The sequence below is a fragment of the Armigeres subalbatus genome, chromosome 2 (genome assembly GCF_024139115.2).
Source record: "Armigeres subalbatus isolate Guangzhou_Male chromosome 2, GZ_Asu_2, whole genome shotgun sequence".
NCBI classification, from domain to species: domain Eukaryota; kingdom Metazoa; phylum Arthropoda; class Insecta; order Diptera; family Culicidae; genus Armigeres; species Armigeres subalbatus.
Genome location: NC_085140.1, coordinates 255,033,873 through 255,105,961, shown reverse-complemented (window position 1 = coordinate 255,105,961; position 72,089 = coordinate 255,033,873). Strand labels below are relative to the sequence as shown.

Sequence of the window (72,089 nt, the reverse complement as noted above, 5' to 3'; positions counted from 1 at the left end):
GGACCAAGGCATTAGAAGAGAGGGTAACTCAAGTAACCTTCTGTTGCATCGGTGGGTTTAGTGGGTTCAGCGTTCGGTCAACCCCACTCCCTGAGTAATAATTGCAGGTGTCTGTTTGCAGATTTGCCTTCATCTCTCTGTAACAAAACATTGGACACGTTTGGGTTTCTGGTTTAAATTCTGAAATATGTTCTTTTGAGTTTTGGAATAAAATATTGTAAATATAGAAAGCGAAATGCGTGAGTTACAGTAATCTTCTTTTTCTTCTTCAATGGCTCTACATTCCAACTAGAACTCGGCCGGCTTTTCAACTTAACGGTATCATTCTAATAGCTTCAATTGTAATTCTCAACGGCATTCAAGATAAAAAAAAAATCGCCGGACAATTAAGCATCTTGTATTCGGTCCTTATAGCTAGACCAATATTTGAAAAGGGCGTAACAGCCTGATACTTTGTCCACATATATAGCTGTATATGTGGACGAGCAATCATAAGGAATAAATTTTGGCTGTTACGCCCTTTTCAAATGTTGGTCTAGAGAACCTAATGTTCGGTCAATTATTTACATTTGCAATAAAGTATTGCCGTATTGTAAACAATGAGTCTTGTTAGAATTCTGTGGAAAATCGCTGAAAATTCCAGCATAATAATATTCAACATTTGTTCACTATTGATTTTAAAATTAGTAGAAGCTAATATCTTTCCATTTAAAAGATGTTACTGGTAGTTTATAATTACAAAGTGCTTTATGTAGACTATAATGAGAGTATCAAACGTTCCATCTGGAGTTAATTAAGTAATCTGTTATGTTAATAAAATAGAAGAAGATGTTGTATTTGCCTCGACTTACAAAAACTTCTTCCAATAGTTATGTGTGCAAAAATCTGACAAATATGACATTCTTAATCATATTAAAAATAAAAATCGATCGATTTTTTTAACGTCCTCCTTTTTGCCTTTCTCGTATACAAAGTATACGTAAAGGCTATATGCTCGCTCCAAAAACGAACTTTTTATAGGAGACCCGTAGACCCATAGTGTTAAATACCGATCGACTCAGCTCGACGAATTGGAGTGATGTCTGTGTGTGTATGTGTGTGTATGTGTGTGTGTATGTGTGTGTGTGTATGTGTGTGTGTGTATGTGTGTGTATGTGTGTGTGTATGTGTGTGTGTGCGCAAAAAGTCTAGCTCATTTTTCAGGCACTCATCCTTAACCGATTTGCTCGCAACAAGTTGCATTCGACACAGAATCCTGTTCCATTGTTTCCTATTGAAAATTGACCCGATCGGACTATGGGCTAAGAAGTTATGGCCAAAATACTTTTTTTCATATTAAAGCACGTTAACAAGTCTAGCTCATTTTTTAGGCACTTATTCTTAACCGATTTGCTCGCAACAAGTTGCATTCGACACAGAATCCTGTCCCATTGTTTCCTATTGAAAATTGACTTAATCGGACTATGGGCTAAGAAGTTATGGCCAAAATACTTTTTTTCATATTAAAGCACGTTAAAAAGTCTAGCTCATTTTTTAGGCCCTTATTCTTAACCGATTTGCTCGCAACAAGTTGCATTCGACACAGAATCCTGTCCCATTGTTTCCTATTGAAAATTGACCCGATCGGATTATGGGCTAAGAAGTTATGGCCAAAATACTTTTTTTCATATTAAAGCACGTTAAAAAGTCTAGCTCATTTTTTAGGCACTTATCCTTAACCGATTTGCTCGCAACAAGTTGCATTCGACACAGAATCCTGTCCCATTGTTTCCTATTGAAAATTGACCCGATCGGACTATGGGCTAAGAAGTTATGGACAAAAATACTTTTTGCCTTTCTCGTATACAAAGTATACGTAAAGGCTATATGTTCGCTCCAAAAACGAACTTTTTATAGGAGACCCGGAGACCCATAGTGTTAAATACCGATCGACTCAGCTCGACGAATTGGAGTGATGTCTGTGTGTGTGTATGTGTGTGTGTATGTGTGTGTGTATGTGTGTGTGTATGTGTGTGTGTGTGCGCAAAAAGTCTAGCTCATTTTTCAGGCACTCATCCTTAACCGATTTGCTCGCAACAAGTTGCATTCGACACAGAATCCTGTTCCATTGTTTCCTATTGAAAATTGACCCGATCGGACTATGGGCTAAGAAGTTATGGCCAAAATACTTTTTTTCATATTAAAGCACGTTAACAAGTCTAGCTCATTTTTTAGGCACTTATTCTAAACCGATTTGCTCGCAACAAGTTGCATTCGACACAGAATCCTGTCCCATTGTTTCCTATTGAAAATTGACCCAATCGGACTATGGGCTAAGAAGTTATGGCCAAAATACTTTTTTTCATATTAAAGCTCGTTAAAAAGTCTAGCTCATTTTTTAGGCACTTATCCTTAACCGATTTGCTCGCAACAAGTTGCATTCGACGCAGAGTCCTGTCCCATTATTTGTTGAAAATTGACCCGATCAGACTATGGGCTTAGAAGTTATGACCAAAATTCTTTTTGCCTTTCTCGTATACAAAGTATACTTAAAGGCTATATGTTCGCTCCAAAAACGAACTTTTTATAGGACCCCCGTAGACCAATAGTGTTATATACCGATCGACTCAGCTCGACGAATTGAAGTGATGTCTGTGTGTGTATGTGTGTGCGCAAAATAATCTCTCTCACTCACTGACTGACACTCACTTATCCTTAACCTCTATCTAAATCTTGTCCCATTGTTTCGTATCAAAAACCGGCCCAATCGGACTATGGGCTTCGGAGTTATGGCCAGTTTTTACAAAAAAAAATATTACTCTCTTTTTAGGCACTTCAAGACAAAATTTTCAAAACGACTTATCTGCTTTTGTAAACAGAGATTCAAACGTCGATTGCACGAATCTCATAGCACTTCGACACAAACCAACGCCATCATCAGGTAGCCGAGACCTTCACCTGCCTATTGGTAGTGTTTGTTTGCGTGGGAGTGTTATCAGATTCGTCGAATCGACGTTGGAATCTTTGTTTACAAAAGCAGATAAGTCGTTTTGAAAATTTTGTCTTGACTTACTCTCGGCCGATTTGCTCGCAACATTCGACGCAGAATCATGTCCCATTGTTTCCTATTAAAAATTGGCCGGATCGGACTATTGGCTCAGAAGTTAAGGTCAAAATACTTTTTTTCATACCAAAAGTGCGAAGAAATTACTCCCTCGCAAGAAACGAGAAAGGCACTATCACCGCTAGGTGGATTAATCTGGGTTTTTAACCATATGTCCTCCTTTTTCGCTCAATTCGGCTGAATTGTCCTCTTTTGGAAAAATTTGATATGGTCACCCCAAGTAGGCTGCAATGAAGGAAAAATTTTCAAAATTGGTTTCAAAAACTTTGGTTTCGGATGATGGAAATAATTTATGTTTGATTTATCTAATAATGGCGACCACAAGTGCTGTCAAGACGATCATTTCTGTAGATAAACTAATGTGGATCTTTTTCAATGGAGAGTCCAGGTTTTAGATTCATTCATTTATTTAGTTTACATTTATACAGATAACATTAAATCAACAATTTGACGCCACAATACACGGTTCGAGGCCGCATCTCTCCATCCTCGAATATGCCCCACGCTCGCCAAGTCGTTTTGCACCTGGTCTGCCCATCTCGCTCGCTGCGCTCCACGCCGTCTCGTACCTGCCGGATCGGAAGCGAACATCATCTTTGCAGGGTTGTTGTCCGGCATTCTTGCAACATGTCCTGCCCATCGTAGATGGGGCATATAACCCCTTCCTTCCACTCCTGCGGTAGCTGTTCAGTTTCCCTGATTCTGACTATCAATTTGTGCAGGTAAGTGACCAGCTTTTCCGGGCCCATCTTGATGAGCTCAGCTCCGATACCATCCTTACCAGCTGCTTTATTGGTCTTTAGCTGTTGGATGGCATCCTTAGCTTCCCTCAAGGTGGGGGCTGGTTGGCTTCCATCGTCCGCTGAACTGGCGTAGTCATCTTCTCCGCTGCCTTGAATTCCTCGTAGTGCTGCTTCGTCAAGATGCTCCCATCCTTATCTCGGCACATTTCGGCTCGTGACCGGAAGCCTTTGCGGGATGCGTTAAGCTTCTGATAAAACTTGCGCGTTTCTTGAGAACGGCACAGCTGTTCCATCTCCTCGCACTCCGCTTCTCCCAGGCGGCGTTTCTTCTCCTGAAAAAGGCGAGTCTGCTGTCTCCGCTTCCGTCTATAATGTTCCACGTTCTGCCGGGTACCTTGCTGCAGCGCGACCGCCCGCGCTGCGTCCTTCTCCTCCAGTATCTGTCTGCACTCTTCGTCGAACCAATCGTTCCATCGACTTCGTCCCTTATACCCGACGTTATTCTCCGCTGTGTCGTTAATGGCTGCTTTGACTGTATTCCAGCAGTCCTCAAGAGGGGCCCCATCAAGCTCACCCTCTTAATAGTGGAATACCCTCGGTTCTATGTTTACACAGCTGGGTAAAAAACATTTCAAAGTTTAACAAAGTTTCACCCATATTGCACGACACGGGAAAAAAACTTTTTTTTTCTACACAGATTTTTGGAAGAATTTTGAACTGATTTTTTTTTTACACGGAAAGCCTAACGATGTATAATGTGTATACTATTGAATAGAATAGAGTTTTCTATTGTTTGACGATTTTAAAGCTCACCCCTCATGAAAATACTTTAAATTTCCAGATACACGTTCCTATACTCATAGATAAACTATATAAATTGTAGATCGCTTTTTTATTATTATTTTTTTTTATTTATTTGTTGGGAGCAGGGTAAAGCCCGCTTGAGTTGAACAGTTAGAAATTCATTAACTCTCACTCAAGCGGGCGCAAAACCTCCTCATCTTTTCTATGCATCAACAGATTACAATAGCCAAATGATACAATTCAGCTTAAAACTACATCCAACAATAAACTTAAATCTAGGCCTAGCTACTACTGATTGTCGTTTAGAAGGTGAAAAAAGTTCGTACGGAGAGTGTTACGAGATAAATGGAAATCGAATCCAATGGAGCAGTTATTGAATATACGGCACATGCTAGTAAATGGCTCGTTGTGACCATAATTAGTTCGTGAAAAAAAAGGAGAGAACGAGAGCGAAGATTCCTATGGCTAACATTGATGTTTAGCATGGAAAGCAGTGTGGGACAGTCGATTCTCGATTGCAAGAGGTCTGCAATGAATATCGCACGTATTGCACGTATGAATATCGTATTGCGACGGACTGTTAAGAGCTCTAAATCTATAAGCTTGCAACGGTCTTCATAGCTGGGTAAATTTGAAGGATCTCTCCATGGAAGGCGGCGTAAAGCGAAGCGTATAAATTTGCGTTGAACGGATTCTATTCTAGCAATATTGTTCTGGTAATATGGAGCCCACACTGCGGGACAATATTCTAAAATCGATCTGACTAAAGAACAATAGAGTGCTTTGAGGCAGTAGACATCATCGAAATGCTTTGCAATTCGGAATATAAAGCCAAGGGTGCGAGAGGCTTTAGAAGTTACGTACGCAATATGCTCTCTAAACGTTAGCTTCGAATCTAACATCACCCCGAGGTCTCTGACAGAAGATTTTCGCCGGAGACTAGTGGAACCGATTTTGTAGTCGTAGCTAATCACAGAACGTTTGCGGGAGATGTAATTCAAAAGAACATTTGTCAGCATTGAGTACCATCTAATTTAAATCACACCAATTTGAAAACAAATTCAGTTGTGATTGTAGGAACGACGCATCATCGAGATTTTTTATAATCCAGTACAGCTTGAAATCATCGGCAAATGAGAGCTTGAAATACTTGAGCAACAAATTGATGTCGTTTAAATAAATGATAAAAACAAGTGGGCCAAGATGGCTACCTTGGGGCACTCCTGAAGTCATCGGAAAATAGGATGAAATGCAATCTCCAATTTTGATTGCCATTTCTCGATTGCTCAGATATGACTGAATCCAGTTCAGGAGAGGCCCGGAGAATCCGAGACGCTCGAATTTAGCTACGGCGATTTTATGATTGATTATATCAAAGGCTGCTGTAAAGTCCGTATAAATCGAATCAACCTGTTGTCCGTTCTAAAAAGCCTTAGTGATGGTTGACGAATAAACAAGTAGGTTGGTAGTTGTTGATCGTTTGGGGATGAAGCCATGTTGATCCTCTGATATATAACCCAGACAGTTGTGAGATAAAAAATTGTGGACCAGTTTTTTCAAACAGCTTTGAGATTGCACATAGAGCAGCTGTTTCTAAAACAAATCCAATTCATTTCATTTCTTGCGTTTTAATTCGCCATAATAATCATTAGGCGATAACAATACTTCCACCACAGACAAACAGACATAACACTCGTAAAATTTTCATCGTTCACTGATTTACTGGTCAATTCAAATAATCATTAGTTGGCCAATCGATCACTCGTGGCGCGCGCATCGTTTTTGCTCGAGTTTGACGCTTGCTCACTACCGCTACCGATGTCGTTAGTGTTTGAACGACGATGAATTTGATGAGTGAATGATCAATGTGTTATGTCTGTTTGTCTGTGCTTCCACCTTACCAACAAGCATGTGTTTACTTTGCTCGATAGGTAGACGGTTTGACAGCTCTATAGGTAGATTTGACTTCACTCTTTGCGCAACTCTATACACGGAAGAAATAAACTACCCAATAGTGAGTTTAATTTACTCAACCTCGAACATCCGTACGGGAAGCCAAAATTGAGTAAGTAGGGTCGAAGAAGTTTGCCTTCACTCCCATGTTAAAAAAAGTACCCAACGGAAAATTTATTTACCCAAATGTAAGTTTAATTCACTCAATTTCGACCTCAGGTAATAAAACTCAAAATTGGCTTCCCGTATTGAACTGGCGACGTTGGATTGTTTGGCTCTTTTGTTTTTGACAACAAAAGAAAGAGTGGATGAAAGAGAAGAGAAAAAATAACTCAAAAGTAAGTTTAAAAATACTCAATTTTGGGTACTTTTTTTCATCCGCGTATATAATAAACTCTGGTTTAATGTAGCCTCACACCTCCACGAAGATTTGAGAATACACATTTTATGTTTTAAAATTACCCACCTTGAATAGATATATTGGGCTGTCAAAAAGGTGGATGATTTCAAATTCATGAAAATGTGCTAAAATCACCCACCTTCGAAAATGTTTTATATGGTCACGAATGTGGGTCATTTCTACTCTATTTTGGCTGAAAATAAATTTAACAATTTTGACAAAAGCCAAAGGTTGTCGTGGCATAGCAAATGTAATTTTTCAAAAAAAAAAGTTTATTATTACTATAGTCTTTATTTCAGAGGCTTTCAGCCTTAGGCTGGCTCACCTCTTAACAAAAAAAAGTACGTATGTAAAATACTTATAATTGTGTGTATATATTATCAATAGCCTATAGGTAAGCCATTTTCTAAATATATTTTTTTCTATTTCTATATAAGATTTTTTTCTTTTTTCGCAGATCTGAGGGATGATTATTCGTCACGGAGGAAAAGAAGAAGCGTATTGACATATCCTGTTCAAGCCCTGTTGCCCCGCGAACAGCATATGGTCCCTCCCGAATGTGTACAGATTGTCGTTCTCCGCCGCCGAAAGGATTTGAAGTTTTCCCCCTCCAAGGAACAAATCAATTCAACGTGAATAAAAACATATCAGAAACACTATGGTAAAGATGAGAAAGCCATATCGTTCCATTATGTATTTTATTATTCAGTTGAATTGTTTTATTTAAATTTTTAGCAATTAAATAAACAACAATTGTTTAGCATATCGTGTGATTTTTAGTTTCACATAATAGGGTAAAGTGCCCAATAGTGGACCCCAACCAATAGTGAACCCTCCAGCTATTTTTGCATTATTACAGCACAATGTAAATATTTTGCTATGAAATTCCATCGGGAGAACCTACTTTACAGTCAAATGATTTGATTACATGCATTGGAAATGCTATGGAAAGCAAAATTGGATGATTTTTTACAATTCTTTTGAAAATAAACACGAAAGTGTCCATTATAGGAATATTTTGGGGGGTCCATAATAGGGAAGAAGAACGTCCCGAAACGAAACATGAAAATCAAATGAAGTGTCGACTATAGGGAAGCAATTTCCTATTATGGACCCCCAGGAGGTCTACTATAGGGCGAATTCAAAGGGCGAAAGGTCTACTATAGGGCGAAAAGTCAGACTTTAAAATGTTAATTTCGACGAATAACGTCGTGTATTTGAGTGTTTTATGTACATATCGTGAAGAGGAGATGCAGAACTTGTTATTGGATATCAAGCAGAATTGATGTGTTGAAAATTTCTACTCCGTATGACAGGAAGAGCTAAATACCGCTACTAGGGGGTCCACTATTGGGCATTTTACCCTATATTGAATTATCTCTTTTCACAATATTATTTTTTATATAGATGGGTATTTTTCACCCATCTGGTGAGAATCTTGCTTTGAGAAGGTGTGTGAAAAATGCACATCCATTTTGACGTACAAGTACAAGGTTCGTACTCACTTATGGACGAAGACTTTTCTTGAAGGTAAGTGAAAAATCACCCATTTCTGAGTTATCCCATTTCTTCGTATCAAGAAAATTTTCCGCCGGATTGTGGTCTTCGTGGCGGGATTTTGATTTTCCGTGGCCAAATCCCGAAAGGATCGCATATGTAAAAATACATGGGGAAAAATTCCGCGGATTTAATTTCCGAGGTGTGATGCTATCTAGCAGCGCATTTAATAGCGACCAGTGAAGTGTCAAGTTATGATGCTGCGCGCCCGGAATTTTGCTCTATCAGACTCAATAAAATATTTCTCTGAATATTATTTCATTACATAATAGACGTTGAAAGGTGCTTATTGTTATTCCTTGTATGGTTGAAATAGGTTGAAATCGGAAATTTGTTTTCAATGAAATTAAAATATCCACACTGCTAACTATATAATTCGAGTGCTCAATCGCGGGTTCCGGTTTGGTGGCGGCCCGACAATATTAAACGGTACAATCAAATAAAAAACATAACGAATAGTCCTTCTTTGAAAACATCGCAAAAACATTGAGCTGTCGCCTTGACAGCTCTCGCCAGGCCACAGTTGATCAGAAGCTACCTGCCGAGCTGACAGGTGCCGTCAACGGCTTTCAGTACTGCGTTGTTTTCGGCTTTATGGAAAATTTTTATTGCGGCGTGTTGAATCTTGATAAGAAGTTTGCGAATATATTTCAAAGTGAATTTAAATGTCTCAATAAATAAAACGCGATTCGTTCGGAGGTGATTTTGATTGTGCTGTGGAATAAACGAATAATCATGATGATGGAAAACCTGGATCACGTCTATTGCAACACGGCATCCGCCGATGTTGGCAGCAAAGATTCGTCGGAACAGATGAGTCTGTTCAAGGAGGTTAAACAATTGCAATCAATTTTGTTGCTCCATCTAGATCTGATACAGGAGCAAAGTGATCAAATCCTGGCCAAGGATAAAATGATTATCAAATTAAAAGATGAGAATGAAATGCTCAAGCATCAGCTGGAACTAGTCAACAAACGGCTTCAGCAAATGAAACATCAGAAAGAGCAACGCGAAATAGGCATTCCAATTAGAAATGTTACTGTTGACAAAGTGTACGAATACAACAACCGCGTAATTTCAAGTGTCGTACCGGAGCCGGCTCCACGAGAACAATTATCAGATGCAACCAATGCTGTCAAAATAATTAAAAAGGAGGTAATTTCCAACGACTACGACAGTTTCGATGTGATTTGTCAAGATTTCAGCGGCGAGCTGGAATCCGACATCAAAATTGAAAATAACGAGATTGAAGAGGAAATTTTTCTCAACTACTCCAAGTCTGACGACGAATCTGTTCCTTCAAATGAGCCACCGATAGTTGAAACAATCCCCCCGGTGGAATCAAGACCCAACAGTTGCAGCACACCAATCAGTTATGGCGTCATCTCCTCGCAACCACTGAAAAATATTAAATCAGAAAACAAGGGCCAATCTGTCAAAAGCAGCGACAGCGAAGACATAGTCAACAATCTGCAGCAATCAGAAGAGGATCCGGCATCCAAAACAGAGGTTATTGTTATCAATGATGATCCGATTAAAAGTAGTTTGTACAATCCGGTTTGTTCATCGGGCAATTCTTCGGATGGTAGTTCGGTAAGGAAATCGTGCAAATTTATGATGACATCGAAACCATACATCACATGTAATTGGAAAGATGAAGCAATAACTAATGATCTGGACCGGCTACTCGAGAATGAGGCTGCTGAGCTGGAAGTTCCATGTTGGACAGTGATTGAAGATAATTACGAGTGTTTGTCAAGTCCCAGTGAATTAACGTCGGAAAACATTAGTGAAGAAGTTTATTTAAAGCGCCATGCAAAGTTTGAAATTGATGAGCGGCGTCGCAAAAAGTGGGACGTTCAAAGAATTCGCGAGCAAAAGAATATCGAGCGCCTCAAGAAACGACACCTAAAGGCCGACTCGGATTGTGAACAGAAGAACATTGGATCGTTCTTCCCGTCAGTCGAGTCCATCAAATACGTACAAATTACCGAAGACATACCAGTGCAAGCATTTGGAGAGTTGATTCCGATCCTACCTACCAGTAGTTTCAGCCTGCCCTGGATGGCAGCGCATATTGACACGACGAGTATTAACAACGTTACGCCATCGGAACTGGGCCCGGGGCCGCTATTCAGTGCGGCGACTGGCATTCCAACGACAACAACCTCCGGCGCATCATGCTCCTCATCGCAGGAGCAGAAAACAAAATTCATGCATCGCCTAGGACCCAACCTAAACATTCAGAAACAGCGGTTTACGAAACGCATCAAGAAAGAAAACTAAACAAAATATCAACTCGACTGACGCGGCTGGTGATGTGCTTTAACGGGAATCTACTGGAAGTGATTTTAGGAGTCTGTTTGTCAAAAGTGAATCCAATAAGAATCGAAAACAAATCCAATAGGGTTAGGGAAGCTTGTGTAAAAATGCAAAATATAAATATGTATCGTTCCAAAATGTGTCGTATTAAGTGTTTTCAATCCGAAATTGGGCCCAATTGTCAGCCTCCGGTGTTCCAGAGTCAAACTGCATGTGAACTTGTAATGGGCCACCCACAAAGTAGGTCACGCCTATAGGGAGAGAGGGGAGTACAGAGCAGCGTGACGACCCATACAAAAAATCGCCCTTCTTTCATGACGTATGTACTTTATGGATCTTCCATAATTAATACTATGTTAAGATCAGCGATGCCAGATTTGTAAACATTTGAGTCTCTGTGAAGATATTTTATTTTATGAAGACATTTTAAAACGTTTTGAAATATTTCTCGCGCTTAGGATCATAAGGGTGTAACTGCGTTGATCGATTTGACTCCATCGATATTATTATGCATCTCGAGATAAAATAGAATACTGCAGCTTCCTATACTGGTTGCTTCTCAGGTAATCGCAACCGTCACACAACAGCAACAAAGATGGTTGTAACACAGACAAACAGACATAACACATTGAACATTTACTCATCAAATTCATGGCCGTTTCAACACTAACGACATCTGTTGATTTCAGCTAGTTGGGCAAATCACGAACCAGATGGCGGTAGTGAGCAAACGTCAAACTACACACTTAGAATATTTTACAGTATACGGTAATTTTTTACCGAACTTTCAACAGCTGAACGTACGGTAATTAGTTCGGTAATTGAAAAAATAATTACAGATCGTTCGGTAATTTCATCTTGTGATGATCTGTCAAAAAGTACCGTATAGTTCGGTAATTTGAATATCAAAATTACCGAACGTTTCGTTACTTTTTTAATGTTTTCAATGAGAAACAGAAATTTGTTTTGTATTTCTTTCATTAATTTTCAAATGCACATGCTGTGTTGTAATGTATTTTTTTTATTAATGCACACCAACTCTGTCAGCAGTCTACACTTTGGACAACTGAGATTTACTCCGAGAGGAATAACACAATTTGAAAAATCCCGAAAAGGCAGCACATCCGGCTCGATAAGAAGTTGTTCCATTCCCCTGGATTCAGCCAAATATTTGCTTAGGATAAGTTTAGTACACTAAAATGTTATACGAGCATTGATACGAGCATATTTTCCGCTTGCGAAAAGTTTTGAAGAAGTTTTCAACAGGTCGCGTGTGCACTTTCATAGCATAAAACCACAAGAAGAAGCTGAAAATAGTTTGAGTAACGATGGAATATTAAATGGCTATAATTTGAATGCAGATTTACAATACCTGTTTATACTGGACGCTGGTAATCCATAGATAATTCCGATTTAATATTGTTAACTTTTCTTTAAACAAAGACAAACAACACCAAACACATTCTGGTTCCGAAGTACCGAACAGCAAAATCTGTTTTAAGTGTGTAGAGTAAATCATATGCGAGCGCCACGAGTGATCGATTGGCCAGCTAATGATTATTTGAATTGACCAGTAAATCAGTGGACGATGGAAATTTGACGAGTGTTATGTGTTATGAAGCAAAGCGCGAGAATGAAGAATCTATAGATTCTGAAATAAATCTATCATGAATTTCCAAAAGAAATGTCTAATAAGTTCGATGTGTTGCTTAACACGTAAGCATTATGTGAAATCCTATAAGTAGTACGTAGTAAAGTATTCATATTCATAAGTGCAAACATGAATAACAATGCCAACAATTCATATTGAATGTATGTGCTCGTTACATGTTTGATGTATATGCTGTGCACATAACTCCGACCGATCGGCTTCGTTGTCATGTATACTCAGAAATAAAGTTAAACTTTTTTAGATTAAAACTTAAACTTTTTGTCATAAACGATGGTTTCACAAATCTAGTATATAGAAGTATACTATTGATGTTGTTAATTAAACCTATCTCAGCATATCTTGATGATATATTTTTATTGATTAATCGAACAACCATTTTTCAAGTCAACAACTTTATCACCACATTTTCGCAGTCCTTCGTAAAATTTGCTGTCGATTTTGGGCTGCCTTATTTCCTTTACTCTACTAAGCTAAGCAAAAGTTTCAGCGCTAGAATAAAGTTAGAAAGTTAACGATGCTCCGAGATCGAATTTGTTGAATTTGTAAGAACAAGTGAACAAAATTCCGATCCCGCTCGTTGTGATTCTGGCAGTTTCGATCGAGAAACGACAGCTATCATCTTAACATCTGCTCAGCAGGACCTAGCACACATATCCTCGCTACATCGTAATTCTGGATATTTATAGCTAAATGATGAACTCAAGAACTATTAAGTTGAAAGAAAAGGTTGTAATGGCAGCTAAAAAGGCTCCAGCCTCTTCAAATCAAGTAGATGTTATTAAACATTCAAACGGTAGATGTTATTAAACATTCAAAGATGTACGTTGTGATACATGAACCAGGAACTATATAAATTATTGAATCGCTCCTTATTTTAGGACCCTAATCTTTGAAAAATTGAGCTACAAGAAGCCTGAATATTATGTCTATCAACCAAGTGAAACTTTTGCAGTCTGTCACACACATCCCGCTAAGCCAACCGCCAAGTACCAGTACCGTCTACGATGGTGGCCATCCCATGTGATTTGTAATGCGACAATTCCTGATCCTGATCAAAGAAGGCTTCTTTCCCGAAGATACATCCAGGCTTTAATATGGAGAAAATTATTCCTACGGATGGCAACGCTTAGAGCCTGAACAAAATTTTGGTTATCGATAGAAAGGCAGATTGTATATTCGACATCAATAACTACAGCAGTACATTTATATAATTGTTATTCTCTTAGAAATTAAAATGTTTTTTTTTTTTTTCTGTTTCCGTCATTATTTGTTTCTGATCATCAATCATCAAGAATTATAAACACTGAAGCAGAATACTGCTACGACCAATTCAAACCGGGAGCTAAAATAAACTATTCATTATAAAGCCACACTATGCTAAAGCCAAATAAATCAAAGTTATACTAAGCGGGTATAGTTGCCACTTAATCGAAAATGGGGTCAACCAGGCGAGTATCGGTTTAGCGTAACATTAATTCTATATAGTTTTTATTTTTTTCAGAGTGCGGTGCTAGCCAGAGATGCCAGATTTGAAGACATGTCTTCAATTTGAAGACATTTGAATCTCTGGGAAGACATTTATTTCGTGAAGACATTTTGAAGACTTTTCAAAATATTTGAAGACTTTTCAAAATATTTGAAGACTTATCTACTTATTTGAAGATACTTGAAGACAATCAATAAGCCAGCGAGAGAAAATATAATTTTATTTCTTAGTTATAAATTCTGCGACTTCTATATATGGTCGGGGTTCAGCCAAATCACACCCAGCGCCAATGAAATATTTCCTATTTTTTGCCAAGGTTTTCATGTTATAGATTCACTTGGTCAAAAATCGCATCGGACATCGTTCAACGCCATAGCTGAGGATCCCTTACAACAAATGTACGCATGACTTTACATGAAATACTTTCCGTTTGTCTTTTGCGAACAAAATATCACAAGTTATTCAAAAAGCCGCTTGGTGCGGTTTACATATGGAAATTATGAAATTAGAAATTATGCAAAACAAAAAATACAAAAGTTATAATAGTCTTTGTCTGGGGCTTAGAATCTCAAACATAAAAATACATTCACACTAGCTGGCTGATAAATGCAACGCATATTAGACTTCATACGTATTTACGCACTTAACTTGGAGTTAAGCGCTGGTTAAAAAAATCCCGATGGCGTGTATGTAAAACGGTATTTCGATCATTACATTGGAACGCAATTGCCGTTTTATTTTACGGCAAAAATATATTGAACTCTTCTATGACTTGATTGAATCTATTTAATCGTTGAGCTAGAACCTGATCTTTTTCTAAATTCCTTACGAATTCATTTTTTTCGGTATGTCCATGTAACTTTCATCTAAATATTCGACGGGAAACTCTTTGAATTTTCTGTGAATTTTTAAAAGAATTTCCGATGAAAATTATGAGGAATTTCTTGTCTATATTCAAGAGAATTGAAATTGTAAATTCAGTACAAAATTTATATTTAATAATTTCCGTAAAAAAAAAACATAAAGAAAATCCTCCAAAATTTAAACGGAAAATTTATCTTGATTTCCACAATTCCCACAATTAACCCCTTTAAATTTCCACAAGAAAATTGTCTCAATTAATTTTCATTAAAAATTCTTACGAATGTCAATAAGCAATTGAAATTATGCTGGTGTTAAATGGGTATTTCTCATAATTTTCAAGGTAAATTTCAGAGGAAACTTGTTACACACTTTTGTTAAATTTTTCCTTGAATTCCTTTGATTATTCTTCTAGAAATATTTTTGGACATTCTTCCAGTATTTACTCTGCGAATTCCTATATGAATTTATTAAAAAAATCGTCCTGGTATTCTTTCTGCAATCCCTCCAGGAAATTATCCGGAAGTTTCAGGGATTTTTCCGAAAAATCCTCCAGGACTTCATTTGGAAGAAGTTCCAGAAGTTTCTCCAGAACTCCTTCAGTAGCTCCTCACGAATTCCTCCAGTAGTTCTTCCAGAAGTTTTCTCGGGATTGCAGCGGAATATCTACAAGGGATCCCTCCGGAAGTTCTTCCTCTGGAGGATCTTTTAAGAAAGTTGCCGAATGACTCTCCAAGAATGCCTCCGGAAGTATACTATGAAATTCATCTGGTATTTCCTCCAGGATTGCTTTCGGAAATTTCTGCAGCAATACATCAGGAAGCTCCTCCAAGAATTTCTCCCGAACCCAACTAACATTTAACGTCAATGTAAATGTTATTTCAACTCGTCTATACGGCTTCAAGCTGAATATTTGTGCTATACATATGATCAAATCTGGCGAATTTATTCAGCTGTTTTTGACGTGCCTGCACAACTACTTTACAGCATGTTACACAATTTATTCTCAATCTTTACTAAACCATTTAGTAATATAATTCGCTTCAATGGTGCTTACTCAGATTTTTTTAAATCTGTTAAATAAGTTTTATACAGCAACTGCATTCAATTTGATTGAATATTATTTGAGAGGAGAGTAAATTTCGGAGTAAATTTCGGAGTTTATTTAATGTTTTTTTTTTGTGAAAACTCAAATATAAATTTTGTTGCTACCTGAAATTGCTGAAATTGTGTTTTAGGCAACATTTTCTCGACCTGTATAGATGCTACTCTGCTGCTAATCGTTTAACAGTAGCCGTCAACAGAAATATCGCTTCTAAATGTCTTGCTTTCTTACACTATCTGCTAGCATTAATGACAGCGCTTTGTCAGTTGCTATAAGAGCAGGTGAATACCTTTGTAGCTGCATTACAGAAATCAGTAGCTCATTCACAGCTCCAGCAACAAAAATCAAAGAAGCAGTATAAGGTTTACTTAAACGTTGTGTAATCTTCAAAGATACAGAAGTTGCCTAAAAGCTTTATTAGTTCATTTATAGCGCCATTACGCAACAGCGAAAACGTTTTCATTGTGAATGCAACTCACCGTGATATGGGAAGTTGCTAACAAGCAACTCAGTTACATACATGAGCTTTTAACCGATAAGCTTTGTTGCTAATCCAGACAGAGCTGTTTTATGACTATATGAAAGCTGCATAAACGATAAAAGATGAAATATATTCGGTAAAAACTGATTAGCTAATAGATATTTGGGAAATAGTCGAGTTGAAGTTCAAGGGATTATTTGCGGAGGCTTTTCTTTTATTCGGCATTGGCTGCTTTTATTCAAATAGTATACAGCCAAAGGCTAGAAGTTGAAGCTTTTAGCACCAAAATTGTTTGTTGGGAAGTTTCTTCAGGAATTCCACCGGAAATTGCTTCAGTAATTCCTCAGGAATATGCTTCAAAAATTCATTAGGAAAATCCTTCAGGTATTTCTCCAGAAAAAAACATCCGGAATTCATCCTGAAGTTTCTACAGGAATTCCTTCTTAAGTTCCTCCAAGAATTCCTTCTGAACTTTTTCCGGAGGTTTCTTCAGTGAATCCTTTGGATGTTCCAACAGGAATTCCTCGGGAAATTTCTTCAGGAGACTTTCAGAAGTAATTAGTAGCTCCATCCAAAAGAAGTTATAAGAAGCTCCATCAGGAATTTATCCGGAAGTTGATCTAGAAATTTTACCGGAAGTTCCTTCAGAAAATTCTCTGGATGTTTCTTCAAGTATTTTACAGTAAATTTTGAATCCCAACAGGGTATTCTTTAAAAATAAATTTGAAAGAATTCCACGTGAAAATTCAGTAAAAAATCCACCTCAGTACAAAATCCAGGGGAAACTCGTCATAAAAAAATTAAATAATTTTAAAGAATATTCTAACAATTAATTTGTTAACAATTTGTATGTTTAAAAAATAAATATTATTCTACAGCAGTAAAACAAGAAGATTATTGAATTTACAAACCTATTGGATTTTATTTTAATATTGAAGACTTTTGAAGACATTTTTAAACGACTGTGAAGACATATAAAAATATCTTCTGGCATCCCTGGTGCTAGCAGTGCTTGCAACCCAACTGAAGATGAGCAAACCATGCATGCCTCGTTCTCTCGTTTGGTTCACAAGCAGCCAGTGGTAGTGAGGAAACAAATTCGGCAAGCAACACGAAGCGTTGCTTGATCGTTGTTTGATCGCCTACCGAGGGAGGCGATTGTAACGAAATTTTGTGTTGATGTCACTCCTGCGTTGTATTACGGGAGAAGATGATACATTACAAAGCAAAACAATTCTGCCGCTGTTCTCAGGCTGCAATTCGCGAATACGAAGGTAATGCCTCTACTCACTCTTATGGCAAAATCTCATTGCTATCTGTCAGACTGTGCGTGGCCGCCAATCACCCCTTCTTGTTCCTCCACAGTAAAATCCCATAAGGAACTGTCAGTCTGTGCGTGAAGAATTTACCTTCGTAGTCGCGAATATACGAGACAAATGTAGCGCTTCTCTCTGCTGAATACATGTTTTTACGAAGTAGTTTTGATCCACACGCGGAACAAAAAAATGCGGTTATTTCGAAAGGTTAGAGACTAATTAGGTATAACATATCTAATATATCTTGGAAGCGGTTAGATTTAAAAAGTAGTCGTCTTCTACAAAGTTCTTCTGAAGGTCAAAACCATTTAGTTGAAGATTAGTTTAGCTCGGAATTGATCCACCGAATGGCCTAGTGTACATGAGACCTTCGGCAAGGTAGGATATCTCCGAATCTATTCAATTAAGAAAGAAGCCGTCTTCTACAAAGTTGTTTGAGAGGTCAAAACCATTATGTTAAAAATAAGTTTAGTTCAGAATTAATCCACCCAACGGCGTTGGTGTACGTGAGATTTTCGGCAAAGTAGGATATTTCGGAATCTATTCAACTTAGAAAGTAGGCGTCTTCTACAAAGTTGTTCGGAAAGTCAAAACCATTATGTTGGAAATTAATTTGGTTCAGAATTCATCCACCCAACGGCGCTAGTGTACATGAGACCTTCGGCAAGGTAGAATATCTCGGAATATATTCCATTCAGAAAGAAGGCGTCTTCTCCAAAGTTGTTCAAAACCATTATGTTGAAGATAAGTTTAGTTCAGAATTAATCCACCCAACGAAATAAGTGTCTTACGTTAGTGTACGTAAGACTTTCAGTTAGGTAGGATATTTCAGAATATGTACAATTAAGAAAGTCGTCGCCTTCTACCAAGTTCAACGAACTTAAATATAAAATTTTAACGGTTTCCAAGAATGTAGTAGCTTAAATGATTTCTACGAATCTTAATGAAAATCTTACCGAGATTTCGGTAACTTCATCGAGTCATCGGTAATCGAAATCTCGCTCTGGTGCTTCCCAAAGGGATATTTCTCAAGAATTTTATTTAGTTCACTTTCACAAAAGTGAAATAAAAAATATGAACAGTTTTGAAAAAGCCTGTATTATGTCCCATGTCCGTATTACATTGGAACATTTTCGCAGGTCTGAGGGAAATTTCCAAAACCCCACTCAGTGCCGTAAGTGCCAAAAGTGGGACCAAGGAACCAAACATTGCCACATGGATGCTAAAGCATGATTTGTGATAAAAAGGACAGGACGCCTGTCCTGTGAGAAAAGATTCCAATAAATTTAAATGTGCCAATTGTGGGGGCAATCAAAAATCCTACTTCTGGGAATGCCCTTCAAGCAAAAAAAGTTTTGAATTTCCGTGCAAAATTGATGACGGGAAATTCCAATAGGATCCCAGATTCGCCGGGTAAACAGGTTTCAAACGCTCTAAGTCCGCGATCATTTGCCGGTCGAGCAATTCATAGCCACCACAAGCTACGAACAAATTTTGCTAATACCTCTCACCGAGTAACTAGCAGTTCGTCGAATTCTAATTTTTCAAACACGCCCACCTATGCAAGCATCGCTGCAGGCAGGCCAAATTTCGTTCCTGAAAATTTACCGACGATTAATGATGTTCATACCCAACGAAAATAACGTTCAACGGAAAATAACGTTCGTTCCGACGACTCAGGTAGCATGTCTGCTTCCGACTTTGATTTTCTAAATGAACAATTGCATCACATGATTGATGCAATGTTCAAAGCAAAAACCCAAACTGAAGCAGTTCAGGTTGGTATCATATTTACTCGCAAAATCTTATAGGACTTTGTTTTAATCCAAATGGATCCGAATAATTCTTTGATTTTTTTTAAATTGGAGTGCCCGCTCTCTAAAAGGTAAGGAAGATATCAGTTTATAATGTGTACACTGTCATTATAACTGAAACGTATTTAAAACCTTCATTAAACTCCTCATTAAAAGAGATTCAAATTACTTCATTTATCGAAATGATCGTCTTGACAGCGCCTGTGATGGGGTCGCCATTGTCATTAATAGACGTATCATACATAAATTATATTCTTCATTTAGAACCTATTGAATTAAATTTTGGATAATTCTTTTTTATTGCTGTCTACTTGCCTTTCCAGTAAAGTAAGCACCAAAGGAATTTGTTGAGAGCTGATCTTCAAATGCTAACTCGCAACAAATCCAAATTTTTCATAATTGGTGTCTTCGAACACCGTTCATGGAATAATGCTCAAAGCTATTCCAATGGAAAATTTTGTTTGAAGATTGTTCTGCGGGATATTATACTATTCAATATCCCAATGGACCAACTTGTTGGACCAGTCGAAATCCTTCTACATTTGATTTAGTTTTAACGGATTCAAGTCAGATGTGTGGCCAATTGGTAACTCATGCTGACTTTGACTCTGATCACCTTCCTGTGACATTTGAAATCTCGCAAGAAGCCATTTATAATCCAATCAGCTCTACTTTTAATTATCATAAAGCTGGTTGGGATTTATATAAAACGTATATCGATAGGAATTTGGAAAAGGTTATTTTTTTACGTGTACTTAGAAACCATGTAGTATAGATTGAATGTATCTGAGGGCAAGAAAACTAAAATATAAGAGACCTTTTTGAACGATTTTATTATCTGACCTCCAGGCTGTCAGTGAGAGCCATTCTCACCCCCAGACCCATTGTCACCCCCGACGGCGGTAATAATGTTTTTTTACGCACGCAGTTATTATTCTCAGTAATAATCAAATGATTGAGTCTATGAAGAAGAAAACTGAGTAAGTCATTCTTCTGCTGGCTTCTGCAATAATGAGTCGGAGGTTCGAAATGGAGAAACTATGCGTGACACTAATTCAAGAGCCAGGGTCCAATAAAGAGAATATAAATGGTAGGGGAAGATGGTCGATTGTCGGCATCCTTTTGTTCTTGGTTCATAACTTTCGTCCAATTGAACGAAGTGGTGATATATACATACCAATGGATGCCTTTGTACATAATCTAATAACTGGTGAAGAAATTTGATTTATTCTAAATATATATTGGATTTTTTTAATAATAATTTGGTTGAGTGTTGATTTTATGCCGTTTATAATAACAGGTGATCGGTTGTCGGCAATGAAGTTAATTACATCTAAGTACATTATTTATTTATTAAAGTTTTTGAAAATCGTTATTTTCGCTCACATTATGGCTAATAACTTGAAATTAGACAATTAACTTTGATTTGTCTTGAAAAATGGGGTACCGACAACCGACCATATGTGGGTGCCGACAACCGAAATTAGTTACTATTTTGAAAAGGGAAAATAAAAGTAAAATTACCAATAAAAAAAAGTATAATAGAATCACAAAATAGAGTAACTTTATTACTTTGTAAATACGTAATATAGTTACCTTTTCGATCGTTTTAGTTCGTTTTGTAACACAAAGAAAATGACCGAAAAAACTTCTGAGTAGGTTTTCACTTGATTAAAAAAAAAAGTTTTCGTTGTTAAACGAAACATCGACATCTGTTTGGATCGGTAGTCGGCACAAAAAGATCGTGCTTATATAGCACATGCTTGGCATATGTCAAAATGCCCATATCTGTTCAAAAATTACGTGGAAATGCCGACAACTGGAAGGTTATAGTCTAAAATTTATAGCAAAGAGTATGGATAGATTGGGATGTGATATCTTTCAATTTCCAATAACGTAAATACACTCAATTAACAACAATTTCACATAGGATGTGTTCCGTTATACCTCTGGTTACATCGAACAAAATATAAACTTATGAATCTCCGTAATTGCAATAATGTAACAAAATTCCCATTAAAAAGGCGACTTCGACTAGCTACTTTCTACTTGTATACCACTGTTTATGTCGCCACTGTACTAAATATTGCGTCCGAATGTCTTCTTTTCAATCAACGGATGAAGTGGTGGCCATCACAAGAAATGTGTCTTTTTACAATAATCGTTATTTACATTTTTCTAATCTGAATTTTGACTATCCAAAAAACTACTTAAAACACAATTCTTACCTTAATTTTTTTTTCTGTGCAAATTACCTTTTACCCAGTTACACGTTTACCTTTCCAATAACAAGTATCAAGAATAAAACAACTATGTCATGTGCATCAGATTCCGTACTTCACGCAGTTTTGAGTATTGACTGAGGTTCTGTATATCCGTATGTTTTTCGTGTTCTAGTTAAAAAGTGCGGCTCGTGTTGAGGGGAATGATAAAACATTTGTGCTTATGATGAATTCGAGCTCAATGTTATTTGGGGTTTGTATTTGTGTTTGTGTGAACGAAAGCATAACTCGTTTACCAATGAATGAGTACTTTTTTTCTATCTCTTCCACTTCACCAGAGATGGTTACACATTAGAAAATCTTCTCATTCAATAGACCCACTTATTCTAGGAATAGAGTAAGGTTAAAGAGACAGTAAAAAGTATCCATTTATGAACAATTTGGATTATTCATATGTGGGTGGAGGTCACTGACCCTTGAAGTAAATCGGAGTATTATCAGCCGGTAAGTCGTGTGGAAATGATAATCACATGGCACGATAGTAAGAAAATGGAGGGCGGTAAATGGTAAGTCTTCGAATGGCATAATTGTGGACGCAAGAGTGTACAAGTTCAAAATATTGACTCTTCCTGATTGTATAGATTCCAAGGGTCTTTCCATTTGAATGTGCGTTTCGCTTTAGGAAAAAAAAAGTTGTACAACAAATTTGGATCCTTTCACGTGTCATCACGGTTTACGAATAGGGTCACACGTGTAATGTTTCCAGTATAAAAGTTTTCTCATCTTTTCATCTACAGGTATATGCTTGCTCGAAAAATGTTTCTCCTAGTTCTACGAATTTAAAGACTTTGGTTTCAGCCGAGAGTATTGAACCAGGATTATCATCTGACTCCGTCTACGCTCGTTTTGCTTAGCTCTAGCCTAAGCTAACATTTGGGCACATCGATATAACAGAAGTGATACTAAAGACGTTACCACTACAGTCAGTTGAATTGTTGTCTTGGAGGCATCGCCACATTGAGCCACTACATCCTCCTGCAAAAAAACACAACAATACTCGCACAGCAGTTAAATCATGGAATGTAGGACTTACATCGGGATGCTCAGTGTAGCACTCCTCCAACCGTCGGCGGGGTAAGAAGTTTAACCTTGTTTTCACGCACGGCAGCTCGTTGGTCGTATTGTGAACGACGTTCTGTGGAGCTGCCGACAGGATCACATGGTCCGATGGGAATTCGCTTTCGACAATGACCATCAGTAGATTCGATCGTGGAACTCGTTTGGCGAAGTATGGCCGATGTAACAATCTGTTGAGTATTAGATTGAAAATGTGGAGCTCTTTGAAAATTATTCGACTTATGATCAACTTACTCCATTGGGTTCACTGGTTCCGACTCGTAGAAGAATCCAACCCCTTTGATAAACTTGTCCTGCTGCATGACGTACAGGTTTGATTTTTTGTCGCACGCTTCGTAGATTGTCTCCATTTTGATTTCCTTGGGACGGTTAAAATATTCCTCTTCTTCATCTACGAGAGGTTTCTTTGGTTTTTTACGTGGCACATCACTGTAATCGGAATCTTCGTAGTCCACTGCATTAGGAAAATAATAAGTACATAAATTGTTCGTGATGTAGATTATATTCAGCATATTCTGTTTACCTCCTATATCATAATCGAAATCAGGGCTGGGAATGCCGTGAACCCAGAAATCAAACTTTGACAAAGCAATGAAGAACTCCGTTATCAACCAGTTGATTCCGAGCTTCAGTATCCGCCAGGGCTGAAATTGAAAGATTTAATTGCATTTCAAATTTTAGTGATCCAGTAGACTACATAATTCTAAAAAAAAACCTTACTATTGAAAGAACTTCAAACTACTTTCAAGTGAAACAATTCGATGAATTAGGACGAATGACTTAGAAAACGGTTGTTGTTGTTGTTTTCATGCTAAGGCCGGAGTGGCCTGTGCTGCACATAGAAGTTTTCTCCATTCAGCTCGGTCCATGGCTGCACGTCGCCAACCACGCAGTCTGCGGAGGGTCCACAAATCGTCCTCCAACTGATCGATCCACTTAGCTCGCTCTGCACCTCGCTCTCCTGTTCCCGTCGGATCATTGTCGAGAGCCATTTCACCGGATTGCTGTCAGACATTCTGGCTACGTGCCCGATCTACCACAGTCTTTCGATTTTCGCGGTGTGAACGATGGATGGTTCTCCCTTATGCTGATTGCAGATGCAACTCGTGATTCATTCGCCTCCTCCACGTACTGTCCACCATCTGCACTCCACCATAGATGGTACGCAGCACTTTCCTTTCGAAAACTCCCAGTGCACGTTGGTCCTCCACGAGCATCGTCAAGGTCTCGTGTCCGTAGAGGACTACCGGTCTAATAAGCGTTTTGTAGATAGTCAGTTTGGTAAGGCGGCGAACTTTATTCGATCGAAGCGTTTTGCGGAGTCCAAAGTACGTACGATTTCCTGCCGTGATGCGTCTCCGAATTTCTCTGCTGGTATCGTTATCGGTGGTCACCAGTGAGCACATGAATTCTTCAACCAGCTCGATTTCGCCACCACCAATATAAACTCGTGGTGGGTGGCTTACGTTGTCCTCTCTTCCTATCATGTACTTCGGCCTGCCTCCAATCCGTTTAGATTCGCTTTTCAGTCTGATGTAGGCGTCCACCATCCTCTCAAAGTGCCATAATATCTACGTCGTCGGCGAAACCAAATAAGTGGACGGACTTCGTGAAAATCGTACCACTCGTGTCAATCCCTGCCTACGTATTACTCCCTCCAGAGCGCTGTTGAATAACATACACGAAAGACTATCACCTTGCCGTAACCCTCTGCGGGTTTCGAAGGGACTCGAGAATGCCTTTAAAGCTCGAACTTCACACATCACCCAATCCACCGTCGCCTTGATCAACCGTATCAGTTTATCCGAAAATCCGTTTTCGTGCATTAGCTGCCATAGCTGGTCCCGATCGATTGTATCATATGCGGCTTTGAAGTCGATAAATAGATGATGTGTGGACACGTTGTATTCGTGGCATTTCTCCAATACCTGACGTACGGTGAACACCTGATCTATGGTAAACCGTTCATCCATAAGTCCTGCCTGGTACTTCCCCACGAAATTTCTTGCACTTATTGTTAGTCGACGGTATAAAATTTGTGAGAGTACCTTAAGTACGGCGTTCAGCATTGTGATTGCGCGATAGTTGCTACTATCCAGCTTATCACCCACACGACACCTTCCAGCCACTCCTGCGGCAGTACATCATTCTCCCAAACTTTGGCAATTACCCAGTGCAACGCTCCAGCCAGTGCCTCATCACCGCATTTGAATAGCTCTCCTGGTAGTTGGTCAACACCAACTTTGTGTTGTGTTTCAGCCGGCTTTGTTGTGTTTCAGCCGGCCAATCTTCTCCTGGATTTCCTGGAGATCTAGAGCCAAAAACGTATATTCTGCGCGCGTGCTCTCAAGTTCGCCACTATGCCGCCACATTGCCATTCAGGTGCTTTTCGAAGTGTTGCCGTCACCTTTGAGTTACCTCATGTTCATTCGTAAGAAGGTTCCTTTCTATGTCCTTACACATATCGGGCTGTGACACGTGGCCCTTACGTGAGCGGTTTATCTTCTCATATAACTGTCGTGCATTATAAGCACGATGCTGTAGCTCAGTCTTTTACGGTCTCTGACTTCGTGCTGGCGCTTTTACTTCCTAGTTTTGTCTGTTCCGCGCCCGTTTGTATCGTGCCTCGTTCGCCCTCGTGCGGTATTGCAGCAATCGCGCCGATGCTGCATTCTTCTCTTCCACTAACTGCTCACATTCGCCGTCGTCATACCAGTCGTTTCTCTGATCCGGGGGGAACCATTGCAAGTGCAGCAGTTGCGGTGCTACCAATGGCGGATCGAACAACTCTCCAGTCATCTTCAAGAGAAACTGCGCCTAGCTGCTCTTCTATTGGGAGTGCCTAGCTGCTGTGCGTAGTCTTGGGCTAGTCGAACGTCTTGTAACCGCTCAATGTTGAGCCGCGGCGGACGATTCCGACGCGTGTTGTACACCATCGAGAGTTTTGAGCGCAACAATACTGCAACGAGGTAGTGGTCGGATTTAATATTCGCACTGTGGTAATGCGGATGTTCGTGATGTCGGAGAATAATTTGCCGTCGATTAGAACGTGGTCGATTTGGTTTTACGTTCTTTGTTAGGTGATCTCCATGTGGGCCTGTGGATATTCTTGCGGGGGAAGAAAGTGCTTCGGACAACCATGCCACGGGAGGCTGTAAAGTTTATACATCTTTATACGTTTTCGTTCGATACGGTATGCAGACTATCACGTCCGATGACCGGTCTTACCCTCAGCTTGCGTTAATTGGCTGCCACCCAATCACGTTGGCGCATCTTGCCCAGCACTATGAAGCCGGTTCCCAGCTCGATGGTGGTGCCACAGTTTTGGTAGAAAATAGCCACTCGATGCTCTTTTTGCTCTGCCCAGCAGATTCCCTGCAACGCCACGACGTCGAAGTTGCGGGGATGTAATTTATCGTACATTATCCTGTCGTAACCTGCGAAATCTAGAGACATGCAGTTGCATGGTCCAAGCTTCAAATCATGATACTTTAGTCGTCGCCTAGGTCGCCGACACATCAATGTCAGCCAAATATAAAAACGGTGTCTTGATGTGCGCTTTTTATTATACAAACAAATTTCCAAAGAACTTATTATTATTGAAAAATAATCCACTTATCCGGACCTACGTACGAAACCATGCTGCACGAAAATAGCAATTAAAAACGATAATTGGTCATTATAGCCTATATCAAAAATCTGATAGTTTTGCAATTTAGCACAGCAGCTCGGCATGACTGATAAGGCATTTCGGCAGTTGACTATGCGCATCACACTCGCTCTGATCGTGTGTTTAGCGTCCCGTATTCTGAGCGCTAACTTGTCATGGTATCCGGGATTTTTAGATAATAGGCCATTCACTGTCCGTACAACCAGGTTCCTGTGCACCGGCCATCCCCAGTATTGCAGGATAGATGTCTGCAAGCTGAAACTCCACCGCAATGGTTCGTCAACGATTTCCTTTCGAGCAATTTTTCCGGAACCACTGCAACCCGTCTACGGGGCAATGAAAATATGGTACAAAACCAACGTGAATGTCTGGCGACCACTGCTGGGCATCGACGAATGGGGTGACATTTGCCAGTTTCTGGGCGCGACCGAGAATAAATTTACAATGATGCAGGTAATCTACAGTCACACGTTGAAGCAAATGATGCCAAATGTATCGCTCACCTGTCCACTGCAGGTAAGTGTTTCACCAGATTTTTACTGATTTACAAATTAAAAAACGAACAATGATCGAGTGACATTATCGATAATTGCTAATCTAGAATCAATAAAAAGTTGTTCAATGTTGCAGAAAAATTGAGAAAAGGACTAAATAACACTAAATATTTTATTTATTATAGGGCTCTATTGAATATAAGGACTTTACATACTACGATTATATGTTTCCACCCTTTTTACCAGCGGGCAATTATCGCAACGACATAACTCTTCTGACCCCCAACAACCATACTATTTTAGCTCTTCAATATTATGGTACAGTTCGAGCAAAAGGAATTTTTGACCTAAGCATGGGTTAACCTTTCATTTATATTGTTCATTATATGCAGAAAATAAAAAGATTCATAATAACGTGTCCAGATTTTTTTATGAAAAAAAGACAACACAGCGACAGTGAAAAACTTACATGCATCAACGGAAAAGCGTCGTTCTTCGCCTCTATTTCGTAATCGCACAGGCCTTGCAGATCATACACCGTTATCATGGAGAATATTTCTTTGTCAACCATAGACTGCATGATCGCCCCCTGAATTTCTCCAAAAAATCGGCCCGTGTCGTTGTAAATCTCGGACAAAATTACGTAGCCGTTGTGATCGATCACATAACAATCACGAGACTCCGAGTTGCATGTATCTATGCACCCGTCACACTAAAACAGATAAAGTTACACATATTTAGTAAAAAATACAACTCAACGAAGTTTAAAATAAACTCACGGTGGTTTTTGCCGTTATCTCCATGAACCGTTCGTACATCAGTTGATGCGAAAACTGGAATCCCGTCACACAACCAGGCGCTTCCAAGCCACCGTCTCTGGGAAAGATTCCCATCGATGCCGTGACTTTCAGTTCTTCGTTTTCTGCTTCATCCGAAGCGTGCTCCACCGAGTAGACAAAACTTTTCGGGTCGATCTTATGTTGCAAAATTGCACTCCTGTACCACGTTTCATCGATGGCCTTTTTATGGTAATCACCAAACTCATGATCTGAGTCTACTTCAACCTCCCCAAAAATGAACTGCCATCTCGTGAGCCCACTCATGGTCGCTACGAAACGCAGCGTGGCATTGTACATGTCAATGATCCTCCGCTCATTGGCATTCTCAAACCTCCAATTCCGGTAGCTGGTATTAGTGACCTTCGCGTCAAACACCAACAGCTGGACGAGCTCCTTGTTACAATAGTAAGCATCATCGTCCAGCGTCTTGCGGCCACAATTTGCTGCAACGGCAAAAGAGGGAGTGGAGACTTGAATTACGAGGGAAATCTCAAAGCTACTCACGTTCGTCACCATCTTTCGCCACATCATCCGGTTCGGATTCGTACTGCTGGAACCACTTCCAGTCCGGTTCGTAGAGCCGCACCAAAAAGTGCCGCAGTTCGTCCTCTGGAGTTTTGAACTCGTGCCCTTCCAGGTAGTGGTACTTGCAGTAGATCCTGAAAGAAAGGAATTCGTAACTGCCCTTTTGAATATAAATATGTACACACAATGTCTTGTTCTGAACAATTTTGGCCACGTTTGACCTTGGAAAATTTGCAACTGATACTGATTTTCTTCAGAATAAGTTTAACATTTTAGTTGAATGGTGCGATGCTAATCGTATGGTACTAAAAACGTCCTTAGTGATACACCCATCTGGAGATCATTAGATTTTCTAACTATTCTGTAACAAAAACTACCAAAACCTGTATAAGAATAGGGCATTTGCGAAAATGATAGAATCTTATACAAATATTTATTTATTGTACATGGTCTTCAACTTGTAAATTGCACAGACTGATTGTTTGACTTAATCCTATTTTTAAAAAATAATTTGGTAACATTAAAGTCGAAAAAACAACACACTTCGTTGAATAGTCTGCAGCATAAGTCCAATGGATTATTTTGACCGTAGTGTGTGCGGTGACCACGGATCCATAACAGTTGACGATTCCTGAGTTGACGAGACGGTGCATGAAATCGAACATTCTCCAGGATGTAACGGCAGTCGATGTTGCACGTCATGACGTCGAAAATAAACATCCTCTGAAGCATCACTCGACGAATCCAAGCATAGCATTGGCCTTAGCAATGGTAACTGACAAATGTTCCGTAAAACGAAGCTTACTGTCGAGAACGATTCCAAGGTCTTTGATCGATGCAACCCTCTGAAGCGCTGTGTGATTCAGACAATAGTCATAGGTTATAGAAGATCGGCAACGAGTGAATGTTATGGCTTTGCATTTAGTCGGGTTCATCTGCATACCATTGATCTTGCACCAGTTTGCAACATTCACAATATCAGTATGTAAACCACAGCAGTCTACGAGCGATTTTATGACACGGTACATTTTCAAATCATCTGCATAAAGCTGTTTTCCAGAGCTCAGGTTACTACATAGATCATTGACGAAAAGAATGAAGATGAGCGGACCTAGAATACTGCTCTGCGGTACTCCAGAGGGCATGTCATAGGCATCAGACTTGGCGCCAAGTACTTTGACGAAAGCCTTGCGAGAGGATAAGTACGATTTTAACCACCGAATGATCCAAGTACGTAAGCCAAGTCGGTCAAGTTTTTCTATCGCTAGTGCATGTTGCACCTTGTCAAACGCCTTTGAAAAGTCAAAATAAATAGCATCGACCTGGCTACGGTTCTCCAATTCGTCTAGCACTGTATGAGTGAATGCCATTAGGTTGGATGTCATCGAGCGCTTTTTCATGAACCCATGTTGATACTCGGAGATGATAGACTGTACTGCTGGGTATAATACTTCATGCAAAAGACTCTCAAAAACGGCGAAACAGTTCAAGATTGATATCGGACGGTAGTTCTCTACACTATGTATGTTACCGGATTTGTACATGGGAACGATCGAAGCAAGCTTCCAAGCTTCCGGGAAAACAGTATCGCTTATAGATCGATTGAAAATTGAAGCAATGGGCATTGCCAGCGATGAAGCACATTGTGGCTGGTAAGTGATCGGGTCCCGGTCCTTTTGATGTGTCAAGCGAGCTGAGAGCTTCAAAAATATCCGCATTGCTAAAAGTGACTTGAGGAAGCCGGACGGAATACGACGGAAGACTTTCGATGTAGCTTTGATCCAATGGAGGAGGATTGTCGTCATGTACTGAGCGGAAGAAGCTGGCAAACAAATTTGCTGTTGCGTCAGGTGATCGGGAGGAAAGCGTACGATAAATGACGTCAACAGGGATATTGTTCGACCCTTTCCTTTTTGCCTTTCTCGTATACTAAGTATACGGTAAAGGCTATATGATCGCTCCAAAAACAAACTTTTTATAGAAGGCCCAGAGACCCATAGTGTTATATACCAATCGACTCAGTTCGACGAATTGAGGTGATGTCTGTGTGTGCGTGTTTTTTTTTTTTTCTTCCTAAACAATGGAGGGGGAATCTGCTCAACAGACATCCTGGGTTGACCAGGAAGTGCTGGGTTAGGGGCCACCTCCAATGAGGGAGGCAGGACTGCATCCCCGACCAGCTAAACCGTTTCCATTGCCGCCAAGCCCATCGTCCCTTCGGTACAACCAGAAAGTAATGCTTCAAAGGGGGGGCCGTGTATAACGCACCCTCGAGGTTAGGTGCGTGTCCTTGCAGCATCGAACATCGTGACTCGCTTTTTTAGAAGAACACCATGGTATCGTGCCAGCGCATTGCCGGCTTTCCAGGTGGCCTTACCACGCCCTATGTCCTCGGAAGGTGGGCAGGGTCGACTTCGCGCCTGCTTTCCTCTGCACGACTGGTATCAAGAATGATGATGCCGCGTGCACCCCAAATTGACCTTTCTGCGATAGGGCCTATTCGCCAGCACACAGAGGGACTTGCCGACACGGTGCCTACGCCTGCCCCAGCCTTGACGAGGACCCCTTTCCGCCCTCGGGCTCGGAACCCGGCCGGTTGACCGACGCCGCGAAAGCGACGATACCATGTTGTTCTTCACGCGGCCACTTGTTCGATAAAAGGATCGAGTTCGACCACAGGGCACCGGTATGACCCATGAAGCCGACTCCGAACCCTTGGACCACCTCTTATTTGCGCCTGAACTAGCCATCCCTCGAGTCCACGCGCCACCTTCTGTGTAGCTCCGAGACGATTTGGACGATAGCCGATAAAACGGCGTTCCAGCCAACTTCATCTTTACACATCCTCCGCACTAGGTTGTCCGGGGTAGTGTCCAGACCACATGTGGCAAGCATGTGGTCACGCATTGTGCGAAAACGCGGGCACACGAACAACACGTGTTCCGCCGTTTCCTCTAAACCAACGCACACCGGACACTCGGGCGAGGCCGAGTGTCCGAACCGGTGTAGGTACTGTCTGAAGCAACCATGGCCTGTAAGGACCTGGGTCAGGTGTAAAGTGATTTCCCCATGGCGCCTCTTGACCCACGTACCTATCTCCGGTATCAACCTATGTGTCCATCTACCCGTAGTGGAACTGTCCCACGCACGCTGCCATTTGATCATTGAGGCCAACCTGACAGTCCTGCGGATGCCTCTCGTGCCGCGCATTTCAAAGCACTCTATGTCTTCACCGATAACGATGTCAATAGGCATCATACCGGTGATGACGCAGAGTGCATCGTGCGACACGGTACGCTACGCGCTCGCAACTCTTAGGCACATGAGCCTATACGTACTTTCTAACTTCGTTCTGTAGCAGTTAATACGCAGGGCCGTGCCCCAAGCTGGCCCCCCCATACCTCAGTATGGACAGAGCAACGCTAGCCAGAAGCTTGCGCTTGCTGGCATAAACCGCAGAGCTATTGGACATCATCCGGGACAATGCCACTATAGCTGTGGAGGCACGCTTGCAGGCGTAATTGACGTGGCTACCAAAGGTGAGCTTATCGTCGAGTTTGATTGAGCGTTCAGAGGTGATCGTGCAGTTGCCTGCCCTTATCACCGCTTGCTGCTCCGACTTTCGGTTGTTAACAACAACCACCTCAGTCTTGTGGTGAGCCAGTTCTAACTTCCTGGAACTCATCCACTCCTCCACAATTGCGATCGAGTGGGCTGCAGTCAACTCCACCTCTTCGATCGATTCGCCGTAGACCTCCAGCGTAATATCGTCAGCGAAGCCGACGATTACCACGCCCACCGGGAACTTCAACCTCAAGACACCGTCGTACATGACGTTCCATAACACCGGACCCAGTATGGAACCTTGCGGAACCCCTGAGGTTATGTCAACGCACTTCCGACCCGCCTCCGTGTCGTATACCAGTACTCGATTCTGGAAGTAACTTCCGAGAATCTTGTACAGGTACTCGGGAATTCCAAGACGCAGGAGCGCATCTGCAATAGCTGCCCAACTGGCACTATTGAAAGCATTCCTCACGTCGAGAGTCACTACTGCACAATAGCGAACTCCCCTCCTCTTACGCTGGATAGCTATCTCCGCGGATTTGGTAACCGACAAGATAGCGTCTACGGTCGACTTACCCTTTCGGAAGCCAAACTGGTTACTCGATAGACCATCCGCACCCTCCGTGCGTATCAACAACCTGTTGAGGATGATCTTCTCGAGCACCTTCCCCGCCGTATCAAGCAGGCATATTGGTCTATATGCCGACGGATCCTGGTGGTTTTCCGCCTTTGGCAATAGGACCAAGCTCTGCCTTTTCCATGCTTCAGGAAGACTCCCTCGTCCAGGCATCTCTGCATGATAGATCTGAACATCTCGGGAGCCTCGGCAATGGCCGCTTTAATGGCCAGGTTCGGAATACCATCCGGTCCTGGCGCCTTACCTACACTAAGGGACTGTGCAATCCCCGCAAGTTCCGCCACAGTTACTCTTCCATCGTCGGCCACCTGGCTCCTGGCAGCTCCACGAAGGGAGGCCAGGGGCTTGGGTCGTGACGTGGGAAGAGCCCAGCGATGATCCTCTCCAGCATCTCTGGAGACCGCTCTGTAGGGGCCATCGCCCCACGTGTCTTGGCCATTACGACCCTATAGGCGTCACCCCATGGATTCGCGTTGGCACTTTGACACAGGCCCTCGAAGCAGGCTTTTTTGCTTGATCTAATCTCAGTCTTCAGAGCGGCTCTAGCAGCCACGAACGCCACCCGTCGTTCAACACGCTCCTCTTCTGTGCGTGCTCGCTGCATCCGCCTCCTTGCCCGTAGGCAGGCGCGGCGCAGGTTCGCAATTGCTTGTGTGTGTGTGTGTGTGTGTGTGTGTGTGTGTGTGTGTGTGTGTGTGTGTGTGTGTGTGTGTGTGTGTGTGTGTGCGCAAAACTACTCAAAAAATGTCACTCATTTTTCGGGCACTTATCCTCAACCGATTTGCTCGCAACAAGTTGCATTCGACGCAGAATCCTGTCCCATTGTTTCCTATTTGAAATTGGCCAGGTCGGACTATGGGATCAAAAATTATGGCCAAAATACAAATTCATACAAAAAAATCGCGTAAAAAATGTCACTCATTTTTTGGGCACTTATCCTTAACCGATTTGCTCGCAACAAGTTGCATTCAACGCAGAATCCTGTCCCATTGTTTCCTATTTCAAATTGGCCAGATCGGACTATGGGATCAAAAGTTATGGCCAAAATACAAATTCATACGAAAAAATCGCGTAAAAAATGTCACTCATTTTCGGGCACTTATCCTCAACCGATTTGCTCGCAACAAGTTGCATTCGACGCAGAATACTGTTCCATTGTTTCCTATTTGAAATTGGCCAGGTCGGACTATGGGATCAAATTTATGGCCAAAATACAAATTCATACAAAAAAATCGCGTAAAAAATGTCACTCATTTTTCGGGCACTTATCCTCAACCGATTTGCTCGCAACAAGTTGCATTCAACGCAGAATCCTGTCCCATTGTTTCCTATTTGAAATTGGCCAGATCGGACTATGGGATCGAGAGTTATGGCCAAAATACAAATTCATACGAAAAAATCGCGTAAAAAATGTCACTCATTTTCGGGCTCTTATCCTCAACCGATTAGCTCGCAACAAGTTGCATTCAACGCAGAATCCTGTCCCATTGTTTCCTATTTGAAATTGGCCAGGTCGGACTATGGGATCAAAAGTTATGGCCAAAATACAAGTTCAAACAAAAAAATCGCGTAAAAAATGTCACTCATTTTTCGGGCACTTATTCTCAACCGATTTGCTCGCAACAAGTTGCATTCGACGCAGAATCCTGTCCCATTGTTTCCTATTTGAAATTGGCCAGGTCGGACTATGGGATCAAAAGTTATGGCCAAAATACAAATTCATACAAAAAAACGCGTAAAAAATGTCACTCATTTTTCGGGCACTTATCCTCAACCGATTTGCTCGCAACAAGTTGCATTCAACGCAGAATCCTGTCCCATTGTTTTCTATTTGAAATTGGCCAGATCGGACTATGGGATCGAGAGTTATGGCCAAAATACAAATTCATACGAAAAAAATCGCGTAAAAAATGTCACTCATTTTCGGGCACTTATCCTCAACCGATTTGCTCGCAACAAGTTGCATTCAACCCAGAAACCTGTCCCATTGTTTCCTATTTGAAATTGGCCAGGTCGGACTATGGGATCAAGAGTTATGGCCAAAATACAAATTCATACAAAAAAATCGCGTAAAAAATGTCACTCATTTTTCGGGCACTTATTCTCAACCGATTTGTTCGCAACAAGTTGCATTCGACGCATAATCCTGTCCCATTGTTTCCTATTTGAAATTGGCCAGGTCGGACTATGGGATCAAAAATTATGGCCAAAATACAAATTCATACAAAAAAATCGCGTAAAAAATATCACTCATTTTTTCTGGCACTTATCCTCAACCGATTTGTTCGCAACAAGTTGCATTCAACGCAGAATCCTGTCCCATTGTTTTCTATTTGAAATTGGCCAGATCGGACTATGGAATCGAGAGTTATAACCAAAATACAAATTCATACGAAAAAATCGCGTAAAAAATGTCACTCTTTTTCAGGCACTTATTCTCAACCGATTTGCTCGCAACAAGTTGCATTCGACCCAGAATCCTGTCCCATTGTTTCCTATTTGAAATTGGCCAGGTCGGACTATGGGATCAAAAGTTATGGCCAAAATACAAATTCAAACAAAAAAATCGCGTAAAAAATGTCACTCATTTTTCGGGCACTTATTCTCAACCGATTTGCTCGCAACAAGTTGCATTCGACGCAGAATCCTGTCCCATTGTTTCCTATTTGAAATTGGCCAGGTCGGACTATGGGATCAAAAGTTATGGTCAAAATACAAATTCATACAAAAAAACGCGTAAAAAATGTCACTCATTTTCGGGCACTTATCCTCAACCGATTTGCTCGCAACAAGTTGCATTCGACCCAGAATCCTGTCCCATTGTTTCCTATTTGAAATTGGCCAGGTCGGACTATGGGATCAAAAGTTATGGTCAAAATACAAATTCATACAAAAAAATCGCGTAAAAAATGTCACTCATTTTTCGGGCACTTATTCTCAACCGATTTGCTCGCAACAAGTTGCATTCGACGCAGAATCCTGTCCCATTGTTTCCTATTTGAAATTGGCCAGGTCGGACTATGGGATCAAAAATTATGGCCAAAATACAAATTCATACAAAAAAATCACGTAAAAAATGTCACTCATTTTTTCTGGCACTTATCCTCAACCGATTTGCTCGCAACAAGTTGCATTCGACGCAGAATCCTGTCCCATTGTTTCCTATTTGAAATTGGCCAGGTCGGACTATGGGATCAAAAATTATGGCCAAAATACAAATTCATACAAAAAAATCGCGTAAAAAATGTCACTCATTTTTTCTGGCACTTATCCTCAACTGATTTGCTCGCAACAAGTTGCATTCAACGCAGAATCCTGTCCCATTGTTTTCTATTTGAAATTGGCCAGATCGGACTATGGAATCGAGAGTTATAACCAAAATACAAATTCATACGAAAAAATCGCGTGAAAAATGTCACTCATTTTCGGGCACTTATCCTCAACCGATTTGCTCGCAACAAGTTGCATTCGACCCAGAATCCTGTCCCATTGTTTCCTATTTGAAATTGGCCAGGTCGGACTATGGGATCAAAAGTTATGGCCAAAATACAAATTCAAACAAAAAAATCGCGTAAAAAATGTCACTCATTTTTCGGGCACTTATTCTCAACCGATTTGCTCGCAACAAGTTGTATTCGACGCAGAATCCTGTCCCATTGTTTCCTATTTGAAATTGGCCAGGTCGGACTATGGGATCAAAAGTTATGGTCAAAATACAAATTCATACAAAAAAACGCGTAAAAAATGTCACTCATTTTCGGGCACTTATCCTCAACCGATTTGCTCGCAACAAGTTGCATTCGACCCAGAATCCTGTCCCATTGTTTCCTATTTGAAATTGGCCAGGTCGGACTATGGGATCAAAAGTTATGGTCAAAATACAAATTCATACAAAAAAATCGCGTAAAAAATGTCACTCATTTTTCGGGCACTTATTCTCAACCGATTTGCTCGCAACAAGTTGCATTCGACGCAGAATCCTGTCCCATTGTTTCCTATTTGAAATTGGCCAGGTCGGACTATGGGATCAAAAATTATGGCCAAAATACAAATTCATACAAAAAAACAAGTAAAAAATGTCACTAATTTTTTCTGGCACTTATCCTCAACCGATTTGCTCGCAACAAGTTGCATTCAACGCAGAATCCTGTCCCATTGTTTCCTATTTGAAATTGGCCAGATCGGACTATGGAATCGAGAGTTATAACCAAAATACAAATTCATACAAAAAAATCGCGTAAAAAATGTCACTCATTTTCGGGCACTTATCCTCAACCGATTTGCTCGCAACAAGTTGCATTCGACCCAGAATCCTGTCCCATTGTTTCCTATTTGAAATTGGCCAGGTCGGACTATGGGATCAAAAGTTATGGCCAAAATACAAATTCAAACAAAAAAATCGGGTAAGAAATATCACTCATTTTTCGGGCACTTATTCTCAACCGATTTGCTCGCAACAAGTTGCATTCGACGCAGAATCCTGTCCCATTGTTTCCTATTTGAAATTGGCCAGGTCGGACTATGGGATCAAAAGTTATGGCCAAAATACAAATTCAAACAAAAAAATCGGGTAAGAAATGTCACTCATTTTTCGGGCACTTATTCTCAACCGATTTGCTCGCAACAAGTTGCATTCGACGCAGAATCCTGTCCCATTGTTTCCTATTTGAAATTGGCCAGGTCGGACTATGGGATCAAAAGTTATGGCCAAAATACAAATTCATACAAAAAACGCGTAAAAAATGTCACTCATTTTTCGGGCACTTATCCTCAACCGATTTGCTCACAACAAGTTGCATTCGACGTAGAATCCTGTCCCGTTGTTTCCTATTGAAAATTGGCCATATCGGGCTATGGGATCGAAAATTATACCATTTTTTATGGAAAAATCGGAAAAAATACTCACTTATTTTTCAGGCACTTTTCCTCAACTGATTTGCTCGCATTAAATTGCATTCGACGCAGAATGTCTCATATTTTCTTATTGAAAATTGGCCAGATCGGACTATGGGCTTAGATGTTGTGGTCAAATTACTATGTATTGTGAAAAAGAGTTCAAAAAAGTCTAGCTCACTTTTTTAGCACTTAGACTTCATCTATTCTCCAAGCAACACAAGTTCAACAAATCTGGTTGCAGTAACCACATTGTGACTGAATCCGGTCATATATAAGTTACTGTGATTGATGTGCAATATGTGTGCTTCTCAGGTCGCTCGCAACAGATTGCATTCGACGCAGAATCTTGTCCCATTGTTTCCTATAGAAACTTGGCCGGATCGTACAATTGGGTCAAAAGTTATGGCGAAAATACTAATTTTAAAACTAAAAATAAAATGCCATTTTTTGCTCTTATGCTCATCCGATTTGTTTGCAACAAATTGCGTTTGGCGAGTTTTTTTTGTGTGCATATAAACAAATATGAAAAATAAGACCAATCCACATATTGGTGTTATTTGAGACTTTTCCAAACGAACGAGAAAGGCACCATCACCGCTAGGTGGATTAATCTGGGTTTTTTAATGTAGGCCCAGAACGATGAAGGATCATTTTTCAAGTTTGCTTGAAGGCTTACCATGTACTCACGGAACCGACAATGCTGCATACGAGTATATTCTTCTTCAGCTAACCGCAGATTAGCCGCGTTCGCTTCAATCCTGTTTCGGAAGAACTTCTTCCTGCATTTCCGCAGACGATTGCGAAGATTCCGGAGCTGTGGCGTCCACCAGGGTTGATTGTACTTCTTCGATGGTCGGCAAATTTTGACCGGCACGTTTTCTTGGATGATCTGTTCGATTGTGCTATAGAACGCGGTAACAGAGTCGTCGATTGAGGCATAATTCATAACATGATTCCAGTCCAGGGCAGCAATCCTTGCATTGACGATTTGATAATCACACCTGTTGAAGTCGTAGTCAACGGTAGATATTGGCACTGATCTTTCATCGCGAGAACGGACGTCAACGGTTAAAACTAATGGCTTGTGATGAGGGTCAATTTTTAAAAGAGCAGATGGCGACTCGAAGAGATCTATGATGCATGGATCGCTTACGAACACCAAGTTAAGAAGTTTGCCGTTCGCGTTCAGAAGATCATTTATCTGATGCATTCCGGAGGATAACAAGGACTCTGATAGGGCAAGCTCCGGCTCAGTTGACGCGTTGATAGGCAAGTATCCGTTAATTTCATCATCGAAATGCCAGACTAGATTCGGCAGATTGTAATCTCCAAGGCAAACAATGACGTCGCAGGGATCGGCACGATTCAGTATCTGGCTAATAGAATCCGCGTGTTTCGTGAAGATATCAGGGCAGCTATTTGGGCGAATGTAGATGCAGCTAACGTATTCTATGAGACCTTACAATTATGCAAGCTTCTCTTACAATATTTGTTTATGAGCTTACATTTTTTGTTTAAGAATCTAACATGCGAAGTTCTTATACAGGTTTTAAAAAAATCCAAAAACTCCTGAATCCTTAAATTTTTAGAACCTGAAATCCAAAAATTCAAAATACTCATACAGTGAACTCTCCCTAACTCGATGTTCTGTAACTCGTTATTTTCCATTTCTCAATGAAATTCTCCTTAACTCGATATTCTCTAAGTCGAAGTAATTTTCCAATGCATTTTCACCTCGCTAACTCGATTTTGTCCGAAACAGTTACATGCACGATATAGTTAGAAGTGAAAAGTAATAAGCGAGAAGTCAGAAATGAGAAGTGAGAAATAACAAGTTAGAAGTGAGAAATCCGAAGTGAGAAGAGAAAAATGAGAAGTGAAAAATTAAAAGTGCGAAGTAAGAAGTGAGCAAAGAGTAGTGAGAAGTAAGAATTAAGTGAGAATGTTTAAGTGCGAGCAGTGAAAAGTGAAAGGTGAGAAGTGAAAAGGGATAAGCGAGAAATGAGAAGTCAGAAGTGTGATATAAAAAGTTATAAGTGAGTGAGTGAAAAGTGAAAAGTGAAAATGAGAAATGAGAAATAAATAGAGAAAGGTGAGAAGTGAGAAATTCGAAGTGTGATGTGAAAAGTGAAAAGTGAGAAGTGCAAAGTAACACAGTGAGATGTGAGTAGCGGGAAGTGAGAAATGAGAAGTAAGAAGTTTTAAGTTAGAAGAAAGAAATTCAAAGTGCAAAGTAGTGGTGAGAAGTGAAAAGTTAGAAGTTAGAAGTGATAAGTAAGAAATGAGAAATCAGAAGAGAGATAAGAATTTATAAGTGAGAAGTGAAAAGTGAAAAATGAGAAGTAAAAAGTGAGAAGTGCTTGCTTTGTTTGCGAGTATGGTCAACGCAAAGACGCAGTATTTTGTTTGCGAGTAAAAATCACGGTCGCGAGTTTTTGTGGTTTCTTCGAATAGAATGAAAAATGTTAATTCTAAATGAACACAAAAACAATAAACAAGTGTGTTCTTCGAACCTACGTGAGAAACATATTCCGATGTTGTATTATGCTATTTTGCAAATTAACCCGAATGACTCTCGAAGCTCCACGAACATTTTTTCGTGGTTCGTTTTTCTGGTTTCTCTGCGATTAGTAGGTAGGCAAGAAAAAAAGCAAAACAAATGTTCGCGGGTATTTTGCATTGCTTATTTCTCGTTTTGAGGGGTAGGCTCACAGATTTCCACCACTGGTAGTAAGAAGCGAAAAGTTAGAAGTGAAAAGTGATAAGTGAGAAATGAGAAGTAAGAAGTTAGATGTGAAGTTATAAGTGAGAAGAGAGAAGTGAAAAGTGAAAAATGAGAAGTGAGAAGTGAGTTGTGCGAAGTGAGAAATAAATGGTGAAAAGTGTAGAGTGAGAAGAGAGTAATGGGAAGAGGGAGGAGGTGAGAAGGGAGTAATGCAAAGAGAAAAGTAAATAGTGAGAAGTGAGTAACGAGGATTCAGAAGTGAGTTGGGAGAAGCGAGTAGGAAGAAGTGAGAAATGAGGACCGAGGAACGAGAAATAAGAAACGAAATTCTTTCTCTTGCCTTCATCCTTCTTCTATATTCCTTCTTTTTTCTGTCTTATATCTCTTCACTCACTTCCCACTACTCAACATCTCGCATCTCACTTCTCAATTATCTTTAATTTCTCACTCTACTTCTCACATTCTCACATTCTAATACTCACTTCGTAACTATCACTTCTCACTATTCACCACTCACTTCTCGCCACTGGTCTTCTTACTTCTCATTTCTCACTTTTATACTACCTAAATGTTACTTCAGATATCTCACTACTCAATACTCACTTCCGTTTTTCAGTACTCGCTTCTCACTACTTTGTACTTATTTCGAACATCTTATTTCTCACTTCTCAGTTCTCGCTGTTCACAATTCACTTCGAACATTCAATTTCTCACTTCACTTAATAAGGAAACAAATTTTAACTACTCGGCCAAGCGGTATTCGGCAAAACATAAATGTGTTCCCTATCTCGATACCTCCTCAAAATCATAAAATCATAAAATCATAAAATCATAAAATCATAAAATCATAAAATCATAAAATCATAAAATCATAAAATCATAAAATCATAAAATCATAAAATCATAAAATCATAAAATCATAAAATCATAAAATCATAAAATCATAAAATCATAAAATCATAAAATCATAAAATCATAAAATCATAAAATCATAAAATCATAAAATCATAAAATCATAAAATCATAAAATCATAAAATCATAAAATCATAAAATCATAAAAATCATAAAATCATAAAATCATAAAATCATAAAATCATAAAATCATAAAATCATAAAATCATAAAATCATAAAATCATAAAATCATAAAATCATAAAATCATAAAATCATAAAATCATAAAATCATAAAATCATAAAATCATAAAATCATAAAATCATAAAATCATAAAATCATAAAATCATAAAATCATGAAATCATGAAATCATAAAATCATAAAATCATAAAATCATAAAATCATAAAATCATAAAATCATAAAATCATAAATCATAAAATCATAAAATCATAAAATCATAAAATCATAAAATCATAAAATCATAAAATCATAAAATCATAAAATCATAAAATCATAAAATCATAAAATCATAAAATCATAAAATCATAAAATCATAAAATCATAAAATCATAAAATCATAAAATCATAAAATCATAAAATCATAAAATCATAAAATCATAAAATCATAAAATCATAAAATCATAAAATCATAAAATCATAAAATCATAAAATCATAAAATCATAAAATCATAAATTCATATAATCATAAAATCATAAAATCATAAAATCATAAAATCATAGCATTAGCATTTAGCAGTTCGCACAAATTCGTAGGTGGTACAAGCCAAGACTATTGTATGAGAGCAGCATCACTTTCATCCGTTACCACAGATATTGATTTGGGACTAATCACTAACTCTTAGATGCAAGCAATGCACTCTCCAATAGTCGAGATCTGCCCTGGCCACGTCCTTGCGAATGCTGAGGAAGGGGAAGGATGGTTTGTTGGACACCTACTTGAGAAAGATGCAGAGAACTCTACGACCTCTCATAGGTGCCACGGGAGGTTTTTGGGATTGCGTGGAAGGTTATAACAGTAGGAATCGTTTTGGTACAACGTGAAACACAGAAAGAACTAAGATAGAAATACAAAGTAGGAAAGGGACGAGCCTGGAATTGAACCCACGACCTCCTGCTTATAAGGCAGAAGCGGTAGCCACTAGACCACCGAGCTCGTCTATCAAATCAAAATCATAAAATCATAAATCATAAAATCATAAAATCATAGAATCATAAAATCATAAAATCATAAAATCATAAAACCAAAAATCAAAAATCATAAAAATCATTAAAATCATAACATCATTACATCCTAACATCATTACATCATAGCATCATTACATCATAACATCATTAAATCATAACATCATAAATTAAGTTACCAAAATCCTTTAAAAGTAAAATCATGCAATCCAAGAATTCCAAAATCCTGTTATTTTAAAATCGAGGAATGGTCAACTGGCCAAAAGTTCTCTAGATTTTGGCTAGATAGCTTTTGTCAATCGACCATTCCTTGAAAAAAAAAAACGAATTCCATTTGGGCGAATTGAACTTTTGTCGAAACTTTTATTGGGCTGAAAACTAGCTAGCCGAAAAAATACGTTTGATTCGAACAAGCTACATGTATGTATGGCCGAACAAGTCATAAATGTCATTATACAGAAAATACCATTTGTTCGAAAATGTCGTTCGGCTGATCTGGTTATTTGATCGAAATAGATGTTTGTCAGAGCGAATCATTTGCATGTGCGTGAGTTTGTGAATGAAAATGTCAATTGGCCGATAATGTCATTTGGTACGGGCAAATACGGCCAAAATGTTGTTTGGCTGAACACATCATAAGGCCGAAAGTTGTGGGTTTCGTGGCTGTGCGGTTATCGTCGTCAATCGTCTAGACGCATCTGATGTGGAGTGTGGTTTCGATTCCGTAAAGCAAAAAGTTCTCTAAGTGGTCATTGGGTGTTGTATGAATGTTCTGTCCTTGGTATCATGATGGATGGTAAGTTTTCAGACGGTGATTCTTTAAAAAATATTATTTGACCGAACTGGTCATGCGGCCCTATATGTCGTTTGCCGAACGGCTCTTATGGCCGATAATGTCACTTGACGGAACAAAAGTGGAAAAGGTTAAATGATTAATGATAGTTGAGAAATAAGAAATTAGGTATGAAAAGTGAGAATTAAGACCTCTCAAACTCACTCCTAATTTCTCGCTATGGAAGTGGTAAGAAGAAGTTTCGAAGCTAGAATGGATAAGTAAGCCGTCTCTCTTCTCACTTCGCACTCCTTTATTCTCACATAACCCTCCTCATTGAGTCTTAATTCTTGAGAAATATTGTATCTGTTGGAAATTGTAATTTCTGTTGATATAAAAGAAAAGGAGGTTTTGCGCCCGCTTGAGGAAGGGATTTTGCTCTACTCAAGCGGGCTTTTCCCTGCCCCAAATAAAGAATAAAGAATAAAGAGAAATGAGGAGCAAGAAATAAGGAACGAGAAGTGTGCAGTGAGACGTCTCGCTTCTCACATCTTATTGTTTACCTTTGTCACAAAGTGAGACTTTAGATGTACCGCTTCTCACATCTCATATCTCACTTCTTACTTCTCATTGGTTACTTTTCAGAAGCAAAAAATGAGAACATATACGCAACAACTAAGTTCGTAAGAAGTAGGATGTGAGACGTATCGCTTCTCGCTTGTTACTTCTTGCTTTTCAAAGTGAGAAGTGAGAAATAAACATAATTAAAACAAGTGAGAACCGTTAAATAAGACTTCTTTCATCTCACAATTTACTTCCCACGTTGCACTTTGCATTTCTTATAACTCACAGTGAGTAGAAGATTTAGTAAAAGAAGAGCAAGGAGTAAGAAATGAGAAGAGAGACGACTCACTTCTCACTCCTTGTTTCTTACTTTTCATTTATCACTTATCACTTCGCGCTTCTACAATGTCACAGGAAAAAGTGCGAGTGAGACGTTTCACTTCTTTCTCCTATTTTCTTCTCACTACTCCTTTCATTCGTCGCACTTCTCAAATATCATCATTCTTTCTACACTTCTCATATTCACTATTATTCGGTATATCGAATAAAATTTTAAAAAAAAATCAGACATATCATCTGTTCTGTTAAACGACGTATTCGGGCAAATGTCCTTTTTACCAAGCGAAATTTTAGACTAAATGTCCTTTTCTGATGAACGACCAATTCGGCCAAATGGTATTTTCAGCTAAATTACCTTTTCAAACGTTTGTACATTTCGACCAAATGATAATTTCGTCCAAATTTCTTACGGTCAAATAGGTTTAGGTCTGATGGTTTGTTCGGCTATTTGAAATATTAGACCAAACATCTTTCGGTTTAGTGACCTTCGGCTAAACGGCCCTTCCCGAAGGCCACGGAATATCCAAAAAATCTGAAACTCTTTGAAGCGCAAGGTCCCAAAATCCAAAAATTAAAGGTACCAAAAAACAAGGAACCCAAGTTCACCAAGGTGCATTTGATGGACTTCGACTCTGAACTAAAATGCCAAAAAGATGTAATTTTCCTACAACCTGAATTCCTACAGCACACTACCTACTTTTATGCGTTTTAGATATGTATTGAGTTCTCCAAGCGCAGTTTTTTGCACACTAACGTCACAGTATAGAATATATAAAGTCAAAGTGGGTGGTAATCTTGTTGCGGCAAAAATATCACGAATACTTTTGGAGGAAGACAGCACACATTGACAGGAATACAGCGAAGTCACGCACACCTCCATTCATTTGGAGAAGTCAATTTGACCGACGGTTGGTTCATGCTTGACATTTATACAAACATCGTCCGTATTTCCGAAAATATTTAAATGCGAAGGTCAAAAGCAAAACACAAAAAGCCAAAGCACTCACCAGTCAGGATGAAGTTTCCAGTTTTCTCCAACAAAAAAGTCAGATATATTCAGTCCCATATGCTGATTCCGTTTGATCTCATCTCCAACCTTTATCCACGTATTGCCATAATCGTGCGGTAGCGCCAAACCCAACGAAAACGGTGTATTCTCCAGCGGTTCGTAATAGTAGTCCTGATATTCCAACGATACACGCCGCATTTTGTCGTAGTGGAACCGCACCGGAACCTGCAACATTTTACCCGACTTCGAGAACACCAAGTTTTCTCGAAGTGCTTCCATCTGCGGATTGACTTCACGACCCGTCAATGTTTCGTCCGACGCTTCCATGATGTCGTTCAGCACTTGCTCAATCTCTGTCAAATCTATACTGTTGTAGTTCTCCTTTAGACGACCCTTGTAGACAGGCCGAAGGTCGGGATGCATCACCACGTATCCATTGTTACTCACAATGAAGGAGTATCCGTTTACACCGAGCTAAATCATACACTTATTAGAATTCAATGTGTTAAAAATACGTTATTTATAAACAAACCTTATAAGGCAACGTTTGATCATCCAATTCTTCGAGAGGAATATCAGTTCCCGCTACACCAAGCAGCCGAGCAGTTCGAGTTTCATTGTAATGATTAGCTTTTCTGTCGAAAGCCGGAGCCCCGACAGCGATCATGAGACGAGGCGGTTCGTCATCGTCCGCATCCGATTGAAGATTCTCCTGATAAAGAAAGATACAATTACCTCATGGTTTTACCGGACATTGATCCACATACCGCCGTATCCGTAAACGCATGCGTCCACGTCGGTGGATGTTCCACCCCTTGCAATACCAAGGGCGTTGCTATCACAGTTACATACTTCAGCACCTCTTCCTGTACCTCATCCAACGACTGGATGTGTGAGTAATGGCCACGATTCAAACATGCCATCCACTGTATTTCGCGTACTTTGGTCACTTCTCGTCCCAGCAGGTAAGTGAAAACTCGCACCGGAATCTTTGTTCCATTTTCGTACCAGTTGTACTGTTCGAACACGTTAGTGATGTTGCTAGGAACACCATCTGTAATCAACATGATGGCCTGATTACAGCCACTTACAGTTTCATTGCACCTTCGCATCTCCCGGTACTGGAAATCATCAAACAAGCGATTAAACATTACAAACGATTTATTCTAAACAGTGACCTTACATGCTGCAATAACCCGAAAGCCTTCACAAAGGCTTTCCCAACATTTGCATACCCGTCCGGTTCAAGTGTTTGCACCTTTTCATTCATGAATCGGATGTTTTCCGGCGTTGCTTGAATCAACATGTCCTAAAATGAATGAAACCATTTCGGATTCTTATCAATCGCTCAATGTCTCAGAAACTTACCGCGAAACAATCGATCAATGGATCTACGTCGTTTGAGTATTTATAGATGTTGATGAAATCGTTATTCGAAAACGTATCTAATATACTTTTCACTGTTAATTGAGCTATGTAGTTTCGGTACCCGGTCATTGAGCCGGAGTTATCCAGCAGGATCACAATATCTTTCGAGCAGGTCGCCGTTTCAATGTACCACGAACGTTTCCGGCAGTCAAAAGTATCGACCTGATCACGGTCCCACTCCAATGCTGGGTAGTGCCTCAGTATACCTGTGTAGGAACCAAAATACTGCCACGACAACGCCGGGTCAGAGTTATAGTTCTGCAGGAACACGTCGTCCAACGCTTCCGACCACTGGAGAGCTTCCATAACCCATGGATACCGGTCGTATACGTTTTGAGGCACATGCACTGAACTGTACGACGTATTCACCGAGATGTTGAAGAAGTGCGTGTCTGGATTTAGATACATGTCTCGATACATCCAGGTGTTCTCCTCCAACGTGGACGGTATTTCCGGCTCCGGGCGACCATCGATCTTGAAAGAAACCCATTTTTGTTAAATCGAATCTGAAAACTGCAAAACGAACACTTACATTCGAATATTTACTCGAATAGTACGTGAAGTTTCCCGAGATCGTTTCGTTGAACTCAAACTCCTCGGATAGCTGCTCGGCCATGTTGATGATACACTTGATGGCGTCCATCTTACGAATCAACATTCGGCCGACGTTGTCCACGATGGATTTGATTAGGCTGGTGCCGTCCTTGTGCTCCACCCGAGCATTGTACGCCTTATACTTTTGGGTGATTTCGCTAGCTTTCGTCATGGTTTGCGCTAGATCCCACAGCTCTTCACCGAAGTTGTCGCCCCATTTTGCCATTCTGAAAAAAATAATGAGAATTGAAATGAATTATTATGTGTATTGTGCAATTCATCTGTCGTCACATTACTTGTATAATATTATAGCGAAAGATGTATTAAGCACCTTTCCCTTCTTCTTTTTACTGGCATGGCATTAATGTATCATAACCATTGCCGTCTTATAAGACTTCCTAGTAACGGTGAATAAGGCCCGATGCCCACGTAGCGTCTTTTCGACGCAGTGTGTACCTGGCGGTAAAACGACGCAAGTGTGCATCAGGAAAAATAACCTAGCGGCTACCTCCAATACATGTTCCAAATCAATATCTTCCACATAACGTACATATTCACATATGAGTTTCATAACATTGTAAATTAACGTCCAAGTCGGGTGGTTTAATCCCCGGAAATAGGCAATTAACTTTGATTGAACTGAACCTGAGTTGCGTGCTCTTGCCTACGCAATGCGGTCGGGTCTGAGCTTGACGACCGACTGGCAAATAGCTTACACAACCTCACTTGATCAGTATAGTTGCTGGTGAAGAATGTGTATAGCCGCCAGACATTCTAAATACTCACGCTCCTCTAATGCAACGTACACACCAGTCAAGCAGTTTAACGAACATTGACTCCACCCCCAAGAAAACGCTTCGGTTGCTGCTTTGTTTGAACGTATGTGAAGTTGTTTGTTCAACCATTTGACAGTTGGCGGCTCGGTTGGAAAAAATTAAAACGGTTTGATTTTGGTTTGAGTTGTCGGGGGTGGAGTCAAGGTTCGCCGAACATGTTTGAGCATTTGTAGTACAGTGGTACAAACCCCCATATATTTTTTGATGGTTGGTGCTCGAGTTGGAGCTTCGGACGTTCGTGTGTGATATTGTTGGTCGAATAAATTGATTGTTCGTGTCGCTGTTGGTAAAACTTGATGGATGTTTGAATAAACGAAAGGTGGAGTCAATGTTGGTCAAACTGCTTGACCGTGTTTTTTTTTTCTTCCTAAACAATGGAGGGGGAATCTGCTCAACAGACATCGTGGGTTGACCAGGAAGTGCGGGGTTAGGGATCACCGAGGGAGGCAGGACTACTCCGACCCCGACCCGCTAAACCGTTTCCATTGCCGTCAAGCCCATAGTCCCTTCGGTACAACCAGAAAGTAATGCTTCAAAGGGGGGCCAGTGCACAACGCACCCTCGAGGTTAGCTGCGTGTCCTTGCAGCACCGAACATCGTAACTCGCTTTTTTAGAAGAACACCATGGTATCGTGCCAGCGCGTTGCCGGCTTTCCAGGTGGCCTTACCATGCCCTATGTCCTCGGAAGGTGGGAAGGGTAGACTTCACGCCTGCTTCCCTCTGCACGATTGGTATCAAAAATGATGATGCCGCGTGCACCCCAAATTGACCTTTCTGCGATAGGGCCTATTCGCCAGCACACAGAGGGACTTGCCGACGCGGTGCCTACGCCTGCCCCAGCCTTGACGAGGACCCCTTTCCGTCCTCGGGCTCGGAACCCGCCCGGTTAACCGACGCCGCGAAAGCGACGATACCATGTTGTTCTTCGCGCTTCCACTTGTTCGGTAAAAGGATAGAGTTCGACCACAGAGCATGACCACCGGTATGACCCATGAAGCCGACTCCGATCCCTTGGACCACCTCTTATTTGCGCCTGAACTAGCCATCCTTGAGTCCACGAGAAAATCTTCTATGTAGCTCCGAGACGATTTGGGCGATAGCCGATAAAACGGCGTTCCAGCCAACTTCATCTTTACACATCCTCCGAACTAGGTTGTCCGGGGTAGTGTCCAGACCACATGTGGCAAGCATGTGGTCACGCATTGCGCAAAAACGTGAGCACACGAACAACACGTGTTCCGACGTTTCCTCTAAACCTGCGCACACCAAACACTCGGGCGAGGCCGAGCAAGCCAGCTGCGTTACCTACACTTTGATTTTGCAGCACGCTTAAACGCCGGGCACATCAAACCCCCCATGGGGTGCTTTCTGTTCACAGCTTTGCTGGAACAAATCAAACAATTGGGAGGGTTCGTGCAGCATTGTGCCTTATGTCCCTCCAATCCGCAGCGTCGGCAGAGATTGCTTCTGTCAGGGCCTTTGCAGTCCCATTGCTTGTGCCCCGGTTCCAGGCACTTGAAGCAAACTTCGGTTTGCTCGTATATGCGCACAGGGCATACTGACCATCCCACTTTGACGCTCCCTAACTTGACTACCTTGGAGGCGTCCGCTGCAGATAGCCGAACCAATGCTACCTGCGTCCCTGCCGGACCTTTCCGTAGCCGAACGGCCGTGACGAGCTCTTCGACTTCGGTGATCTCGTCCAGGTCTTTAACCCTTAGATTCACCTCCGTCGTGAGTGCCCTCACCTTGACCGTCTCGCCCGTCTCGGCGGCGCCCTTTTGCGAGACGCCCCGCTTCAGTTCGAGGATCATCTCGCCCATCCGGGTACGTCTTATTCGACGTACGTCGGCGCCGAGTTCACCGAGCTTGACGTCACTCCTCATCGCCTTCAAAACATCCGAGTACTTAGCCTCGTCCGCCGTGATGACTAGGGCATCGCCCCTGGAGCGATTGGCGCCTACCCTAGACTTCTTGCTACCCTCATTCGCCTGGGCCTTCTTTTCGGCCCTTGACGTCTTCGGTTTCCTCTTGTTCTTGACCAGGGTCCAGGAAACGTCATCCCCCTCTATTTCCCTGGTCTGTTGCGGCTGAGAACTTTTAGCCTGCCGTAACCTCTTGCCACCGTCTTTCCTGAGTGGACGGACCTTTCCATGTCCTTCCTCCCCCGGTTTTGAAGGTACCTGGCCGGGGTTCAGCTTCCCAGCCCCACTACCCTTGTTCGGGGCAGTAACCCTCCGCGTTTTGGAGCGGCCCCCAGGGAGCTCATCCCCTGGAGACTGTCTCCCCCGTTTTTGTGTCTGCTCCGTTGGAGCAGTCACCCCCGACGTACCCGCAAATACTTGAGCCTCAGTCTGGGTAGACTTTGGCACCACCGTCTTCGCTGGCACGCCTTCGGTCGATTCGACCTTGCCCGAGTCCGCGAATCCTTGGGCCTCAGTCTGGGTAGATCTCGACTCCACCGATTTCACGGGTTTACACTTGGCCGCCCTCTTCAGCTTGGCGTCCAGCATCGACTTTCAAAGTTTCTGCAAGCTCCTCTTGAGGTCCTTGCTGATATTATGCTTCGATGACGCAAAGTCGATGATGGCGTCCAGCTGTTCCGTCGCCACCTCGAAGGCCGAAAGCCCATCGCGTTTGCGGTTCATCGCCTCCACAAGCCATGGGCCGTCAATAACTCCTACCGGCGTTTTTCTAGCCGAGAGGAAGGTTGAGTGACCCACGCTGGCGCTGCGCACTGAGCTGCCGACTATTGCCTCTGGCCTCCTAGGCGGAGACCTGAACAACCCACCTCTTGCGAAGGGGTTGTCGCCTACACTACTACAACTAATTGAAGAATTGACTTGGTTTTCCATTTTGGTCCCACGAGTTGCTCGGGAAAAGAGGTCCACCACGCCAGAGCCCAGCATGACGCAGTAAGGGACAATTACTGTGGAGGGTGCCCAGGTACCCCACAGGCTCCGTTAAAGGCCTAGCTCATTATTTCACCCCCCACCCCCCTGGCCATGCATCCCCTCGGCACGGGTCGCTTGACGCCTTGGGATTAGGGGTTAGGGACGATGGTCCCGGTCTAACTCGCAGTGGCCATGGGGAGGGGTCGTCAAGCCCTTGGACAAAGTCCCTGCTGCCCCGCTTGACCGTGTGTACGTTCCATAATGTGGACGTGTACCATACACATGTGGAAGTATTGGTTTGAGAAATGGATTGCGAGTGATTTGACTATGCGTCAAATATGGGAATCTCGAGCTCGTTCAGTAGCCGCTAGGTTGCGAAGGCCGACGGAGGTCCTTCGTAGCTTAGTTGGTTAAAGCACCAGTCTAGCGTACTGTAGGGTCATGGGTTCGAGTCCCATCGAAAGGAAAGTGGTTACCTCCAATACATTTTCCAAATCAATATCTTCCATATTCACATATGAGTTTCATAACAACGATATTTTATTTTTTTTTCATGAGCAAGGGTGAATGGAAATCTGCATCCAGACACCTGAGGAGGTAACTCTGGTAGTGTGGGTATGGGTATGTCATGTAACTCTTACCCGACCCACTAAAACCAAAACCTTTTCGCCAGTCCGTACCCCCGACCCGCAATTAAGCAATACATCAAGGGGGGACTATTGAGAACGCTCACGCCTATGCTAACGCACTTGACGTTAATACACACAACATCGACTTCAAGGGTGGTACTTATTTATTTATTACTTCGTCTCGAATGTAAAAACAGTTCCACAGACTGATTCTTATGCTAAATTTCTAATCCTATTCTTAAACATTGACTTGGACATATTAAAATCGAAAACAGCACTGACATCATTAAACATTCTCACACAACTATCAAACGGATTATTGTACCCATAGGAGGTTCTGTGGCGTCTAACCGAAAGAGTGGGCCTGTCGCGAAGCTGGCGTGTAGGTGCATACAAATTTATGTTTTGGAGAAGTGAAGGGTTATTTATATAATTATTTATAAGATCAAATATGAACATTCTTTGCAGTTTAATGCGTCTAAGCGCTAATGTTTCAAGGTATATGAGCCTGCATCAACTGGCGTAGTCAGGAAGGTTCAGAGAGTCATTCCATGGGAGCTGTCGTAAAGCGTATCTGAGAAAAGAGCGTTGAACTCTTTTCATTCGGAGAGTTTGGACTGCATGGTAAGGCGACCAGACACAAACAGCATATTCCAAAATACTGCGGACTAAACAACAGTAAAGTGACTTGAGCGCATAAACATCTGTAAAACAACCAGTGTTACGACGGATAAATCCTAGGGCAGCGAAAGCCTTTGCTGTTGTCATACTGATGTGCTCGTTAAACCTAAGCTTGCTATCTATAATTACACCTAGGTCCCGAATCGATTCAACGCGATCAAGAGAAGCTGAGTTGATAAAATATTCAAACTCTATCCTGGATTGACGACGGGAGAACGATATTACTTTGCACTTTTTTGCATTGAGCTCCATTCCGTTTTCCGTGCACCATCTTTGAAGTTCTTCGATATCGTTCTGGAGAGCCTGACAGTCGAGATGTGAGGATATTACCTTGTACATTTTTAGATCATCGGCGTATAGCAGGTGACATGATTTCAAACGGAAGCACAAATCGTTCACAAACAAGATGAAAATCAATGGTCCCAGCACACTACCTTGTGGGACACCTGACATGATGCTAAAGTTGCGGGAACTTGCTCCGTTGACTTTCACAGATGCTATCCAGATGATCCAGTTATCCAATCGGGGAAGCCAATGCCAATGAAAAATCGAAAGGAAATTCACGTACGTCATTAGGTTTGTTGTGGTCGAGCGATGCTTGACGAAACCATGTTGAGAATCAGAGATGAACTGTCGAGACGCTGCGTATAGAGATTTCTGTACTAATTCCTTGAAAATTTTAGCCAGGCTGCATAAAATTGAAACTCCTCTGTAATTTTCTACTGCTTGATTGTTACCAGCCTTGAAAATTGGCGTTATTGAAGCTATCTTCCATGCGGCGGGGAATGTGCGCTCATTCAGGGACCGATTAAAAATTAGCGTCAACGGAGTGTGCAGTGATACTGCACACTCTTTCAAGAAAAGTGGAGGGATGTTGTCAACACCGGGCCCTTTTGTGGTATCCAGATTCCTCAAGGCGTTCAGCACTTCACTATGTCTTACAGCTAGAGGGGGGAAATTTAAGTCGTATGTAGGAGATGACTGCATGTTGTCCGTGGAAAATATTGGTGAGGTAGTGCTGTGTACATTTTCAAAAAAGTCGGCGAACAGATTTGCTAAGTCGCTAGGAGAGTCGGCCTTGAGTCCTTTGTATGTCATTTCGCCTGGAATTCGGTCATTACTCTTACGGTTACGAATGTACGACCAGAACGATCCCGGATTCTGCTTCGCTGATGCTTCCGTTCGAAGTATATAGCGTCGAAATGCAGCTTCTTGGCAACTATTGTACTGCGATTCAAGTGAACGTAGATTGAAACGATTCTCGGGTGTACGCGCTTTGAAATAACGCTTACGGGATTTCCTCAACGTTTCGAAGGTGTTGCAACTCAGATGTCCACCACGGCTGCTTGAAAGCTAGCTGTCTTTTTCGTCGGCGCGGGACGTGTTCTCGAAGCGCGAGATACAATTTTGATAAAACATACGTACCGAACAATCCGTGTTTGCAGCGTGGATGATGTCTGTCCAATCTATACTAGAGAGTGCGACGGTTAGATCTGGAAAATTACACCGGCGAAAATTGTAGCTGTTGTCGTCAATGTAATCTGGGTCTTCTGCGTAATCCATGCGTCCACCTTTAACGTTAATGTGAAGAACGAAAGGCCTATGGTGGTTATCCATTTTGAGGAGGGCTCTTGGAGGCTCGACAAGTTCGATATCGTTCGGTTCATTAACAAAAGCCAAGTCAAGAATGCGACCGTTTGAGTTGGGAAGGCTGTTGAGCTGGTACAATCCTGTTGCAACTATAGACTCAACTAGGGCGATCTCCTGTTCACTCGATGCGTTGGAAGGAAGCAAGCTGTTGAAATCATTGTCGAACATCCACGTTAAGTAGGGCAAATTGTAATCACCGATGATAATGATTTTATCCGTCTGCTTAGCCATTTCGCAAATTTGCTGAACTGCGTCGAAATGTTGTGAGTAGAGGATTTTTGTGAGTTAGGTCGGCCGCATACATATATCGTCGTTTTCTGCAGGTACCTCACCACCCGTCGATCGCAAGCTATGATAGTAACCTAGCGGTCCGTATCATAATCTCACGTTGGAGACGAGCACCCCGACAACAACCTCCGCGCTTGAACCGCAATGACCTCTATATCTACATACGGAGGTCCCCGCAGCCCACCCGCGACATGTTGGTTGTCGGGGTGAGCAAAGTGTTCACTGCATCACAGGTGCCCTTACTACATTCGTTCAAGACGCCGCCACCGCTGAAGTTTCGACATTATCTGTTGAGATGCTGTGTTCACCGCATTCCATATAACTTCCTCCCGGCACATCCTCTCGACGAGGTTGTCCGGGGTTGTTCCATACCGCTAACAATTAAGCAACGTGGCATCGCGGGCATGCGAACATCACATGCTCTGCCGACTCTACCTCACCTTCACATTCTGGACACTCCGCAGAATCTGCGAAGCCAAACCTATGTAGGATTTTTTTAATGTTCAGACAACACCTGTGTTAAGTGGAAGTTGACCTGTCCATGTTTCCAATCGACCCAGTTGGACACATCCGGAATCAGTCTGTGGGTCCAACGACCTTTGACTGCGGTGTCCCATGCTCTTTGCCATTTGAGCAGCGAGACTGCTCTCTTGACACGTCGCACTTGCACCGAGTCCCTTTCGTTGTAGCACTCCACATCTTCCTCTAGAAGTATGTGTCTATCGGCATCATCCCAGCTATAACGCACACCGCATCATATGATATGGTGCGATATGCGCTCGCGACACGTAGGCACATCAGCCGGTGTAGTCTGATCAGTTTCTTTATATTGTACTCGGCCTTTAGTGCTACGGCCCATGCCGGTACGCCATAGCGGATGATAGACAATGCTACGCCCGCTATCAACCTACGCACTTGACTATGGACCGCCGATCTGTTGTACATCATTCGTGAAAAAGATTTTATCGCCAGTGAAGCCCGCTGACATGCATTATCGACGTGGCTCGTAAAGTTGAGCTTATCGTCGATCATCACGCCCAGATGCTTAAGAAACCTCACGGAGTTAACTTTGCAAGTTCCTACTCTTATTCTCGCTTGCTGCAACCCATGGCGGTTATGCACCACCACGACTTCCGCCTTGTGATGTGCAAGGGACAACCGCCTCGAGTTGAACTGGACACCCAAATATTTTGAAGGAACTTCTACCTAATTGTATAGGATGTATACGACGCAGTGATAGAATGCGAATCCGATTTCTAGACAGTTATTATACAAGGCAGAATAAGATGGGGTGCTACTAATTGCGTTCTCTCAAAAATAGGTGCGCAGAATTTGGGGGTTTTTAAAAACTAAATTTCCATCATAAGTTTATTCTTGTGCGATTCGTTGACACTTCTTAATAGGTGTGCTTAAAAAGATTCCAAACGATTATTCCAATAAAAGTTATACTTTGTTGAAGTGCTATAAGGAAATTATTGCTAGTTGAGCAATTGAAAATTGTAATTAAATATACAAAAATTGTAGTGCAGGTGAAAGAATATTTAGATCGAAAAAAGTGTAGCAGTTTTAATAGGATTTGTCCATTTTGTAGTGAGTGCAATTGTTGAGGAAGCCATTTTGAAAACCGCTTTGCATTTACTGATTTTAAATTGCGATAAATTATAAGGTAAGAAAACTAATTTCTAAAAAAAATCCTATCAGCTGAAACGTGAAATTTATAAACATTCGATCGACCAGGTTATTCCCGCTGGTCTCCACGGGTGCTAGTACTGGTTCCAAATTTGACAAAGTTCTGCGGTTCGATAAACCACCCTGTGCGCAGCCACCCCGCAAATTGCACCACCCTATTTCTCTGTAGACGCTCACGCAAGCTTTTCCTTTACCACGCGACATCGGCCAAGACTCCCTAACAACATAGTTTTGAGCTTTCCGACTGGTTGCACAACTGTCTGATGACGTCATCATAACATCGCACGTCTAATCGCGCGCAAAGTGAATCACGGTTATGTTTTCCCCTGTTAGTTAGGCAACCCCAACATACACATCTTTTTAAGCTAGGTCGTAGTGAGAAAACGTACCCTTCTCGACAACAGAGGTCCGGGGCAGAGCTTAAAATATTCATCTTCATGAAGCAACTTCAGTCCGAATTTTGACAAACATCACATGATTATTCAAAACATAGAATGACATAGTCAGAGGACTACTCCACCAACTCTTTCATTTGACTGTCACTGAATGTGCTTACTATGTGCAGAAAAAGCATAGTAAGCATTGTTTATATTGATGTTTACCCTTGAAAGTGCCTCGTGGGTGAAAATCGGATTCAGTTCTATGTGATAAATAACTTTATTCATTTAAAACGCGTTCAGATTTCAGATAATTTATCAATTTGTAGAATGTGCATAAATGGTCGGGGTTCAGCGAAACCGGACCAAGCGTCTTTTTGACTGACTTGTGATATGTTGCTCGTAGACCGAAAGTAATTCACATCAATTCATTTATACATTTGTTGAAGGATATCCTCAGTTATAGGGTAGAATGATATCCGATACGATTTGTGATAAATTGGATCTACTACACGAAAATTAGTGCAAGAAAATGGGTAATTTTTCATTGGCGCTTGGTGCGATTTGGTTGAACCCCGACCAAATATTCAATGACCAATATTCAACCGAATATTGACAGTCCAGAGCCGACTAGGTATGAATGTGTCTGGAAGTGAGCTGACAAGTGAAGAAAGGTGGACGTCACCAAACATTTTCGATTATTTTACACTCTGGTTCGGAGTTGAAAGGTGCGCCGTTCGGTAGACGACAATTGCAGCTGCACAGCCGCATGCGCATGCGAAGCAAGGTCACGTAGCAAGCACATCGGTGGATTTGAGGAACCCTGGGGCTATAGCCGGAATATCCAACGTGATTTAGTGAAATTTGCAGATGGAAAAAGGTCAGAGATTTTTATTGTACATATTATAAGCATTAAGTATCAAAAATCTAGCGTAGGAATCCAAACCAAATAGTGGTGACGTCACCTTCAAGTAGGATAGGCCTCTGTATTGAAAATTGAAACCAATAAACAGGACTTGAAAATCTAGGCCGCCACCAATTAAAGGGTTAGCTTTCCGAAAACCCCATCTGTTTCGTCGCTTCTGTAATAAAAACCAATATCAAAAAAATAAAACAAGTGCTGAAATATAATTTTGGATTGATTTTCGCCAAATTTTAGGAGAGCACTACTCTCATTGTTCAGGCCGGTTCACACTGCAACATTTTTTTGATTTTTTCTTTTCGTTTTTTGTAATAGTTAGAGGCGTCAACAAATGGGTATTTTAGCAAATTTGATGCTAGTTAAGTCAAATAATCGACTGCGACAATAAAATGAGTTAATTTGTTTGTTGTGAAAGGTTTAAAGCAGAAAAATGTTGGCTTAGGACTTGTACAAATTGTTATGGATTCATTTAAGAAAAAAGTTCCAGCATTTGAATATATTGATAAATAAAAGTGAAATAGTTAATGCATATATCATGCTTACAAAATTTCATAACAATCTGTTAATTGACTTATTTTTGACGAGTAGTTCTATGTGATGCAATTTGATCGTACACCCTCTTTAGTTATAGATATAGTATCATATACTTGGAAAACCTTTAAAGGTTATTTGTGTTACTATGTAGATTAATTATATAAAATAAGTATGAAAATTTTCCACGAAAACTGATTCTACGTCATACAATATACATATTTTCCATATGAATACAAATATCAATGTTTACAAACAAGCTACCGCCTTACAGCGCCTGCGCTTTTCCTACCAAACCAGCTGGTTTTATTATGATTACAATAAACCGCGTGTCGAGGAAAAACATGTTTACCAACGAATCTTCAAGAGCGTCCAAAACAATCCGGAAAAACAACTCATCGTCTCACACGCCGGCACGCGCAACACGTGTTTTTGGTGAGAAAGGAGCAACATTTAGCGAACAGTGAGTAAAGAAAGACTCACGCGTCCGAAAATAGCTTTTCCTTTCGTTAAGTTTTCATTTTCATCTCGATGGCACTTTTCCCCTAATGACAGCTGTCAAAATGATTACGATCTATTATTTTAGCATGGAAAACAGCATTTTTCCTAATTTTCTCCATAATTAACATGAAATCTACCTTTTGGACTTACATTTCAGTCTGTACAGTTGCATTCGCGCTTTGGTCCGGCAATTTTATCCATAAAAGGAATAGAGCGATGCTAATCATGAGCCCCCGTTTGGTGCTCATTTTCCCTACTTTAGCACTCATTTTCACCTATAATTTTTACACTAAAGCTAATAGTATTATCTAATGCACATATTTCCGCTGGAAAAGTCGCGTTTTCCCCGGTGGGAATGGACTGCGAAGCACCTCCTACCAGCCCGTCGCTGCCACCATCGCACACAATGGATGGGATGAAAAGATAAGATGGAAATTTTCTCGAGCGATGATGAAATGAAGTTCGACTTCCGTACGCGACCGCGGTTCGATAGGGACTGAGCACGGTGAGAAAAGCTATTTTGGGGCACCGATCCGGTGAGAATTTTCCACGGCGGCGCGGCAGGCGTTGCTTTGTTGTGGTTCAGTTTTCCACCGCGACGATTCCGTTTTTCGTTCAATGTGCGTTTTTGACGACCAGTTGACGAAGGAATTTTCTTAATCGAAAAGAAAATATCCGTTGTTTTCGTTAATTCTTATTAATGGAGAAGCTCTATGCTTGTTGTTTTGTTGTCTTCTTGTCTTCGTGTCTGCTTGTCTGCTTGTCTGCTTGTCTTCTTGTCTTCTTGTCTTCTTGTTTTCTTGTCTTCTTGTCTTCTTGTCTTCTTGTCTTCTTGTCTTCTTTTCTTCTTGTCTTCTCTTGTCTTCTCTTGTCTTCTTGTCTTCTTGTCTTCTTGTCTTCTTGTCTTCTTGTCTTCTTGTCTTCTTGTCTTCTTGTCTTCTTGTCTTCTTGTCTTCTTGTCTTCTTGTCTTCTTGTCTTCTTGTCTTCTTTTCTTCTTGTCTTCTTGTCTTCTTGTCTTCTTGTCTTCTTGTCTTCTTGTCTTCTTGTCTTCTTGTCTTCTTGTCTTCTTGTCTTCTTGTCTTCTTGTCTTCTTGTCTTCTTGTCTTCTTGTCTTCTTGTCTTCTTGTCTTCTTGTCTTCTTGTCTTCTTGTCTTCTTGTCTTCTTGTCTTCTTTTCTTCTTGTCTTCTTGTCTTCTTGTCTTCTTGTCTTCTTGTCTTCTTGTCTTCTTTGTCTTCTTGTCTTCTTGTCTTCTTGTCTTCTTGTCTTCTTGTCTTCTTGTCTTCTTGTCTTCTTGTCTTCTTGTCTTCTTGTCTTCTTGTCTTCTTGTCTTCTTGTCTTCTTGTCTTCTTGTCTTCTTGTCTTCTTGTCTTCTTGTCTTCTTGTCTTCTTATCTTCTTGTCTTCTTGTCTTCTTGTCTTCTTGTCTTCTTGTCTTCTTGTCTTCTTGTCTTCTTGTCTTCTTGTCTTCTTGTCTTCTTGTATTATTGAAGTCCTTTTTCCATGCGGCGCGATAGTAACAGTAACATCAGTTCATTTTATCACCATATACACATTCCATTCCACACACATGTTTCATCGATTGCCTTCAGGAACTCAATGGCATATTTCTGATTTATTAATGCCATACGGGAGGCAATCATTCTGCAGGATTTACAGGATGCACCGAACCTTCCACTATTCTGATACGGTCTCGTCGGGATTGATTGATATTCCAAAAACCAAAGAATCAGCTTCCAATCCAGTGGACTGCACACGAACGGCTTAGAGCTACGAACTACACCACCATCGACAGTCGCTGCAGTTTAGTGGCTCGCTGCATGTGCCAATCATTCTGTCACTCGCAATAATGGTCAATCGAACCGACTGAAGGTATTTCCGATTCCGATTCAAAGCAGATGATTTTTGCACTCAAGCTACGAAGTGCCTATGCCATAGGTGATGGGGGTAACATATGTGAGTTATTTTTAGTGATTTGAATCTTCGGGTGTTTTTTTATCCTGCTGAAACGATGATTATGGGAAAAATATGGTTTACTACACTCAGAACTAAACTAAGCAGTTGCATTTTGACACTACGGCCATACGTGGGACTAAGCCTCAATCATATCAAGCGAAAATAGGGTTTTGATCTCAATCAAAAGCATATTAAGTCGGTGCGCTCAAACAATTTGTGTATGAATATCCACAAATAATGATTTGAATCACCAGTTTCCACAATGTGATGTGAATGCTGAGTCTTCCTTATGCAGAGACTAAATAAAGGTCATGTTACGGAGACTGGCTCAATTAGCTTTCCTATCTTTGGTCATTTATATGGATTCACATTGTGCGTTTTCGGTGCCTGGAGAGTAGAAGAACAGCTTTGACACATACATCATCAGCTGGCGAACAGGACGATATTAATAGGTATAGAAACCGTCATTAAGTGTTCCGATGAGCTATCGGCAATCGATGATTGTGTTTTCCAGATTGTTGAACCACACCGAAAGATATATCGAATTACATTAAGACCGCCGTGTCAAACGCTTTGAAGGATGCTAAGTGCGGATGCTGTGGTAATCAAAAAAAGATCTGTTATATGACGTTAATTAATGCTTATACAATAGAAATTTCAAAATTGTAATTTCTTATACAATACATTATGAGAATCTGGCAAATATGACCAGTTTTTTTTTACATATTAGAAAAAGGATCTTATATAGAATTGTTAGGGAAACGAGACTAGCCAGCCTCAGGCTGAAAGTCTCGATAATAAAAACAAAACAAAATTGTTAGGGGGTTATTACATTTTTGTTTTCTTGTTCTCAGACATGTCTATTTCATTACGAAGACAGAATCTATGACAAAAGGCCGAAAGGACAAAATATCGAAAAGGACAGAAAGTCGATAAGAAAAAAGGTCAAAAGGAAAAAGGAGAAAAAAGAAAGAAATAAGAAGAAAGAAGTAAAGAAGAAGGAGAAAAGAGAAGAAAAAAAGGAAAAAAAAAGAAGGATGAAATAATTAAGAAGAAGGAAGGAAGAAGGGAGAAGAAAAAAGAAAGAAGGAAAGCAGGTGACGGAAGAAGGAACAAGGAAGAAAGGATAAATTATAAGGAAGTAGGAAGAAATAAGAAGGAAAAAGAAAAGTAGAGAAGGAAGCATGGAGAATTAAGAAGGAAAAAGGAAAAATAGAGAAGGCGGAAGAGAGAATAGAGAAGAAGGAATGAGAAAGAAGGAATGAGAAAGAAGGAAAAAGGAAGAAGAAATAAGGAAGAAGGAAAAATGAAGAATGAAGAAAGAATAAGGAAAGAATAAAAAGAAGCAGGAAGCAGAAAGAATAAAAAGGAAGAAAGAAGAAGGAAAAAGAAAAAAAATGAGGATGAAATACGAAGAAAAAAAAATAAGAAAAAAGTCAGAAAAGAAAGAAGGAAGAAGAAGGAAAAAAAAACCCATATTACTCCCCCTAGCGGTGATGGTGCCTTTTAAAATGTGCATTATAAAATTACTGAAACAAAGTACATAAAAGAGGGATCAAAATAGCACTTTAGATAAATCCAATTAAATCCATGAATTCTTATTTGGTTGTATTTATTTCTGCACATTTCTGATCGATTATTTTCTGCTATTGCTCCCGTCAAATTTTCTTCAACAATTTCCGTTAGTTTATTGTTTGTTTGTTAAATTGTTTCTCAGAATGGACGAATTCAGTAGTGAAAATAGTGGAAAATCAGGCTGAAAGGAGAAATCCATGCTGACGATGGTTCATGTCAAGGTTTTTGTCAAGATCCTTCGCATGAAAACTGGATGGGAGGAGGATTATAACGGAAAACCCTGCGTAGCTGGTGAGATCTACCCAATTTACCCTTTTAAACCATTTGTACATAATTCAAAATAAATCATGGTCACGGTAATCCTAGGATATCTCATACAGCACATTTCAAGTAAAACCCAGTTTCTATAGGATTGAAACTTAGTTTTAAAAAGGTACCAATCCGTTGAACTTGAGTTTTGATCACTTAAATTTTATTAGATCCATTTATATATACCTATTCTTATTTTACATGTTCGATGCATTGTAATATTCCATATGATTTTTGACACGTTTATATATTTACTTCCTTGAACTGAAATAAACATTTTGAACTAATAACGAATAGGTTTTATTAGTTGTGATTTTTGCATTTGTATATCATTAGGCTAACACAGGAGTTTTGAAGTGAAATTTTTCAAGAATTTATTACCGGATTTAGGATGGTGTGAGCGAAAAGCACGTATTCAAGCCAATCTAGACTAAACAGAATATGGAACAATATGTAACCAGTGATACGAGTGATAATGGTGAGCTAATCTGGAGAGGTTTGGTGAAAGGTTGGATAGATTATTTTTTAATTAATTTCGTTCTAGAACTTTTTTGGTGGTGGCTGGCCCAATTATTACTTACGGTCTTTTACTATACTTAGTATAGTAATAGTCAAGCATCTGTTCTACATATTACTAATATGGGGGTAAGCGTGGTCAATTGTTATAGAATTTAAAAGAAAACGAATGCTAAGACCAAGTGCCACCGGTTGACTCCAAGCGGGCCAGTGTAATGTGGGTAGTTAGGGTTTAACAAAATTAACTAATTATATAATTTATTTTACCACGCACAATTTTAGGATTGTTTCTAGGCATCATATTATTAGAAGGTTTGTTTTCAGTATTACTTAGCGCAAGAGAGGGTTTAAACTCCGCGTAACATTGCATTTATTCCCTAATTCAGTGAGTAATGGCACTTTCGGGGCGGTAAGGATATCATTTTGATAACCAAAGTTGATTTGAATAATTTTCCACTGGTGATGCTAAACTGATAAGCGGAATCAACATCTATCTCTCTCTCTATTTTAGTCACGATTTTTCGATGTCATAAGTGATCAGCACTCATAATATTACTTAATGTGGAGGGCACGCATGGAACATATTTTTGACGCGTGTCAGCCGGCTGACTCGGGATCGATAAGGAGCTTTTAAGGTTTGGTGTGATTATTTTAATTCAGTTTGATTATTTATATTCTTAGGCAGCAAATGATAGGGAGCTTGTTTCTCAACATATCGCGACGCAGGAAACATATTGTGTTGTCTAGTTGTATGATTCAAATCTTCATTGTTTTATTCATTAAATAAATAGGAGCAGTGTAGTGCAAATCACTTGAGATTCGAAACGGGTAGAACTGGAATTAAAAATCAAATATTCTAATAGTAGTGAAAGAAGTCGATTGAAAATACCTACCTTTATGCAATTCATATATTCTCCAATTATTATCGTAAAAACGGTCTAAAGAACAATCACTAATGCTTTGGGGCCAATGATGGAGGCCCCCTCATTATTTTTTTGTTACAGACGACCGGCTTTTGAAGAACAGCAACATCCAACATGGAGTTTCAGTTGACAGAGAGGCATGGAGTTGAATACATGGATCTAAGAGATAATCGTTATCCATATACGTGGAGTTACTATACTAACCATAAAATCATTGTCTCGTTTCAGCAAACGTAAATCTTCTCAACTACATTTCCCTATCCTATCAACTCTCTTTTCTTTTAATGTATCCGATACTTGTGGGACTGGTTAAACCCAGCGCCTGCTTGTGGTTGGAAGCCGGTGTACTATACGGTCTAGCGCATGATAACGGTGAAGGCTTGGTAGGTCTTCACCTAACTTAAGTGTAGATGGGCGAACACTGTTGGCCAGGGTGAAGGCTGATAAATTACAATTACAATTACAATTTCGTTCTAGAACTTTACCAATTGATACTAGAATTCATTTCTTTTTATAACGACTTAGTTTTATTAAGTTCTATTACTATTTCGTGTGATTGTGTAATTACACACAAACAAAATTATTTACCAGCATTGCACACTTCCATTATTACTATTAACTGGAAGATCACCTTTGAGATGAACGTTCGGAGATCGTTTCTGAAAAATATTTTTTGAAAAAGGAGTGATTATATTTATTTGGATAATTTTCCCGTAACACGGTAGATCAGTGTGTTAGTGTGTTGCGGTGTAAGATCTACCAAACAGAACCCTAGCTTAATCCATTTTTCTAGCTAGGGCAATAAGTTGTGGTAATTAAGGATTCATCGTATTTAGTCCCCGCTACCAACAGCAGTCTCAGAAATTAATGTTACCTTGCAGACAGTTGAAAGACTCGAATTCCTCTTGTTTCAAGCTAAACTGTATGCAGCGGAAACAACTTTTCAAGCAATTAGTTAAAAAACCTCGGACCCGGTCCTAGGCTGAACTGACTGCTTGAAAAATCGAGTTAGGGGTTTAAATTCGTACCAACTCTTCTTGAACTGGTGAACAATGGTAGTGAGAGGAACACACGGAAGTTCTTATTACTGAACAAATTCTCTAGCTTGAAATGGTCTTGTAGACAGAGCTAAATCCCGGGTTTTAAGGTGGTTATACAACAAAGCCACAAATCGGCCATCTTGGAGACCACGTGCTTTTTCTAATGATTTTTCAAGAGCATGAATTGAGAGAAGCACAACGCTCATGGGGATGGAACATTCGTAGATCGTTTGCTTACTTATGCTAAACAATCGACTTCAATTTCAGCATTGTACGAAAATTATTACGCTAGATTTGAACTTTTGATAATAGGAGTAGAAAATCGCGTGGTGAATTTAAAATTCACCACTTGGCTTGATTGTATAATCACCTTAAGAGTTTCACTGGTGATATTCTAGAAGCAAGACAAGGATGTAGGTAGGGCTCCGATGCATGGCCAAAAACAGTATTACTGTTCTCTAAATTAATGATTTCGTGTGTGTTACTTCTACGTGAAGTTAAACGATTTACAATGATATGGAAATGCTAATATCATCTTCCAAACTTGGACGTACATGTTCATGGTAGCATTAGAGGCATATAGAATTGATAGTTCCGTTAGGATACGGCAGGCATGAAGAATGTTTTTATAGAAGTCGATTTGAAAGCGAGCGGAGGGCAATATTTGTGATGGCACATATCACATATGGCACATGGCAGAAGGAAGGTCGTGTGATATGTGCCATCACAAATATTGCCCTCCGCTCGCTTTCAAATCGACTTCTATAAAAACATTCTTCATGCCTGCCGTATACTAACGGAACTATCAATTCTATACTTTCGCCTCTAATGCTATCATGAACATGTACGTCCAAGTTTGGAAGATGATATTAGCATTTCCATATCATTACTGTTCTGTTTTCCCAAGAAAGGATTGATTTCCTATTGATAAGGGGCGCGCCTTCAATGGGATTGCTCTCTATGAAGGGTCTAAAAATAGCGGGACCTTGTCATGGTGGTCTTGAGAAAACAAAACAACAACTGTATCAAAACCGATACTGCATTGCTTCTCAATAGCACTGGAGTAATTCGACATGCACTTAAACACTAAGGATACGGGTAACACTACAATAGATCTAATAATTGGTCGCAGTGACACACCCGAACAGGAAAAAAAATGGATAATTACCCCAATCACTACGATTAAACTGGTAATACCGGTATTACCGGCCAATTTTCAGTACCGAAAATACCGGTATTAGAGATGGGAAATACCGGTATTTCCGGTATTACAAATTTTGCTGTCAATATAAAAAAAATCTCTAATGGTTTTCACCTACATTCACATATATCAGCTAAAGACTCACCGTATAGACAACACTTACATCAATTGTATGCGCGCATGAATTAACCTTTGCACATGTAAGCATCAATAACGACGTTTACGCTACAGTAAAAACCGTCATTATTCATACGTTTTGCTTAATTCACTTAGCCATCTGTTTATTTGCCAATCACTTTTTTTCTTCAATGAAAATTTTCGAGAATTTTCCTGCAATATATGAAATTGTGTAAAAGGTACGTGTCGTAAATAATCTCTTCCGGAGATCAGCGGTAAAAATTATTTGCTGCAAAAATATTTCCGTTTTGATTTCGGAAAAGAGCATGTAGAGCATGTATAAAAAGAGCATGGCTGATACACCCAGGTTTTTTTTTACACGGTTGGAATTCATTAATTTCTCGGGTAACCTAATTTTTTACAGCTTTTTAAATACCCCTGAATTTTCTTTTGATTTTTGTGAATTTTTTCGTGGGGTTAACTCATTGTTTCATTGATGCTGAAGGTCTTAAAGGACTAAAACCAAACCGTGTAAAAAAAACCTGGGTGTACCAAGGCACGTTGGAATATCGTGTTATCCATACTCAAACGATTCAATGAATCAAAGGGGTCCGTTCAAAAATCTCTGATTGTTTTGAAACTTCAATCCAAATTCAACTTCAGTGATAAGGATTTTCTGGTGATAAGTGAAATAATAAAAGCCGTCGAACATGTCCAAGCTGCCGCGGAACTACTCTGCCGTGAGTTCTGAACTCTATATGAAACCAACAAGGTGCTCCATTTTATGTTGGAGCAATTAGGCCGGAACAAATATTAATTTCGGTTTTTGTCCCACTGATCATTCAAAAATGAGGGGTTGGAAAATAAAAAACAAATGAATAAGCATAGCATAGCATATGTGATTGTACAAATCGTGGGTGGCTATACAATGCTCAATTGAGCAATCTACTGTATATTGTCGCAAATTGGTACTTGGGATTAGTACCTTTTCCTATACAGTAGCAGTTGTATACCTGGCCACGTCCTTACAATCACGGAAGGAAGGGAAGGAATGTTAGTACAACATCTACTAGTGAAGATGCAGGGAACCCATACTACCTTCATAGATGTCTCGGGAAGGAAAATTTGTGTTAGTGGGTAAGGTGAATAATAGGGAGCTCTATTCGACAATATAGAGCGTTTGTCAATAACAGTATATGCTGAAAAAAATAATAAAATATATTCATCAATTTAATTGCGAACCGTCCAAAGGAGGACAAAGTAACCTGGATTTTACAAATGTTTCGCATTATATACAAAACACTTTCAACCGCACACTTATTCACCGAACATTAAAATCAGAACCAAAAACTCGGACTTTACGAATGTTCTAAATCCTACCTGAAACACGTCCGATCACGCACCAATTGAGTTACTCACTCGGCCGCGCGAACTATCTGCGCGTCACCATTTATCCAACTTCGGTTGTATTAGAGAGAACATTTTCAGTATCTGGCATCAAAACTGAGGCGGATTGGGAGATGAATCACTCAGTATGTTATGTTTCACTTTGGCCAGCTTTATATTTCTGAAATTTTCACAAATATCGGTATTTTACTGGTATTACCAGTATTGACTCCACCAAATACCGAACACCGGTATTTGTCAAAAATGGCCAATACCGACCACCCTAGATTAACCTCTTCAATATCGTAAATCTCCTCCAATTTGGTATGGAACCGATCCATTTCCAATGACAATTGCTTCAATTCTTCATACGTTAAATCTCCGTATCGCTGTATATTCTGATTCAAAACGTCTTACCATGTAAAGTTTGGCCGACAAGAGCGAAATCGAGAAGTTTTAGTCGGGCAGCTACGCCCGACTACCGTGTAAATTTCTATTTCGGACACTTAAGGCACAGAGAACAGACGTTCATCTTCATTCGCGGACTTGTGTAAAAGTTTGCACTGGTCATTTTAAAGTATGTCGTTATGCCCCCGTTGCGCGGTGCTAGTGTGCTGATAAATATGGTTAAAATTTGCCGTGTTTTACTTTTTAGCGCTATTGTTAATTCTGTATTGCTCCTAGGCTCGCTCCTAGGTGGCAGCACTACATTGTTTATGTAGTGTATGCCAACGCCATCACTTAGTGAGATTGAGTTTTTATGTCGGGCAGCCTGCGTTGGCGGCGCTGAGGTGCGATTTAAATTTTTACACACGTTTTTAACGAAATTTTGTACGAGGATCCATGTCTGTTCTCTGTGCTTAAGGCTCCAATGTGATATAATTATTTCTAACGCATACAAATTTGCACATTCTTATCAGATCATAATGCTACAGATTAATCAAGGCCATCAGCTTTTGATTGACGGCCTAATAAGTTGTTTTTTTGAATCTGCAAATGATCACAATTAAAGGAAAATGGGGGCCTCTTTTTGATTCAATGTTCGGACACTTACTTGAACTGTATTCTTATTTCTGACACTTGATTCAAACTTCGGACATCTATAAAACCATACAGGAATAAGTATTCGCAAATAAATTCGTATTTTATTGAAAAATACGTCTTTAAGGTCACTTTGATAGAATCTGTTTCAGTGTTAGCAGACACCACTCGATACGAAGGTAGGACAACTGTCATTTTGTTGATTCAGCTTTGCTGCGTCGCAGCATGCGTGAAAAAATAAAAATGACAGTTGTGCGTTGCTTCCGTATCGAGTGGTGTGCCCCCGAAAACGCGAGCGCTTTGAAACTTGGATTCTGTAAAGTAGTAAACAATCCTGTTTAAATTACATGGCTAACTATGACGATGCCATGTTAAAATATGTTCTAAACAGATGCTTGCTATGGACGCATTGAAAAGAAAAACGAATGTCTGAAGTTAGAATGCGTCCGAATTTTGAGTTTGCACGGTACTACGACTCCAACACTGCCTCCAAAAGTAAATTGAAGATAAATGGGGCAATAAAGACAAGGGGCAGCCTTGTTTAATGCTCCATTTTCTCTCCATTAGGCAGGATAGTTGACCTTGTCACAAGACTTGCTGTAGCTCGTTTTGAAAGCATCCAATAACACGATTTATAAAGAAATGTGGTAATATAGTCGTAATTATTAACTTTATATTATTGAATAGAAAACGACTAGTTCAGAACAGGCATAGACAATAACTTTCCGTGAAAGATTGATTGTTTGCTTTCGAGTTGAGAAAATAACTACTGAGTACCTAAAAAACATCGCCGCAGTTTAACGAAAACACTAATAAATAATAACTCGCCGCGAACGAATGATTGTTTGAAATCACTTTGGAAACATATATATGTAATTCATAATCATCGTGTGGTTACCCATAGTACAAATAAACAAGTCTATTGCTAAGATATTGATTATTTTTCCTCGCATTAGATGAAGATAAAACATTCACGCTAGCTTATTATAGCGGACAGTTAAAAGATAAATTAACAATAGCTCTACCGGAGCGATTGATTGTCTACCCGTACGTTGGGTGAACAATGACACAACAAAACACGTCATAACTGATCTATACTTTGTTCTCGCGTCAACATTAACATGATAGTTACTTGGATTACATCACTTACCAAGGTGAATCCTTATCTAAGTAATGACACTTCCTCTCCTTACTTACAATACTCCTTCCCGTAAAGACCGTAGAGATGCAGACGTTTCGTCGGTATCTAAAACAACGGTTGTTACACTAACATTCCTTCCCTTCCTTCGATGATCGTAAGGACGTGGCCGGCGCCGTTATTGATCCATTAATAATTGAGCTTTCGGAACGTGCACATTGAGGATGGAGTGCTAATCCCAAGTCCCATCTGTTGGTTCTCTGTGCAATTCCGCTAATTCTTGTCAATCACGGGGTAGCAACTACGAATTGTACGGTCATCTTTGCTCATGCTCATGTATTCATTTCTGTACATTTCCGCTCCGAAAAAAAATCTTGCCTCTCTATAATCGTTTTCTTCGGGTAGAGAGAACGTGTTGCGTGACAGAATATATTTCGAAATCGGTCATGGGGTTCGAGAGTTTCATTGAGTTGATCGATAACTTAACAATTACTCTTCCACAAACCCTCCCCTTTTCAATAACTCACCACCCTATCGTCGGCTCCTTAAAACAAAAAAAATGTGTTCCAAATTTGGTTGAAATCGGCCAAGGAGTTCAGAAGTTACACTGAGGTAATCGATTGGTAAACAATACTCCTACTCCCACACCCTCCCCCTGGGGCAGCAGGGACTTTGTCCAAGGGCTTGACGACCCCTCCCCATGGCCACTGCGAGTTAGACCGGGACCATCGTCCCTAACCCCTAATCCCAAGGCGTCAAGCGACCCGTGCCGAGGAGATGCATGGCCAGGGGGTGAAATAATAAGCTAGGCCTTTAACGGAGCCTGTGGGGTACCTGGGCACCCTCCACAGTAATTGTCCCTTACCGCGTCATGCTGGGCTCTGGCGTGGTGGACCTCTTTTCCCGAGCAACTCGTGGGACCAAAATGGAAAACCAAGTCAATTCTTCAATTAGTGGTAGTAGTGTAGGCGACAACCCCTTCGCAAGAGGTAGGTTGTTCAGGTCTCCGCCTAGAAGTCCAGAGGCAATAGTCGGCAGCTCAGTGCGCAGCGCCAGCGTGGGTCACTCAACCTTCCTCTCGGCTATAAAAACGCCGGTAGGGGTTATTGACGGCCCATGGCTTGTGGAGGCGATGAACCGCAAACGCGATGGGCTTTCGGCCTTCGAGGTGGCGACGGAACAGCTGGACGCCATCATCGACTTTGCGTCATCGAAGCATAATATCAGCAAGGACCTCAAGAGGAGCTTGCAGAAACTTCGAAAGTCGATGCTGGACGCCAAGCTGGAGAGGGCGGTCGGGACGGTAAACCCGTGAAATCGGTGGAGTCGAGGTCTACCCAGACTGAGGCCCAAGGATTCGCGGACTCGGGCAAGGTCGAATCGACCGAAGGCGTGCCAGCGAAGACGGTGGTGCCAAAGTCTACCCAGACTGAGGCTCAAGTATTTGCGGGTATTGTCGGGGTGACTGCTCCAACGGAGCAGACACAAAACGGGGGAGACAGTCTCCAGGGGATGAGCTCCCTGGGGCCGCCCAAAACGCGGAGGGTTACTACCCTGAACAAGGGTAGTGGGGCTGAAGCTGAACCCCGGTCAGGTACCTCCAAAACCGGGGGAGGAAGGACCTGGAAAGGTCCGTCCACTCAGGAAAGACGGTGATAAGGGGTTACGGCAGACTGAAAGTTCTCAGCCGCACCAGACCAGGGAAATAGAGGGGAGTGACGCCTCCTGGACCCTGGTCAAGAACAAGAGGAAACCGAAGACGTCAAGGGCCGAAAAGAAGGCCCAGGCGAATGAGGGTAGCAAGAAGTTTAGGTAGGCGCCAATCGCTCCAGGGCGATGCCCTAGTCATCACGGCGGACGAGGCTAAGTACTCGGATGTTTTGAAGGCGATGAGGAGTGACGTCAAGCTCGGTGAACTTCGGCGCCGACGTACGTCGAATAAGACGTACCCGGATGGGCGAGATGATACCGAGCTGAAGCGGGGCGTCTCGCAAAAGGGCGCCGCCTACAAGTAGTTGGCGGAGGAGGTCCTAGGCGAGACGGTCAAGGTGAGGGAACTCACGACGGAGGTGAATCTAAGGGTTAAAGACCTGGACGAGATCACTGAAGTCGAGGAGCTCGTCACGGCACTGCGGCGACAGTGTGAAGTGGAGACGACCACCGCAGACGTTCGGCTACGGAAAGGTCCGGCAGGGACGCAGGTAGCATTGGTTCGGCTATCTGCAGCGGACGCCTCCAAGGTAGCCGGGTTAGGGAGCGTCAAGGTGGGATGGTCGGTATGCCCTGTGCGCATATACGAGCAACCCGAAGTTTGCTTCAAGTGCCTGGAACCGGGGCACAAGCAATGGGACTGCAAAGGCCCTGACAGAAGCAATCTCGCCGACGCTGCGGATTGAGGGACATAAGGCACAATGCTGCACGAACCCTCCCAATTGTTTGATTTGTTCCAGCAAAGCTGTGAACAGCAAGCACCCCATGGGGGTCTGATGTGCCCGGCATTTAAGCGTGCTGCAAAATCAAAGTGCAGGTGACGCAGCTGGCTTGCTCGGCCTCGCCCGAGTGTTTGGTGTGCGCAGGTTTAGAGGAAACGGCGGAACACGTGTTGTTCGTGTGCTCACGTTTTCGCGCAATGCGTGACCACATGCTTGCCACATGTGGTCTGAACACTACCCCGGACAACCTAGTTCGGAGGATGTGTAAAGATGAAGTTGGCTGGAACGCTGTTTTATCGGCTATCGCCCAAATCGTCTCGGAGCTA

General features: G+C 40.9%; 3 protein-coding genes across 4 annotated transcripts in view; 2 read left to right on the top strand and 1 right to left on the bottom strand.

Annotated features, from left to right (window-relative positions):
• Positions 1-7,650, top strand: part of LOC134209697 (uncharacterized) — a 28,365-nt gene extending 20,715 nt beyond the window's left edge. The window contains exon 2 of the mRNA XM_062685707.1: positions 7,461-7,650. Coding sequence (XP_062541691.1) covers positions 7,461-7,639 — 179 coding nt within the window. The 3' untranslated portion in view covers positions 7,640-7,650. The remainder of the gene's footprint in view (positions 1-7,460) is intronic.
• A 13,877-nt stretch (positions 7,651-21,527) lies between these two features.
• Positions 21,528-58,646, bottom strand: LOC134212095 (voltage-dependent calcium channel subunit alpha-2/delta-3-like). 2 transcript variants are annotated; one of them, XM_062689627.1, is made up of 14 exons: positions 58,282-58,646; positions 47,071-47,359; positions 46,479-47,012; positions 46,294-46,419; positions 45,878-46,231; positions 45,643-45,822; positions 45,109-45,584; positions 28,484-28,638; positions 27,920-28,422; positions 27,610-27,852; positions 23,500-23,620; positions 23,211-23,430; positions 22,933-23,146; positions 21,528-22,874 (listed from the first exon to the last, which is right to left on the bottom strand). In XM_062689627.1, the coding sequence occupies exons 1-14, from the start codon at positions 58,398-58,400 to the stop codon at positions 22,761-22,763; spliced, it is 3,648 nt and encodes a 1,215-aa protein (XP_062545611.1). In that variant the 5' UTR covers positions 58,401-58,646; the 3' UTR covers positions 21,528-22,760. The 2 variants fall into 2 exon arrangements, with proteins under 2 accessions (XP_062545611.1, XP_062545612.1); XM_062689628.1 differs by having other exon boundaries at positions 28,493-28,638.
• LOC134212096 (uncharacterized) lies at positions 23,627-27,527 on the top strand. The gene is made up of 2 exons (XM_062689629.1): positions 23,627-27,162; positions 27,326-27,527. The coding sequence occupies exons 1-2, from the start codon at positions 26,710-26,712 to the stop codon at positions 27,500-27,502; spliced, it is 630 nt and encodes a 209-aa protein (XP_062545613.1). The 5' UTR covers positions 23,627-26,709; the 3' UTR covers positions 27,503-27,527.
• Positions 58,647-72,089: the final 13,443 nt, after the last annotated feature.

Bases quoted from the DNA above. Each gene is read 5' to 3' on its own strand.
- LOC134212096 (XM_062689629.1), top strand. From the start codon at position 26,710: ATGACTGATAAGGCATTTCGGCAGTTGACTATGCGCATCACACTCGCT. The intron at 27,163-27,325 runs GTAAGTGTTTCA...TATTTATTATAG, and splicing joins CGCTCACCTGTCCACTGCAG to GGCTCTATTGAATATAAGGA.
- LOC134212095 (XM_062689627.1), bottom strand. From the start codon at position 58,400: ATGAGTGCTAAAGTAGGGAAAATGAGCACCAAACGGGGGCTCATGATT. The intron at 46,420-46,478 runs GTAAGTTTCTGA...CATTCATTTTAG, and splicing joins CATTGATCGATTGTTTCGCG to GACATGTTGATTCAAGCAAC. The intron at 45,823-45,877 runs GTATGTGGATCA...TTTCTTTATCAG, and splicing joins ATGCGTTTACGGATACGGCG to GAGAATCTTCAATCGGATGC.